Below are 58,252 nucleotides of genomic sequence, written 5' to 3' on the forward strand. Positions count from 1 at the left end.
AAAGAATTATACATATTATGTAACTATTATGTATAGTCTTTCAAAATTAAATTTTTATATAATGAAATTCTCAGGAAAAACACCAATTTATAATTGCCACCTTTTTATTATTTTTTTGTTACCAAGTTTTATGATGATAATAATAATAATAATAATAATATACAATATACATTTTATAATATATTTCTTATTAACACACAGGTAATACAAAAACGTGATATTTTTCAAAATTGCTCCTAGATAATTGTTAAAACAAAAAATAAATAAATAAATAACCTCGGAAGTTGTAAATCTACTGTATCTACTGTTAGCGTTTCTTCACATGGTTGTATTATTATTTCGTACGCGTCAGTTTTTTAAGTCGATTCGACTATGTTGACGACGTTGGCAAATCGCCCAATATTCATAACTGTCACATGATTGGAAGCCAACTCTATGAGTGTAAAAACGTCCGTATGTGTTTAATATAATCGATGTTTGTGTTACGATTATATTTTCTTAAAGTAAATTTGAAATTAGCACTGCCAAATTATACGATTACTCTCTCTGCTTGGCTGCTTAGACAAAAGTTATTGATCACAGCAGGGAATTTCATCATAACAAATATTATTCACGGATTTAAACTCGCAATCCAAGAATCATATCATTTTTTAAATTAATAAGAAATATTATTAGAGACGTAACATTATATAATATAATATTTGTATAGGTTTACGTTTTCAATAGAATTATGTATTAATAAAATAAAATAATTATAGCAAGTAAAATAATAATATCAATTATATATATTATATAATTATTATAATGATATTATTCATTTATTCAAATATACGCTATACACATAAACATGAAATTATGATCAATAAAATGCAATAAACCAAACAATTTAAAAATGCCATTGTTGTTATTTGGTTGGTACTTTGTATGCGCATTTTTTAATCTTATATTCTAATCTGAGTCATATATGTTTCTTTTAGCTGTTTCGAATATCCTATGAAGCGACAATTTTGCCTTATCGACTTCTATTTTGTCATGAAATTGAATTTTTTGAAATTTAAAATTGTTGGAAGAATGTGTGTAACCGATTTATAGAAATATTTATTTTTTCAGCTTTCACAATAGGTATATAAATATTGTTTTGTTAGTGTAGTGTTAAAAATTTAATTTTATGTTTATTTGTACTGTGTGTAAATGTATATAGTTAAAAATATTATGAGTAATATTACAATTTTTACTTAACGTTAACATTTTTAAAGTTGGATAATTTGACTAGGATTCTACAGGTCTTAATCTTAAGATAAATATTATCTTATACATACAGTAATAGGTAAAGTAATTAATTAATGATATTATTTAGTATTCTTTTAGTTCATAGATTATTTGGTGACACAATTTCATATAACTATTGTGCTTGCAATGAAATATTCAAGTAATAATTAGTAAATTAACTAAATAGTAAACGACCTTCAACTATTTCTCACCAATATCCTTTATTAATAACTCAATAAAAAAATAAAAACTAGTTATTACATTTAACCTTAAATATTGATTATACTGAATCTAATTCAATTTTAACTAATGCTAACGATAAATTGATTTAGGGATTCAAAATACCAAATTAGGAAATATAATACAATTACTTTGAGGAAAAAATATTTGTTATCACGAATTTTCATTAATTACAAGAATTTTAACCACAAAAATCTACTTATCCCCGAATCTTTTTAAACTCAATCATTATAAATTATTCAAAAAAGGTAAATAATAAATATACTATAGTTTATAGCTAAGTGTGGATTGGCCTATCCGTAAATCGGGAATCTTCCTGTTGGGCCAGTTCTTGTAAGAACCACTATACTTATTAAAAAAAAGGTTATATTTTTGTAAAATAAGCATAATATTAAAAAAAAATCAAATATGAAGGTATTATTTTGGTACTTATTTTTACATTTGTATTATTACTGGCCAACGGAGTTAGTACAATAACTTACTGAAAAATACCATTATTTTATCCTTTGAATGTACTTATACTATAATAATAATATTAATAATATGAGTATGAATGTAATTGTCAAACGATAATAATATGATACATTAATAATTATAATAATATAATATGTGATATTAAATCAAGCGTCAAAAAATAATAATACAAAACTTATATTATCTATAAACAGTATAAACTTATAATATATTAATATATTAATATGTACGGCTGTTTTACAGTCATGCATATGTAAATATAAGTAGTATAGTTCAAGTTAAAACAGGTTAATCTCACCTGACTAATCCAAAACTGTTAGCTATAATTATAAGTAATACATATTTTACTAATTTAGTGATGAAACTAAACAAATTTTTAAATTTAAATAAAATTAAACTAACTTTTTGTGGAAGGGAGGTTATATTATTTGCAGTGCATGGGTTGGTTAGATCCATATTTCTCGGGCCGAAAAAATTCACCATCCGCCCATGACTATTGTAATACATGTGGAAATACCATTGTCATTATTAGCAAGAAAACGTCTCATTTAATCAATCATCTCACACTTATTATTATTAAATAATATAGTTAATTTTTTAATGTTTATTAGTTTAATTACTTATATTTTAAGTTTTTAAAAAAGTAGTGAATTAAGATTAAAAAAAAAAAAATTGTATTTTTATTTTTATTTTACCGAGCTTAACTTGGTTAAAATTTTGGTGGATGGGTGGTGGTTGTATCTATAAGCCAGTATAAAAGCCTCATCTTAAATTTTTAACTCTAAGATAACAATTGTTGGTATAGTTATAAAGTATTAAAGTGTAATGAATAATGTAAAATACTCAAAAATGTACACTATTCATGTATCTTGTCATTTTTTTTTTATATATAAAAATCCTTGCTTCATTATTTTTAGATCAGTGAGACGAGTTGTTCATTTACGAAAGGTTAAATATTTATATAATTTTTGGTGCTATAGCCTATTATAATAGGAGCCTAGTAAAAGAGTTTAACAAGACTAGGAAATCCAACAAGTAACATACTATAATATAGATATTATCTTTTATCATTTTAATTAAACTAAAAACTAACAAGAAACACATTCTAGAATAAATTGTAAAACTAAAAGACCAACATTTATAATTTGTCATTTTTACAATACTGTAAGGTTTACAGTAAAAGCTGTATTTTATTTGTAATTATTGAAAAATAAGCACAGAATTACGTTTGAAAATAATTGTATTCACGCATGTGTAAAAATGATAAAATCATAATATTGACTCAAAGTCTCAAAATGTATAGGGAAATAAATATGTTTCAAAAATGTTTAATTTTACATTAAATTAGATGATGTTGATATATTACTCAAACACGTATAATTAAACAATTATAACAATAAGAAAGTTTTTAAATATAATACACAATGATATAGATAATACTACACGCAGTAGCATTGTAGTAATACAACAAGAATTAAATTTAAATTATAAACTCACGACTGATATAATCTAACTATATGCGCTATTTAATAGTTCATGTATTTAATTTTCAAACTAAATTTAACACTAATGTTAAGTATAACACTGAAGAGTTTGTGAAGCATTACAAATGTTATTAATGTAATCTCCCCTTTGCAACTTTAATGTTTTGTGCAATTTTGGTTATCGTTATTCACTTTTTATAATCTTAATAAATTAAATATAACCGTAATTACGATAATGATCATTATGATTTTTAGATTTTGAGTGGAGTGAGAATGCATTGTTCTTACAATGATATGAGTTTTTATATTTTTGTCTCTGTCATCACTTTTTGGTGTAGTAAAAATGCTTATATTTTCAACTTTGAGGGTGGTGTCTAGTAGTGAATTGAACCTAGTAGGTACTTTGGAGGTCAAAAATAAAAAAAAACATTATACTTTTCATGACAAAAAAAAAAAAAAACATGAAATCAAAAAAGGGAATTTTTAAGCATAATCAATATTCCATTAAATCGATTTTTAATTTTTTTCGGTGTTACCCAAAAATAAATAACTGTTAGTACTTCAATTTTCTATCAAAAGTTCAATAGCTTTTTCCATACATGAAAATTTTTTTAGTTTTTTTACTATGAATGTCAATAAAATGATTTTTAAAAATTTTATAATTTTATACAAATTTCTTAAAAGTTTTTATTGATTTAAAGTAAAGAGTTTACCATAGTACCAACACCAGTTTTCATACTCAACTATAATGAGCATTTGCTGCTCAAGTTTTTACAACATTGATATTATGTACCTGTAAAATAAGTAAGTATTACTTTTAAATTAATGTTTGATATTTTGTTGTAATTCAAAAACAAACAACCATGTATTTTTTATATAATAAGAAATAATTTTTTGAATGTTTTGTCTCTTTTTAAGAAACTTAAGTATAGACATTTTAAGCTAGAAAATTTAAAACAAAGTTTCTTTAAGTTTTTATTATAGCTATTTAAAAATATTAATGATACATAAGCACGTTTCGTATTAATAAAACATTTGAAGTTCAAATTCGTCAAATTCAAAAAAATATTTGAAAAGAATTTGTAAACTAAAAATGTATAAAATGTTTTTTTATTCAAGAAGTAAAACTTTTTTTAGATTTCTCATAAGTAGTTTATAGTGGAACTAACAAATCTTAAAAATAAATAAGCACAGTAGGTATTTTTTTTTACATTTCAAGTTCAAATTTAGACGAAGTAAAATAATGATTCTAATGACTTTTTTTATAGTTTATAAATTTGATTTTTTGAAACTTTTAAAGCATAAGTGTGTGGAGATCGTCTAAATAGGGTAGACAATACTGCAGTAGCTTAAGACTTCAAAGATCCGGACTGCTTCTGAATTTTTTTCTAATTATAGCATCAAGGCGAGACAACGATCTTTGAAATTAATGTTCACACGTAATCATGTATATGGTTATATATTATAAAGTCATATTATACATATATTAATTTATACAATTGTAGGTTTAAATACAAACATATCAGAACAGTTTTCACTGTATCCTATTTAAAAATAAGAAAATATAATAATAACAATTTTGTTTTTTTAAAAAATTTAAAAATTTTAAATACTTTGACGGGAGATTTCGAGGAGGGATAGAAACTTCATAGAGAAAGTAGCTAACTCTTTTGCTTCCCCTATGCGGACATTTGTACTTTAACATATATTTAATAAAATTTAATTGTATAGTTAAATTAAATACAATTTTGAATTTTTTATTTTATGAATGATTCCATTTCGTAATTTTAAGCATGAGTAAATTTATAAATTCATTTTAGATTTTATTTGATAAATATGTGATTTGGCCATGAATTTTAACCTAACATGACACGGTGATTTGTAAAATGTAAAAATAATATAATATAATACCAATAGGCAATTTGTATCTGTTTTTTTTTTTACTATCGCTTATCGCACCCCGCGTGCTTGACATGCAGTAGATTTTGAGATAAAGAATACGATAATTTATTATAAAGCCAAATAATACAAGAATAAAACGTTGCGGTTGACTAATTGTTATTACTCGACCATAGTCAGAAATTTGTTCAGAAAAAATTTGCAATGGTCTAAAATAATTGTAAAACAATAATCTTTATCATATATTTTATTTATGTATAATTTAAAATATTATAAAAACAATTTTTGGTACCCCTTCAAACCATACTCACGGGGTGCATGCTCACAAGCTCCCCCACAAGGCATGGCTCTGTATTTAATTTAAACAATAACATTTTTAGATGTAATGTTTTCTGTAAAATTAATTCAATCTATTATATTACTTATAATAAAATAAATTACTTTAAATATAAACTACAGTGAAAACTCTTTATAACGAATCTGAAGGGACTAAGAGATTTCGTAATAGAGAGGGTTTAAAAAAAACAAAATTTTTGTTAGAAATTACGTTTATAATAAAATTAATATATTCGATAGCTATAATAACGGTATTATTGCAATATTAAAATTAGATAATGAAAGAATGTAATTGTTATTGTGAATTTCGGCATTTTCGCCGATTACTTTTATAATTTATAATACGATAACAGGTAAATTGTCTTATGAAACATAAAATATTGTTTCGTTATTGAGAGTGACTATACATTATTGAGAATGAATTGACTAATAGGTTGTAAACTTATAAAGAAATCCAACCATTATTATATAGTTTTTACGTTATATAGAGTTTTTCGTTGTAAAGAGTTTCGTTATAAAGAGTTTTTACTGTAATTATAACATAAAATATACCGAGTAAATAATATGGAGGTTGGCGAACTGTTTCTATATATATAATAAGTATAATCTATTTTGGCTCAGTAATAAATAAAAAATAATATACTTACAGGTTTTAAAATATATTACACACATGACATATACTAGTTTGTTATCTATACAAAATCTAAAATAATAATTTACAACATATCACAATAAAATAATAGAAAGTTAAAAGTAAAGCTAAACTAAATATAAAAAGTTGAGCTATATTTTGAAAAACTTTGAACTAAAAACTAGTTTATTTGATATTTAAATGTATTGTTTTTCTGGTAAAAAAGGTAAATTACGTAAACCCGACAATTTAGTATGCAATTTATTAGATAATATAAAATATGAAATTATTTAATAATTTCTTTTATATTCTTACAGACTTTCCACACTGACCTGCATATAACAATGAATATCTTCATTAGTTTTCACTTAAATTTTAAAATAGTTTGTTTTGGAACTTCACCAAATAAGTTGTTTGGTTTTGCTACTGAATTGTATATCCTATGTTGAGGACCTTATATCAAAGTGGACTTAATCGGACACGTGTCTTCTCATGTCTTCTAATCCTAATTTGCTAAATCTAAATTCACCTACAGACCTGCGAATAGAATTTTATTAAATCTAATGAGTCATCAATATAAGAGTTTCATACAGAATACATATCTATAAAGTTATAAAAATATTATATTATTTTTTAAAAAAAAACTATAGTTTCGTATGGATATACATTTATGGATGTATTAAATTTGAATTCAATGTCCCTAAGTAAAATTCATGATATATTTTATATATAAAATAAAAAAAGCATTGTAAAATCAATACATTCATCGCTACATTTAAAATCTAAAATATTATAGTTTCGTATATATGGTAAACAAACAGATTCAATAACAAAAATTCATCAATATTTATAATAAAAAAAATGTTTCATAAATAGTACATACATTGATTCTAAATAAAAAAAAAACATTAGTTTTGTAGTATATAAACTGATTTATCAATAAATATATTCTTCTTCTATGTGTATATGGTATTTTAATATATCCGACATCCGTGTATTCGATGAAATTATTTTAATTAATATTTCTTCGGATTTTAATCTGAAACTAATTACAAATCATCTATGTACCTATTCATAATTTGATGGGTAAAAAGTTAACTATTATATAATATTTAATTTACATTTTAAATGTATAAGTCTCTTTTCAAGATTGTGAAATTTCATTAATTTTTATCAGTATATAACTGCATTCAAACTTTTTAATAGTGGTTATAGTTGTCTGTGTCTCCTCAAGATATGTGGAAAAACAAGTTAAACATTAAACTTGATATTATTGCTGTTTAAATTATTGTTATATATCAGTTTTAATAACACTATTTTCATCTGATGGCGAATTTGAAATACAGTTAAAAGTTAATAAAACCGGTATATTATTTCATATTTGTCGACGAAGTAGATATGAACCAATGGATTTTTCAACGGAAATTAGCTACAAGTACTAACTTTATCTTTCTATCTATAAAGATAAAGATTGAAAAAATATTTATGCTCCAAGGTGTTTGGACAGTTAAAAGGAAAAAGAAAAAAACACTTTAAAACCAATACATTCATCGTTTTCCACAGAATTTAAATGTATATTTTAAATTTAATTTAAATCTTTTTTTAGTGATAAAGTTTAAAAGCTTCTTTTGTTAAAGCATTTTGATTTGCTTTGTCTTAAAGCAAAATTGAATATATTATTTGTTTTCAATTACTTATTAATAAGTTTACCTTCTGAACAAAGCGGTCGTGAGTTTCAGGTTCATTGAAACTAAGGTAATATTGTTTACAAGGTATGTATTTTACCTAGTTCATAGAGTACTAACAAGAAATAGAGCGTATGAAATGGTAATACTTTTATAAGATTGTTATACCAATCAGTTTGTATAAAAGCCCTTTAAAATTTTTACTTTCTTGATTTTTAATCAAGTAAGTATGGTAATTGAAATGAAAAAAGTCTGAATTTTTTAAAACTAAACATTTTTGTTAAATAGGAAAATGATAAAAATGTAACTCAGTTGTAATGAGTAGGTGGATAATTAAGCTAGATTTAACATAAAATATGAATAAGAGAGATCCGATATCACATCCAAGTGGTATAACGATTTGAATCCACAAAAACGTTAGTGTGAACAGTCCCAAAATTTTTATTTTTTAACTTTTCTCCAAATCTATTATAGCTAAAAAATTAGTTGATATATCATTAAAAAAGGATTATCAAGTAAATAATAAATGTGAGATTAAATATTTTCAAACAAATTATTTAATTTTTTATACTTAAAAAAATATTTATTTTTTGCTAGATTTTTATTTAGCGTGGTAGATTACCGAAACTGGAGAACGGATTTGGTTATTTGGGGTCTTGTTAGATTCAAATTAGTTAGGGGAAGTGCTGACTGAAGATTTTCAGAACTTTATCTTCAATCGTTAAAACATTACAAAGCTATAAAGCTGAAAAACCTTAAAAATGCCCAATACAATATATTTTAATTTTTTTTTAACCTCTGTAGTGAATTAACTATAAAAGATTAAGTTCTGAAAATTTTCACTGTACTTCTCCTAGCCAATATGAATTTAACAAGACCCCAAATAACAAAAACCGCTCTCCGGTTTCAAAGATCTATCTCACTAAATGAAAATGAAAATAAAATACATTATACATACATTATACATACATATTGCATACAATTAATAAATTTCTAATAATTGAAAACCAAGAAAGTTTACATGCCGATCTCTGACTTGACAAATGATTTTTTTTTATTTTCCTGAATATATTTAACACTTAAAATGTTAGTTAAAAGTAGGTACTTTGCACACTTATATTTAAAAAAAAAAAATTATGAAATGTAACACAATATTTTATTATTTTTATCATTCTTGGTTAAAAAATTAAATTTTTGGGGATCGAAAATTTGAATTAGCGTGTCTTAAGTTTATTGCCAAGTTTATATGTTAGGAATTATGTAAGTAAAAACATTGATTATATATATTTTATCTCATATTCTTAGTAAAAACATAAATTCTTGGAAAAAATTATCAATTATTTTGCCGTTTTGCCGTTATGATTTTTTCAAAAAAGAGGGAACGAGTTTTTTCGATATTATATAAGTTTATTGCTTTGTAAATGTAAACATATGTGAGGTGATCGTGAAATACGATTTGGCCAAAAAATAAAGGTCTTGATGTTATGTTATTAATAATATTTTTTTTATTACTACCTGTTACGTACATTTTATTATCGAAGATAATTATTATCTGCTGACAAATTTTTATTTTATTTTTGTACATATTGTGAAATCTAGATTTATAGTTTATTTTTATTTAAATTAACATCGTTGTTTTAGAAATTATGAAAAGTAATTAATTAATAAATATTTATTCGTCGGGGAATCTTGTATATTTATCATTAAAATTGAATATATTAGTAGTAGACGTGTTTTGCAAAATGTTCTTAATGAATTTTGTCAAATTAAATTACATAATAATAACTATCATCTTTAGACATATTAGTTTATATACCCTGAACTTTCTACTAAATTTGAACACAATAGCGTTTTATTCTATATATTGGTTTTTAAAATATTAAACAATTTTAAAATGTAATATTTTATTAGATTATTTATTTATTATTTAAACAACAGATTTATAAGAAAGACAGAAGTTTAAGGAAAATTCGTTAATAAATTGATTCTGTTATTCTTCGGTATTATATATTCATTATGCATATTAATTCTGACGAGTCTATGTATACTAATTTAAGCAGTTATTATTTATAAATTAATATAGATGAAACAAGATTTAATGTACATTTTTTATTACATGAAAATATTATTTTTTCATGTTTTGTATTCATATTTATATTATTCTTGTAAAATTGTAAAATATATAAAACACTTACAATATATGCTTAATTTAATATCTATATTCTAACAAATTTATTTGTTTGCTATAGTCTTATTTCTACCAACATAATTTGTTTTTAAGGAAGGTAATCAGTACCTATTAAATAATTGTTTAAAATTAAATTTGATAGATTTAATATGGATATATTATGGTGCTTATACATTATAGTATTATAATTACCATAAATATTTAAAACAGGATGTATATTCAATTTATATAAATAACTAAAATTGTCTTAAAACTTAATCAATTGTATTAATAGGTTTTGGTAGTGTACATAAAATATGAATTACTTATGGTTAATAATTATCTACGTTTATTTTTCATGAACAATTATAAAACACGTTCGCTGGAATAAGTCAAGTATTATAAATACGCAAGGCGATATAAATCATTTTTTTTTTATAGTTATATATTTTTAGAAAAATTATATTATTTTATAAAGAAAGTCAGCTGTTTCATTCTTTGCTTTGAATTAATGAATCATACATTTAATGGAGGATGAAGAATAGAAATTCTAAACGACGTAATGATCACGGATTCAACAATAACAATAGCACTAGATTATAGTAGAATACAATATTAAATGCAAAGGTTTATGTCAACATTGTATTAGTTGTGTAGTTGTGATCGTCAAAAAAAAATAATGTTATGTCATCGCATGAAATGTTTTGTAATATTGCAAGAAGAATAGTCTAAAAACAAGTTATTTCACTCGAAAAAAAATATGTATATATTTATAGTATACATTGCCAAGTGAAAACTAAAAAGTAACAGTTTGTAAAGCACCGTTCTTGATCGTATTCCATAATGATTGTAATTAAATATTTTTACAAAAAAAAAAAAAAAAACAATTAGACAAGTACAATTAAGTATGAAATAACCTATTGAAGTTTCTACTTCAGTTAATAGTTATCAAGGGTTATACTTATTATAGCAATTGTAAAATTATAACTCAACAAAATAAGTGTTTCATATTTATTATTTCTATTATGCGACTGCTTTGTTATGCTGAATGTATCTGTAAGCGTATTATAAAATAAATACTGATTGTTTGATAAATCTTTGAAAATAAGTTTTTTATTTTTGAAACCAGTTATACACATATACATATTTTATGAATATCATACTTGCTATTTGTATTGTAAATCTAATACTTAAATGGATAACAACATAGCATAATAATTAGAATCTTGATAAAAGTTATTCAGTTATTTAGAAGTTATATACTGAAAATAGCGGGCACATATAAATAGATAAAACAAACGTCTAACATTAAAAACAAGTATATGATTAACTCTGTACTTGGATAATTATACTGTTTAAATAGAAAATGAATAGGTAAGATTCTAACAAGATGGAAATATTTTGACTCATTAATAGGAATCAGATAGGTAGTAATATTATATTTATAAGTGATTGTTGACTTTTGTTTATTCTAGTCTAATAATACAGAAATTTAAATATAGCCATGAAAAAAAATTATTAACTTCTATTATTTGTCACTAAAAAATCAGATTTAGATTATATAATTTGTGTAAGATAATAAGGACGATTTAACATGCTATAAAAAAACAGGTCATTAACAATTTTTAAGAGTTTGGGAAGTATATTTTAAATAATGATCTTTTATAATTGACTCAAATTGAAATATTATTGTAATAATTATTAATTATTTTTTTTATTATTTGATAAATATATCTGTAGATATATGAAATCATAATAAATCTAATGTGGAAATCGATTCAGTTTGAATTACTATACATCGGAGTTCCAAGTCACAGTGGACAGAGTGTACGAATAAATTGATCGTCACTAATACGTTTTTTGTTCGAAAATAAAAAAAAGAAATACTTAAACACGAAATGATGACGAAGAATAACGGTATATTCGGATAATATATTTTTTCTCTTTCGATTTTTTTGAAAGACACGACAGAAAACCGTACTGTAATAATTTCATCCTCATGTTTACGTCTACGTATCCATTCGAGTAAAGATAGCTATTGATACGAGTTTATCGAGTTCTCACCTCTCGGCTGTCGCCATTTTTCACATGCAGCATCAATTCATACCTATGTATTGCGATGTGTAGAATAAATAAGGTATTTAAAGCTTAGAAAACCTGTTAGGCCACCATACTGTTGTAGGTATTGCTTATATGCATTCACGCATGACTAGACGGATATAAGTTTACATATAGACACGCCTGGATTAAGACATACGGTTTTCACAGGCTATGAACGATTTGGTGCTTCTATTTTACTAATTCTTTGTTATTTTTTTTTTTTTTTTCGTTATACTTAATATGTGTTTATAACTTTATAACCATAAATTTGTTGAAGATACTTCTTAAATTTTTTAATTTATATGCGAAAAATCCATCATTATTTGATTTGAATATTTTAAATTTATTGAACATAATATTATTTGAACGCAAAGTAAAACGATAAAAATTAAATTAAATTACATGAGATTTATTATGTTATATGAAATTTAAATTTGTCTGTCTCACTGTGGTGTGACTAATGTAAACAATTTTAATTAAATAGCTGTACGAAAATGCATGGTTTTTGGTACGGATACAATTTAATCTATTAATTTAGCTGCAGTCCCACATAAAATATCGTGCGTAACTTGGTGCCTCCTAAATCGACAATCGCGGTTTTGTACACATGTTTTAATCACGGACACAACTAGATCTTACATTTCGAGGGCGCAAAAATTATGCAAAGCAAACGATAGAAATTACTTTATTCTCTTAATATTTTTTAATAATCAATCATTCGAATAAACAGCAAGTGATATTAAAGCAGTTCTCCTATTTATGAATAATATATTCAGCCTCTAATCGGTTTGTTAGATCTGTTTCAATATTTAACGGCGATAAGTTTGAAATCAATCGTTTTTGCGTCATACCAGTCCGATAGAGCAACATTAATGGATCCGGACGCAGACACGTATACCTATGGCTACTATTATTTACAAACTGCCGATCCGTCGATGTATTGTATATAAATACGTGGCGCGCAATACCTATAATATACGTCCGCATATAAAGATGCCCTTAGGAAGGTTCTATAATTTCGTTGGCGCCATCGGACGTTGGATTGGCTGCGAGGCGTTACTTTTGGCGAATGGCGGTGGGACTATAAAATAGTAGGTATGTATATGTATATATATACCATAAATACATACACACGTGGAGAGCGGGAAAGGATAGGCGGGGGATGAGTGGCGTGCCAGATGGGAGGGGGTGTAAGGGCGAGGGTGTCTCGGGTGAGTAGCGTATATATACTATTATTATTATTATTATTATTATTACACACCAAAGGGCTGCCGCCGTCGGCGTCCTCGGGGCGCGACGCTGCGCCGCCCGGCAGTCAGTCACCGGCCGACCGTGTTGCGATGACGAGACCACCGCGTCAGCAAAGCGCGCCACGCGCCGCCCGGCATTAGCGCGGACCGCCGCACGCGCCGCGCGGTCGCCATGTGGTCGCCGGCTACCGTACGCCTGTTGGTGTTCATCGGCTTTTACGTGTCGTTCTTGGCAGTTGGAGCATTTGTGTTCTCTGCCATCGAGGCACCGGAGGAAGCGGCCCGAGTCAGGGAGCTCAAGGACCTCCGGCAAGAGTTTCTCGACGGGCACACGTGTGTCAGAGGTATACATTAGAGGCAGATCTAGGATTTTGATTTTTTTTTTTGAAGGGGGAGAGGCAAAATTATTATATTATTTTATTCGTCTCATACAATTTGTTAAGCACAATATTTAGGATTTGATTTTATAGGCCTTGCATACTTAATATAACTGTCAAGGAGACGGGGGCCTTAATCCGCCACTGATATCTATGATGCACATACATATTATATTTTTGTATTTTTTATTTATAAACTCAGAACAGTGCAATATTTTTACAATAAGGGCAAATTATGTTTATAATGTTCATAAAAAATAATAATACATTAGCTAAAATGTCTATAGATTATGGACTTCGAGGACATCTATTGATGGAAATTCATGACGCGGGATAGTGGAAGTTAGTCGATCAGTAGGTTTTGACACCGTGTTTGTTCTTGGCGCTTTTCGGGGGTCATCTGGAATAGTGAGAACGGGCAGTTCTGGGATTAGGAGGTTGTGATGGTTATGAAGATTTGAAATTGTACGTTTTGTACTTAGGTAAATTAACTTCGTTTACTGTTCGGGTAGAAAGATTTGTATGGAGAGTTTAATTCAAGACGTAGTACGAATGAGCTTTGGTTATTTGATGAAAACATTTAGATATTGAAATAATTTTATTTTATTGATGTTGGTGGGTTTTGTTTTTCATCATAGCTGAATACCATGTAATAGGAGTTCTATTGTAAAAAAATGTTAGGTAACAACTTACGTACATTACTTTTATAGTTATTAGGTATACTAGTGGATGGTGTTTTTATTTCATAAATGTAGGTATTAAGAACTTAATAATTTTATTTTTTTAATTAGTTATATCAGTTGATAACCAGTGAATATAAATATTACTATTATAAATTATAAATATATAAACACGCATGTTATTCTAATATTATCTTAGTTTACTTTTATAAAAATATTATGTTACACCTCCACTCGTACTCGTGGTCAAATGTTATTAAAATAATGTTATAATACACATGAAAACAATTGAAAAGAGAAATTACTCAATTTGATGGTAAAAAAATATCGTTAAAATATGTATGTAAATTAAACTAATCAATACAATTTACCGGGTAAAATTAACGAGTTTCCATCTCTAATTACGAATCCATATTTGTTTGAATAAGATTATTTTACAGAAAAAGTTTATTTTTGAGACTAACGAGTGAAATGAAGACGTATTTTACGAGAACGGTTGTTTAACGTGTTTAGTGTGGATATGAAATGCCTAGTTTAGTCGACAGTCTAAGTGTTAATTTAGATAAAAACATTTTTATACTAAAATACTATTACCATATACAATATACACAATTTATTAACACATTTAATTCATGTGTATATTGATTGATGTACTCATGAAAAAATATTTAACGTACTTATGTTTTTCATTATATACTGCAGCAACCGGTTCAAACGGTTAATAATAATATTTATGTAATAGTTTACAATAATTTGCAGTCGACATTCGTGTATTCAGTAATGTGCATACCATTATCCAGTGGCGCTATTTGAGATATCAAAATTTAATCAGATCAGTTTTTTTCATCATTTGCAAGTTACTCTTTATTCATTGTATTTATTCAACATAGGTATCTATTTTATGTACAAATGTCGCATGTATGCAGAAGTTGAACGGTTATTTATTTAATATTTTAACGGATTAAAAACAATTTGAAAAGTTAGATGTTAGAAATGGATTTTTTCATGAGTATGTGTAATAAATATCAAGTAAAGTAATATATCTGTATATGTAATATATATCTATATGAATAATAAATATATATTACCTCTACACATATCATATTAAATTCTACGCATTATGGTTTTTATATTATATTTTAACTTTATCACGTAGGCCTTCATCACGTTTATATATTTTATGGCAGGCCAATAAGATGCAGTTAAGTGCATTGCAAAGTATACCCTTTACCCCTCTCCCCCCAAATGGCGCCACTTCTATTATATATATATACGTAATATTATACAGTCAAACGTGCTGAAAACGGACGTCCGACGGAATCCTATACATAAAAGTTCAGTTATTATACTTATTATAATTTATAAGGGACAATGATACGATAAACACATCGTTGATAGTTGTGTTAACTATTCACGCATGTTTATTTTTTGTATATATTATCTTCTAATCATATTATTGAGTGTACTCTATTCAAGTACCTATCAACTATAATTAATAAAATATAATATTTGAGTTACGCTGATTTACTTGAACATTGCAATCTTCTACTCTGTTTTATTAGACATTCTTAAATGAATTAAATGAATCAAGAAAAAAATACTTACCCGCATTATATTTGGCGTTAAAAGTTAAACGTCTAAACTTTTAAAGCATATACAATTTATATTGTATTATTAATTATTTATTATAATATTATTTTATTTGTATCATATAAAACACATAATATTAGAACAGACGACTTACAATGTTAGTTAATAGTTATTACAGATAATATCGTTTTTTAATATGTATTATATTTACATAATATGTATCTATAAGACTTATAGTATAAGGCATTTTTTTTATTTTAAAGATACCCTTGAGTATTGGCATCAGTGGCCATTGGTAGTAGTTAACAGATAGTATAATTAACATATTGATTACATAAAACATTATTATCACCATTAGCAAATACATGATATTAACAACTCCAGTGATCAAAGAGAGATAGTTAAGAGATACTATTTAACATATATACATTATATTAGTATATCATATAATGTCCTAATGTAATATCCGTCATAAATATATCATTGTATAAAATATGTTATGTGTCCGGATTGTCAAGTTGTACGTGATAGACTATGTTATATTGTACGTGTATAGTGTATACAAGAATCAGCCGTCAGCGGCAATTTGGACTTTTGAGAAACAAAAGTGTATAATGGTAGGTATTACTGTTTGATATAACGGATATTGCTATAATGCGTATTACAGGCATGTTGGACAAAATTGTTGGTTTTTGTATAAAATGTCAACAATATGATAGATTTTTTCGTTTTTTAAAATCATTTTTATATAAAAAAAAAGTAAAATTCTTTTAAGATACAATGGGTTTTTAAAGAAAACTTAATAAAACCACTAGTAAGTTCTATTGTATGTATTATAATATTATAAAACTTATTTTATATTATAATTTACGTATTAAAAAATATTAGGTTACCTACCTACTATAAAATAAATAAGAAGACATTTTCCATTTTTTAAATTTACTTGATACTTAATTTCAACTTTATAATATCATTATTTTATTTTAAATTTGTCTAAAACAATAATAATAGGTTGTTATCATTACACAACACTTTTAAATGGTTAAAAAAATCAAATAAGTATTTGAAAATAATATAATATTTAATAATTAATTTAATTTAATATATTTTGTTTTATAATGTAGTCTGTTTTTAGAGAGATCTTGGTTGTACTAAAATATAAATTGTAGTTAACATAGAGTACTTTTTATTTTTTACTTTACATCTGTAAGTTTTAGGTAACTATACAACCAAAGCATAATTCTAAATACTGCATTCAATTACTTTCTTGTAGAGTTATTCTATATTACATCAAAATTAACTTAACAAAATTAATAACTTCAAGTTTTACTCATAAAAATAATATGCCGATATTTTCTTAACGTTGTATGTATTATAAATCATATCTCTAAATCACACCCACTGGCATATTCTGCCTAGGGTATAATAATAATAATAAAAAAAATGTATACAGATATTCAAATCATACCATATTTCAATAAAAGTTGTCGAAGATTAAATATTTTTTTTTTTTACTAAAGGTATTAATATAAAATCACTAAAAAGTAATAATAAAATTAATCAATACAACATAATAATAATGTGTAATGCTCCAATTGTTCTTGAAATAATACGTCAATATAATATGATATATTACTAAGGAAAACAACGATTTAAGTAAAACATTTTCCAATAAATTATATTACTGTACAAGATACAACTAAATAAATATAATATTGAATTAATGATGTTAAAATTTTGTAAAGTTTTTCAATATCTATTTCTATATATTATTGTTAATAATCTGACACAATTTTGGAGTAGTACTGTGCATAATATATATATTGTATAGTTTAGATTAAGTCAGAAGTATTTAAAGTTTACCATAATGCCGGGATAACTATTAAATATAATATATGTAGAGTTAAGAATCGCTTTTAATAAATTGAAAAATATTCATGTATTAATAACTTGATTTTTCATATAAATTTTGTATATTTTAAATACTTAATCGATATAAAATGAAAAATTATGTATTAAATTGTAATAAATGTATAAATATACTTAAAATAAACAAATGCGTAATGGCTGATTTGTGAATATTACATAATTTAAAATAATTAATATGGAACATTCAAAGTTAACAATAATATTCATTAGTATATTTTGAAAGTAAAGGATGATTTTAATTAAATACAAGTAAAAAAGATGTTAAAAATGTAAAAAGACCAAACAGTGTATTTTTTAATTTTTAACAAAATAAGTATTGATAATTAATGGTATAGTTTATTTATACTTATATATAAATAAATAATGATAGACATTAACCGATATTTGAGTATATATTTTTTCTAGTAATTTGAAATGCAATGAAATATTAACAAATCTATTTTATTTTATTTTATTTTTTACTTCTATAATGTACGCACAATGTATTATTTAAATTAGATTAAACAAAGATAGGTATATAATTATAATACTATTTGTGTAGTTTTTATAGTTACAATAAATTGTTATTAGTGATTAACCGGTTTGTTTATAGAATCATATTGGAGAAAATTTTCAGAAAATTATATTCATCATTAATTTTTCTAAAAAATTTAGTTTGATAAAAATTGGATTGGTATAACAAATATTAATACAACTTAACCATTACCTAACCGATTTAGTGATGCATGATTACAATTTAGCAAACCATTTAATTAATGCATTTTTATTTTAATACTATCTCTAGTGTACTTCTAACTTCTGTTTGTGTAAGTATTGTCAGTTATTTGAACCGAAACATTATATTCGCAAATAAGTATCAAAAATAAAAAATTTAGTTGATTTACAATTTGTTGTTAAAAAAAAAATCATTGCTTATAAGCTTTTACTTTTATCTATCTATACAATTTCACCCAATCGGTAGACATATAAGATATATAATTTGCTATTTATAATAATTTTATCTTAGTTATACAACTCATTTATTTAATATTTTTATGTATTAACTAATATTTTAATGAAATTATAATGCTTAAATAAAATATAATAGGTATATGATTATAATAATTTTTTGTTAAAGTAGTTAAATATTTTTTTTATTATAATCATTTGTAGCTCAAATGTTGATAAAAATTATTAATTAAGCTCTATTTTAGCATAGTTTAGATAAAACATTTAAGAAAACTCTTAACTGAACTCTTTCAAAACCTTTTATAATAAGTCTTTTTATAATAATTCATATAAAATTGAGATGGTTATAAATATATAGGTACGTATATTATATATATTATGTTAAAGTGAAAATAGTTTCTGTAATCAAATGAAACTAATCCATGTTTGTAGTGTAAAAGACTTGCCTATCTATATGCTCAAAAATCATAATAAGCTTTAAAAATCAAAATAATATTATGTCTTATAAATAATAGATCCCGTAAAATGAACCTATTATAATGTAAACGGTAAAAGAAAAAGACTCTTTAAAAGTGAGTACCAAGATTCTGTGAACATAATTCGGATATATTAAATATAAGCTCTTTATCATATATAATGACTAGCTTTAATTATTGAGAAAATAAGAACTATAGATTTTAAAATAATTAAGTTAGGAATTTATTGAAGGACACCACATTTGAGTGAACAACTAGTACATTTATTGTGTTAAATATGTTCAAGTGTCCAATACATCAATACACGTCATTTAAAATTAAAGTATGCGTTGTAATAAATATTATGTAAACAAATTATAGCAATATTTTTTTATCTTTTGGAAAAAAATCAATACATTTGAAATTTTAAAACAATAAATAATAAATTCACATAGCAGTTTTACAATATTACTAGTTCCAAGTACACTAAATATTAGTGTATTAAGTATATTAGTGACTAATACATACTAACAAATTACAATAAATCGATTTGTAAAGATAAAAAATAATTCTAAAATATCAGTTATACTTCTGATAATTTTTACAATAATGCAGGAAAAATAATTGATTAGTTCTTTACGTTATAAATATTATAACAAACATACGTATAAATAAAAGTGTATACGCTGAATACAACTAATACACGTAAAAAAATTACATTTTATTGTTATTTTTTTTTTTTTTAGAAAATAATAATAAAATAGACATCACGAATTAAATTAACTTAAATTTCTAATAGATCATTAGTTTTATAAGAATGGATACTTTTACAATTTGTGCTTAATTTTTGTATCAAGAAATTTATTATTATTGATTTTCATAATAAACCGATTTTATACCTCACATCTCTGTATAACAATTCAAAAGATGAAAAAATTAGGATAATTATCAGTAAATAAGGAATAGTAAATATTCATAAACATTCATTTATATTTTCAAATTGTCAAAATGAATAAAACAAGAAAAAGCAAAATCCAATTTTATTTATTTATTTTGCGTAATATGAATAAACTTTGTAGCTGAAAAAGATTCGTTTTAGACAAGAAAACGTCAAAAAATCCTATAAAGTATGAACTTTTATTATCAACTATCAAAATTAAATGTACATTTTACTATAAAATCAGCAATAACAATAGTATTTATATGATAATTTTTTTAACGACTGTATTTAAAACTACATGATGTTTTTTTTTATATTTGAGTATGAAAAATGCGAGTTTAAATTTAATCGAATTATATTATATTATATTGAAAGCATTTCTTTTATCTTTTTTTATGTTTTAAGCAGACAATAAATGTTTTGATTTTACAATGATGCGTTTTTTTCTAATGTTTGGAAACATAAAAAGCAGAAATATTGCTTAAATTTTGAATGTTAAGTGTGGTATTTATTGGAAAATTGGATCGAAAAAAGTAGAAAATTCCCAGTATTTTTTTCATGAATTGAGAAAAATAGTTGAAAAATATTAAAAAAACGTAAATATTTTTATACATCAATTTTTAAAATAATCTATCTTGTTCTTTTATGTAATTCAAAATGAAAATATAATCGAACTTAAATTGTCCATGAAAATCTTTATATTAATTTTCTAAACATAATCTAATTTTAAAATCATATTTGAAGATGTTTAAAATATTTGATTTAAGTACAATCTTGATCAAATTTTTATTTCTTAAAAAATTATAATAGGTATATGGTTTATTATAATTTTTTGTTAAAGTAGTTACATATTTTTTTTATTATAATCATTTGTACCTCAAATGTTGATAACAATTATTATTTAAGCTTTATTTTAGCGTAGTTTAGATAAAACATTTAGGAAAACTCTTTACTGAACTCTTTCAAAACCTTTTATAATAGGTCTTTTTATAAATAATTCATAAAAAATTAAGATGGTTATAAATATATAGAGACATTTATTATATATATTATGTTAAAGTGAAAATAGTTTTGTCATTGTAGCATACACGCAACGCCTTATAGTGCTATTTGTTTCTAAACTTTTTCATTATATATTTTCACCGACAAAAATTCATAACACGTAGTATAGAATGTTGACAAAAGAATAGTTCATTAGAAATATCTAAGATGCCTTTTGTTAAAAATAAGAATTATATCAAAGTAAAAACTCATATTCTATGGCATATTTCCTAACATACTGTGTTTCGGTAAATATTTTAAAATATAGCTCTAGTTTACCTAAATAAAACAATTTTAAATAGTCTTAAAACATTTGAATAATATAATTTTTTTTTTTTTAATTGTCTATTTTCCTACTTAAGACGGAAATAAATTTAAATTTATCTAACAAATATAATTTGGATTTAATATTAATTTAATTTTTGTTTTATATGTATAATATATAAATACATATAAAAACATACGCATCATTGTATAATCCATAAATTTATTGCTCTTCACAGAGTCTTAGGTTAACTCTTTTTTTATGAAATAGCAAAAGTGTAACAAAATCATCGATTGACTGTTTGGCAGCATATGGCTAACTAATGATTTAATAAATTGACATAAAACTTTAAACGTCAATATGTTTCTTTTATTTTCGTATTTAACTTATAAGACTTATACTATATTTTTTTTATATAAGCCTTATTTTAAGTTTACATTCTGTATATTAATAATTTATTTTTAATTAAAGAAATAGTTAAATGATTAACAAAATTTAAAGTTTTATGATCATAGAAATGTATCAAAATTATGTGATATCGCACACTCACTTCTACAGTGTAATATTGAAATGCTTGTATATTATAATATATTGGTTCAATATTTTACTTTAAAACGTTTTGAAACATATTTTCCTTTAACATTTTAAATAAAAACAATTAATTAATAAAACTCAATGATAATAAATTAGATTTGTTTTATATTATTTGTGATTAAATTATATTATAAATATTAAAAAAAAAGTTTTCATAAACGCTGAATATGACTGTTTTCACATGTCATTATTTTTATTATATTATATACAATAAACATGTAATATAATGTCCATTAGTTTTTATTAAAAATATTATTAATTATACTTTAGATAAAAATCATGCATATTTAATTTATTAAAATTATTTAAACAACTGTTGATTTCTAAATAGTTTTATTTTTAATGAAAATTTAATATTTTTATTTTTTTCTTTAAAATAAAATATATATACATAAAAATAAAAAAATAAAATTATAAATTATAATTAATTAAAAGATACATATTTTTAAAGAAAATATTTGAATAATAAAAATAATTAATTTTTCAGTACACCAGATATTTTAATAAAAATATGCTAATATAATATCAAGACATAATTATTTATTTTCTATTAAATGTTTCTAAGATCTAAATTATGTTTATCTATCAATTAAAATTAATCAAACTTATACGGATATTATAGTTTTAGTCTCTTAAGACGGTCAAAATAAAACAGTGAGTGTTCTGTTTAAAAGTTTACTTGTTAAAAGCTTATGTTTAAAGCTTATTTTATTAGTTTAATAGTTCATAAATATAAAATCTCATAGAATAATTTTGAAAATATCTTTATAATTTTTGAAATTTTATTGGAATAACATGACATTGTGGATTAATAGTATATTTTTGTGGTATAATGATATATTCTATAACTATTCTATTTATTATCATAAAAACTAATGAAGTATTATCAAATACTCGAATTTTAATAATAAACTTATAATTTTATTTTTCTATAATTTTTTTTTTATCATGAATGAAAATCACAAATAAGTATTGTAATTTATTATGTAATGATTAAGTAGGTTATAATATTATATATTTATATCGTCTTGCTTATATATTATTATATTTACTATAATATATTATAATTTTAATAAATTAAATTATTATTACCATTTATTTTAAATTCATTTTTTGTACGGTCAAAGTTTGGTTGTATGTCCTAAGTGTTATAGCTTGAACCTCAAGAGCTACAAAGTATTATCATTCTCCTGATGGTGCTAGGGAATAGGTATGTTACAATGTTACATAGATTCCCAACAGGCACCATCTCTAGTGAAGTAATCAAAAGTGAAGACAGTGTGAGTGTGTTTTGCCACCGTAAATTTAATTACACAACAAAATGAAACTTTAAGCTATCGCAATAAAAGAAAACCTGAAACCTTAAACCAAAAATAAATTCTCGACACTTATTTCATTTAATAAAATATATTCTATGGGGATCACAAGTGTTGATTTCTTAGATGTTTTTAGCATCGATTGTTAATATTAAAGAATAATAATTTTAAAAGTTAATAATTTTCGGCAGCGTAAAAATATTTTTTAAATTGACGGACAATTAATAAGACCTTATAATAATAAATCGTATTACTTCATTCATCTCTGCTCAATATATAGTCTTGTGTTTAATGATAGTTTTAAAAGTAACAAATAGCATTTAAAAAACAATTTTGAGCGTCGGAGCTTGGTTAAAACTATCATTTCTACAGTTTTTCATAATGTTTTGACACTTATCGGTAAATCTTCTTAATATTTAGTAAAAATATAAATATAATACTAAAAATTATACTGTATAAGTTCTATACCATTTAGTTTTTATAGAATGAAAACTTTTTTAAAACAAATTACAAATATACAAGTATTCTTCAGCTGCTCTGAATCTACAAAAAAAATTTGATGTAGTACATCTTTAATTTATCTATAGCTAGGTATATATTATTATATTGTAAAATGATGTTTAATGTTAAGTTAATGGAACTGTACCAATACAAGTTTTAATGGAATTTTATAATAAGTGGAAAACATTATTTAGTTTTTACAATTTTTAAGTATCAAAGTTTTGTTATTTAAATTAAAATTGAAGTTCTATTTTGCTTATATTTATTATACTTAATAACTTCTAATATTAGGATAATTACATAGCTAACTAACTACAAGTATTTAAATAAAACTAAAAGTTTAGATCGCTGAACATTTTATATTGGCTTTAATAAAAAATAGTACTTAATGAAATATTTAATTCTAAAGATTGTGAAATATACATTTTAATTTGTGTGATATTTATGATAGATATAAGACATAATAATATTAATGTTAATGATTATAATTCAAGATAAGTTTTTTTTAAACTTAAAAATACAATAAGCATTATCATTTATAAAATATTTTAATGTTAGTAGTTTGACAGTTTTTAATTTAAAAATAAAATATCTGTACATTTTATAATTTTTAAAATATTACAATTAGATCAAGATAAAGTCATTGGTATAGAATCAATAATAATACATTATTATAATGATAACATATTATTATTTTTTTTTTATTATTATTATTTAGATGCGCCTAGGAAAATGTGACTTATTGTATTGATTATATAATTTCACATTCATAATTATAACATTACTTTAAATATGTACCTATAGGTTAGGTTTCATAATTTATTTATAATAATATATTGATATATATAATTAGGCCTTAAATTAATTTGAGTAGTTTGGATATTCTTAAAAATTATAATCTCATTATACACATATAATTGTTATATATGTCATTTTATATTTGTATTACTAACTATTAATATCCTGATATAACATAAATCTGGTCGATTTTAATTTTATATCATTAAAATAATAATGTAATCGTAGGTAAATCATTGAACAATTATCATAATATATATTAATAAATTATATGTTATAGACTTAAGTCAACCATAATATTTCGTATTAATTATACTTACCTTATGAATCATAAGCTTATCAGATCATAAGTTATGATCAACTGATGTGTTTTGAGTTTATTGTAAAACTGCTGCAAAAGGCTACGCCTACTCCCTAGTATATTAATGTTATATTCGATTCTTTTTTAGGTTACACTTGTAAAATATATACATTTTAAATAAAAGAGGACTAGAAAATCGTAGAAAAATGGTTAAAACGAAAGATAAGTCGATAAGTTTAACAGTGGTAGTGGGTAGAAGGTATTTCTCGTGGGAATTGATGACTTATAAAAAGTGAAATAAAAGATGGGAATAGAGACGAAAGATATTTTTGTTAGGGCATGCAGTAAACATAACAAATTGCTGTAGCGCATTAAGCTACTACAAACCAAAAATCTTAAAGCTTCAAACATCAATATTATTAAGTGAAATGAGTATACATAAGCACTTCTGAAAATTTTCAGATTATTTGACTATTTTAATTAAGAATCGAATTAATATTAAATAATGATAACAACAAAATGTTTTTTAAATTTATCATTATCTAATAAACTTAAATTTATGTTTAATGATACTAAAAATAATTTGAAATACATTAAATTCGTATTATAATTTATTAAATCAAAAGGTGCTACTATAATGATACTATAAAGATATAAAATGCATATATCATAGGTACTATATTCAATAATAAAAATTAAATGAGTATTTACTATTTATATACATTTATTAATTTATATAATATAATATTATACTTTGCAATGTATTCAACGATAAATGCAATACGAAATATTTCGAATGTATTAGTTTGAATTTTACTTTTTTTTTTTACTGTATAAATAACTTATTATTATCCAAGATTTTGAAATGCTGAATATTTTTTTCAGCGCACGAACTATAAATTAATCATTTTTCTATTATTAATTAATAATTTGTCTCTTTGTGCCAATCTTATTAAGCCTTTTATAGTGCAAATCCGAATCAAATTCAAGGTCTTGCATTCGAAATTCAACTATAAAGGTAACACAAAATATTCATGTTACCTTTATATAAAAGCAATGAATATATAATGTATTTGAATACGTACCAATTAATTTCTACTTTATCTCTCAAATATGGTTTTTGTTATTACACCGCAGATTCAAATAAAAATATCTTTAATAATATTATTGTTAAAAATGTTTAACTATTAATAATTATTTGTACCTATATTTATAATAAATTCAATCTAAAATGCAAAACTATTTTTATAAAATCTAAATACTTGTAATTTATATTGAAAACTAAGATAAATGAAACAATTTAAAAGTAATATAATTATACATAGTGTGTACCTATAAATAACATTGTCTGCAAAGTTTATAATATATTTATATATTACAATCATTCAATTTTTTAAACTTGCTCTATTATGTTCTAAAAATAAATTATAAGTAAAAATTCTTTATTTTATTAAATTTATAAACACTATTAGTTTGAAAATATTACACTCTTAGACTTTAACTAAGAGATTAAGTTTTTTAAATCAGTATAATTTTTTGTACGATATAAATGAGATAATTATTTGGAAATCTTCACTAAACTTAAGATAAAATATCCCATTAAATTAAACCATAGCAATATCCGTGTAATGAAAAGAAATATTAAATTAAAATAAACTCTTTATTTTATTGTTTTAATAATGTAAGGTAAGAGACAAATTTCACTCTGTCTAAAGTAATCATGAAAACTGGTCAATTAGACGATGAGGATTAAAATATAAATGATTCATTAATTTTAAAATGTGTATCTTAGAAACAATCTTATGGCATAAAATAAAAAAAAATACTTAAAAAATTCAACAACATTAAACCAAATATTCTCATTCCAACTACTTCAGTCGATAAACATATTGTATATTGTAGTCAATAAATAAATAAAGATTAATAAATAATGTTATTGTACTTATAATAAATACTTTTGCAATTAATTTCCCTAATATGGTTTTTTTCCAAAGGATCCGATTAAAAATGTTTACACATAAGGTATTTATACAAGCATTTGTCTTTGGTGATTATATTTCTTATTTTTTTATAATAATATAACATAATATATTAATATGTCATTCTATAAAATGAAATAATATTGTATAAATAGTTATACAAAAGTAAAATATGCATATTATATAAAATTAGTTATAAAGAATATTATAATATTATAGTATATTACGCAAATAGTTAATTTGTGTAGTTTAATTTCAAGTGTCATACATCGAATCGAAAGATTATAAGACAATATTATAATACGATAGGTACATATAAATAATAAAATAAATTATTATAAATGATATGGCATTTGATAAATTGTTATATATAAATGTCTCTACCACCAATATGGGCTTTTTACACAACTAAATATAAAAGATTTTTTTTATAGAGTTATATATTTTGAAAAAAGATATAGCCTTTTCTTCAGCACACACTAAAAAAATGACTCTATCTCGGAAAGTACAAATGTCATGACTTGAAAAAGGGGATGCCAGAGAAAAAGTGATATATATTTTATTCTATTAAATATCAGGTAATTTTTTTCTTCGATTTCAAATAAAAATTAGATTCCCAAAAACCGTTTGTCGTGATATCGGTGGTTGAATAATTCAACTATTCAAAGAATATTTAAATATTGATTTTTTTTTAAATTTTATATAACAACATTTTAACCATGTTGAGTTAAATATTAAAATCGTAACATTTTAGTCAAATTGAAAAACTAAATTTTTCAAATCTACTATATATTTTATAAATATAAGTAAAATGAGTTGAATCAATTTATTTAAATTTAAAATTGCTGTTGAGCAGAATTTTTATGAATGTTTACTCGGAATTTGAAGATTTTGTAACAGTAGCTACGGTATAATATATCCATTTAGAATCCAAAAGAGTGGTACCCAATTGGCTGCTCTATATAACGTCTCTTATCCAATCTAAGTAACGCAAGCACCAGTAGTAATTGCTAAGTGGATTTGCTTTTATTATAGATTAAGTTATTATTAATCATATATTTCGTTTTATGTATTATAATTGTATAGTTATTAGTTACACTATTTATGAACGATTACCTACAGGTCATAGGATGTCTATTTATATGCCATCCATATAATCACACAATGAAAACGAAATGAACAACGTTATTTTTTTACCTATCTTTAGTCTACACTAAAGACGTTAAGAAATCTAATATGTGGAAAATAATTATTCATTCACACACAGTCTTAAAAAAAAAACAATTAACGTTTCTATTATATTTACATTGATTTATTTAAAAAAAAAATTTATATTGTTTAAGATTAAAATACATATTGTTAACTACGATTATATGATTATAACTATTTATAACATAATTTCAATTTAAGATTGCTAGCTAGAGTTTGGATTATTGAATTTAAAAAATGTATGGAAAAAATAATATATTTATATGTATATTAAATTAATAATTATGAGTTATGTTTTCATCTACCATCAGTTTTGATGATGTAATACAATTAGATATATTAGTAATACGAACTATTTAAGCTTACATGCCCGAAACGTTCTATTTTATCTTTTCAATTTTGTGCAACTTAAGATATTCTTAAATTTGCCTACAACCATGTTTCTTATAGATAAACTATGTGGTTAACAAATTATCATTATGTAGGAACCTAAAAAGTTTTTGAAAATATTCAATTACTTAAGTTAGATAGCTCTAATAATATTTGATTATTAATAAATAATTATTAGCGAAATTGTTTTACCTTAATAATATAATTTAATTTGGTGAGCAAAAATAAAACTTCAAAACATATTTATCACAAAGTCAGCACGGAATTTTGTGATAGTAGTCGCACTTTAAGAAATTAAGAGCCTAAGAAACTTATTTATTTAAACTTTAAAGTGATATAAATTAATAGGTAGATAATACACTATGAAATTCATTAAAATTATTCAGTAAAAACAAAAAAATAATGCCTATTTCATGTTTTGGAATAAAGTAGGTAAATTCAAGTTGTTATTTTATGATAAAATTAAAACGTAGACAATTCAACTTTATAATTTATAATTTATTATATATATATATATTTTTTTTTTAACTTTAGTGAAAAAACGGTTTGCCGTGTATACAGTTATTCGAATTTCGATACATATTATTTCATGTATTTTTTTTTTTTCATTTATTCTTGTTATGTACGTTTCGTTAAACCACTACCAAATAAATATATTTTTGCCAGTCTACCGGTTCTAGTGATAAAACTCACGCAAACATAACTTACCGTGTAATTTCTTTTTACCACTTGAAAATATGCGCCATTTCAAAATCATCGAAGCGTTTAGCTAATCGTAACGACCCACGGTGCTATGAATTGAGGCACTATACAATTTTCTATTCAGTATTTACTTTATTTGTTTGAAGTGATAACAACGCATATCACTATTCCAATAAAAAGGTTATAAAGTACAAATAAAGTTTATCTGGCGGCTACTAATCTATTGGGGAATACCTATTAGGTACACTTGTGCATACATCGTAATAAATCATTTTCAACACACTTATTATTTGTTATATCACGGACATCTCATTAAAATTTGACACTTTTGAATAATGCGTACAATGTATCTTTCTTAATGTTTCGAAGAAGAATAAAACCAATTTAATTTACAGCTGCTTTTCATTCTATTTAAAGTCCTACATATGGAAGTTGGAAAATGACGTTTGAAATCTATCTACTACATGTATATATATATATATATATATATATATATGTGTAAATTTATTGAAGGGAAAGTCAAATAGCGTTACCTATATCAAAATCATTATAAATGAAAAAAAAAAACAAAATAATTGAGTTTAATAACCACGATGTCAAAGGTTTATACTTCTTATAGTTTCTGATTCGTAATACGTTATCAGAAAAATACATATTTGTATGTATATATTATTTATCTATTTAAGTAAAATTATAACTATGAATAAATTTAAATTGTCATAAAGTTGTCAATATTACTTCATTAAACTTCATTTTATTAAAAATCGTAAAAATGTATAATATTATGTTTTATACTTTTATCAATTATTATTATTTTTAATTTGGATTATATCCCTGGATGGCCTCTCTCCTTATATATACAATCATATTCTTTATTGTTTTATGAGATATATTTATAGTTTTCTTATTATTACTCGAAGCATAGTTTGTAAATATTCTTTTTAGTAAAAAAAAAAAATAAATAAATAAAAAATATTAATTATTATTTATAATCAATAGTTTAATAAAATTTTAATTTAATTTCCGATAAATATTTAAAACCGTCTAATAAATACAACTTTTAATGAAATTATCAATTGTATTTTTATATAAAATAAAATATTCTCTAATAATATTGTAACAAATAATGCAGATATGAAATAAAAACTTATTAAAATATATTTTATATTTGTCACATATTTTCTCGTGGGACGCATCATTTTTATTCCTACAATCTTACAAAATATAGTATACGAAATTTAACTAGGTACTAAAATGGCTGCAGTAGGTAATAAAAATGTTAAAAAGATGTTTATTAGGTATTTTTTTGATATAAATATTAATACGACAGAAACTTCACAGTTAAACACAATTTTAGAAATGCCAAAGACTAGTAAAATTGAATCAATATATATTTGTGTTACATTATTTATAAAATGTACTTCTAATTTTAAAGTAGATGTTTTAAATAACTGTTACTTGTAGCTGAATACAGGTGAATCACCACCATTCATGTTTATTTTCTTTGTTTTACTTCAATAATGAATTTATTCAAAATTTTATTTTAGAAACATTTAAATATATTTGATAAAGATAAAAAGATAATATATATTATTTAAGATCATGCATTCAATTATTGAGAATTTTTGTACTGGACTATGTTGTTAAAATGCAAAATTCTGTTTTTTAAACCAGAACTTCCCTTTTGGCTTTTTTAATATAAATTATATAGCGGAAAATATTTTTATAATTGTTATTAGTCGTACAACAATATTGTTGACGGATCAAAATAAACATTCAAACGACAATTTAGATATTTCAATTTATGTACCAAGGATAACATGCCTATGATAATGGGTTTATGGTGATATATATTTATATAAAAAAATACATTTGTATATAAAAGAAAACCATTTTTAATAAATAATATTAATCCATCAATATTAATAATTTATAAAAATGGTCCAAATATGATAAATAATAGATATAACGTTACATTTATTAAACAATTTTTTTAAATATTTTTAAGACTTATCCTTAGTACAAAACATTTAAATAAGTAAGAAACTACTCGTATGAATTTTGAGTAGGTACATAAATATATATTCAATAAATAATTTACATATTCTTATTTGAAAAATAAGAGTTTATATCAATACGGTACACTCAAGTACTATCAAAAATCTAAAAATGAATTAAAAATATAATCTTTATGTGCATTTAAAAATTCTAAAAATTCGAATTTGAATAAATTAAAGAGAAAATGGATGTGACTGCTTATACATTATACAACTAACTATATAATATATTTGTATATATTTTATTGATAAAATATTTTGAAAAAAAATGTATGTTTATAGTCTTGCTTATTTAATTATTTATGTGAATAATAATATAATATATTATTTATAAGGAATACTAATATTAATAATATTATTCAAGAATATGTATAACAATTAGGTTTATATACTACATTCTCCTAGTTAAAATATTTTGAACATGTAATTATTATTATGGTACTTATGTAGGAACATAATAAATATAATATACATTATATATTTTGGAATTTTGGAATACGTTTAATTAAATTTGACAATTTAAATAGATAATATTACATAATATAATAAAATCAGCTTATTAAAATTTACGTTTAAGGTTTTAATTAATTCAACTAAATATACTACATTAGATATTCATGTATTCGAATGGTTTACGGCGAATATCCCTGCATTAGGTATTTCTTACCTGCAGATCACGGATTTAAATCCATGGGTAAATTGATTCTAGAACCTTATATTATCCTGGATGATATTTCATTGCTATTACATTTTTTCTCTTTACATGGTTTTTCACCATATTTTATGCGTATCCACTGGGATATTAAATTGGATTTAGGTAGGTAACAAGTGTTTGTCTAAACAATAAGCTCAGCAACACGTTCGAACCCTTAATTCTCGTTAACCACGTTCAAGTATGAAATCTAATCAAAATTTTGATTTTTTTTTTTTACCCCTCATAGTAAATCATTAAAGTTGAAGAAATATTTATAATATTTATGATTGAAGTTATTATTTAATCTTGATTGTAACCATTTGTTCCGTTGTAAATTTGTAACCAAATAATTGGGATGGGAGACATGAAGAACAAGTGTTATTAGTGTTATCTATAAAAGTAATCCTTTAAAAATGTATGTTCTGGAACTTCCATTGATAATGAAACTTATATAAAGTATAGTTACAATAATACATTATAACTGTAAAATTTGATTAAGGTCGAATTTTAACTAAGATTTGACTCTAAAACAACATCGTGTATAGACTAATAAGAGTAATTAATTTTCCTTATATTATAATACGATAGGTATTCGATTTCTATGGACTAATTCCATACAATTAAAATTTTAAATCAGTTCTATAATTAATACGTTTTTGGAGTTATTAACAAATTATTTTATAGTTGAAATTGCATAATACTTTAGGTTTTGGTAGCTAAGGCTTGAAAATGCTATAAAAGATGGCTTTAAAAGTTCCTTGTAAGTTATTTTTAAGACAAACCAAAAGTATCAAAAATATTTATAATGCACAAATTTTGTTTTCAGTTATTCCAAGTTAATATTTTTAAACAAAAAATAATGATTTTATAATTCAAAAAGATATCGTTAGAACTTTTCGCTATTCTGTACGAATATATTATATTTTACCATATAATAAAATTTTCAAGAACTTGAAATGATTTTACTATAAAATTAAAATTTATATTTAATATTTTAATCACCAAAACTTTAAAAACTTGTTAATAGTTGGTTATTAATGCATATAGTGGTTTTATTTTTATTTTGAATATAACCCATTTAGGTATTGCTGTTTTTTCTATCAATTATTTAAAATATTAATTTATAAGATGAAAAATAAATAGCAATTCATAAAGATGTACTTACTGATGAATTTAAAAAATACATGATTATAGAAATTAAACAAGATGATAACCCAAATTTTTTTAAGGTACTCAAAAGAATACGTGACGTATTAAAAACGAATTCCACATGGTTTTACCAAAGTTTTGACCTTTAATAGAGCTTATTTGTTAATAGAGTCAATTTCTATTTTATATTTAAAACGTTGTTAAGATATTAATCCCAGATGTTCTATGATATGGCCGTTGAAGGAATAAAAAGCATTCATCATACATTATGATGTTATACAAAAGATTCATTTATTCCATTTGTTTAGTTTGTCATGTTATTTACGAACCATATATAAGTATACAATATAGTTATATTGAACCGTATTTCAATACATACAACATGATAAACAATGTGTCACTCCAATAGCGCTGATTAAACTTAGATATTCAAATCCCACCGTATATAATTTAAGTAGAATAACAAATGACTTGTAATAGATAGTAAACATAAATAATTTATATACCACCATATTCATTGAAATCCCACTGTTATTAATATATTATTATGTTTTAATATTATTCTTTTCAATGGAAATATTTAATTAGAAGTAAAAAATTAAGGTAAATAATAAAGCAATAAGCTTAATAATTAATTACGAAGTTCTTTGTACGTTTTTATTATTGATATTTAAATGACAAAAAACCATTAATATTTTTCTCGGAAACTTAAAATGGTTACTTATATTATAAATTTAACTAAACACAATGGCATTTTCAAAATATATGGATTCATTTTAAGCTATAACCTACCATATACTGATATCACGACTTATTCCCCCCCTCCGCTATTTATACGTTAAGGTAGTATTGACTCAAAATGTAATAACAATTATATAATATAGTATAATTAACATATTTTATACTACTATAATAATAAAATATTAATATTAAAAATGAATTATTAAATAATTTATATTAATTAATTTTTTTTTTTTTTTTAGTACAATAATTATATCAACAAACTATAGTACTAATAGTAAAATAAATTATTTTAATTGCAATATCAAAACGTTGTCTTGAAATATACTTATAAGTTGACAATCCGCTCAATCGTTGTCCATATTATACAATATGATATTATATCATTGAATCCTGTATTACTTAAATTAATTAATAATATGAGTTATGTATCGAAAAAGAACGTCATGTTTCCACAATTTAAACATTTAAAAATTAATATAAGACAACGAATTGTAAGTATTAGTTCGGTAGAAGAGAATATTTTACTTTTAGATAAGTCCTAATTGTTTTTCTCGCCCAAAATGACAATAAATCAATATGAAACTGTTCAAAAGATATATAATATACACAACAAATATATGTGTATTCATTAACATGCTTAGATCTCAACTCTGGATTAAATTCCTGTTAATCCTTTGATTTATTTTTTTAAATTTTTAATTGTGTAATTCATTGATAATTTCTAATTGCATTGATTGCGTTATTTATATCAATATTTTTATGTGATTGAAATCAAACGTATCAAAACTATTCATTCTTATAATTTTAAAAAGTTTCAAAATTATTTCAGTATTTATTTGATTAAGTTTACCTAACCAACAAAATGTATTTATATATTTGTTATTTGTAATAAAACGTAAACAATATTATGGTTGTTGTCCTCATAATAATTCTTTTACTTCGTAATATTTTACTTAATAAAAAAAAAATCAATACAAATAGTAATGTTTTATATAAAAAAAAAGATTAAAAGATTAAAAAAAAAATATTTTCATCAAAGTAATCGAAGTTAATCAAAAGATGTTCAATGAGTTATAAAAGATACCTAGTAGATGCTAGGTATAGTAATATTACAATTTATAAATGTACAATAAATTAAATATAAGTTAAACGATTAAAAAGTGACTTAAGTAATGAAGCCTGGGATTTTAAAAAAGAACATAGAACATTATGCTCAACAATTAAATTAACCCCAATTTGAGTCAACATTAAAATAGATAAATCCTGTTTTAAGACAAAGGATAAAACTATAAGAGATTATGCGTTTGAAGTTGCAAATGTTGACTATATGGAATGGCGACAGAAATTTAGCGGGGATGGAGAGGAATTCAAATCAAAATGGTAGGAATGTGTTGACAATCTGTTATGATGGAAATTTATTAGTCGAATTACTTGATTTCATATACACACATTAAAATTTACATTGTAACCACAAATTTAATATTCAGCTGCATTTGGTTAGACATTTTAATAATTAAAATTATAAAACGACAATTAGTTAACACTATTATATTATGTTACATGGCATATTGTATACGTCAAATTAATTATAGTAATTACTTCATTAATTTTAATAAAAGTTATATTAAGACCGATTGAAATTCAACATTCTATAAACTAGTTTTTGTTTTACAGAGCAACTTTTATTAGTATTAATTTATCGTACCTTCTTTTAAAAAAAGAAAAAAAATCGTACACCAAAATGTCTAATTAAATTAGTTCAGAAAGCCTTACTAAAAAACCTTTTATATTTTCCTACTTTCAACGAAAGAATGGTTATTGTATTTATTTTTCACCCTGTTTCCAAGTTATCCTATAAAATTAAGGTTTACCAAGTTTGGTGGAAAAATTTCGGCACAACTATTATGGCGATATCGTTTTGGTAGATTGATATCTGAATTATAAATAAATTCCGATAAAGTGCTGAAAGGTGATAAACAGATGGAATTATAGTACTTTGATTAATACACTGATAGCAACAAACATAGGTTGTATGTATAGACTATACATATAGAATATTGATGGTTTGTTAGTGTTACACAATATACGCATATAGTGCATGATATTACATGGAATATATTATATTTGCTATTCATATATACTTAAATATAATAGTATATTCATTGAAATTGAAGTTAATAGATAATTGATGTTGAAATGAATATATTTTTGAGAACATTTTTAAATGAAAAATTAAATATTTTTCATTAAATAACCAATGAATTAATTTACATATTATTTAAAATATTAATTAATTACATATTTTAGAAGTCGAAGTGATTTTATTAAAAAATATTATAACCGTAATGGTGTAGATTCATGGTGTTGATTTTAAGACCATCAAATATTTTGAATACAACTTATAACTATATAATTATACAATACTATTACCTATATATTCATTAACTCAAAAAGGTATTTATTCAAATTCTTGTACACTTTACGAATATATTTTGTCTTTTTTTAGACATTTCTACTGATTTTTTTATTAAAATAAATAAAAAACCGATAACTTTAAATATTATTGTGCAAAATATTAAATATATTATGCTGACAACCTAAATTTAATTTAATTTACATTACAAACATAAGTAAGCAACTTAATTATTAATAGAATCTTACATAGGATGTATTGAATATAGTTGTTTTATGTTATCAAACTTTATTTTAAAATGCTCATAATATAGTGAGTACCTAATACCTATAATAAAAGATTTTGGTTAAAATTTTAGAAATTTATTAATAATACAATATAAATTATTATCATATATATTATTGATTTTTTTTATTGCTTTAAGGTTCAACACTATATTATACTATTACTTTATAGTTCAATAAATACCAAATAAAATGAAAATCAACTATATTGATCTGTATTCAAACCATTAAACTCTAACTAAAAACTGAGTTTAAAGATAATAGTCTATTTAAATAAGAACACAACGGCTCACTAAATATTTCATTTCAAATATAATACTTGAAACTTTATACATTTTCAGATGCGTAAATATAAGGAAATTTAAATATATAATGCGTTTTTGATAAGAAATGTATATGCAAAATCTTATTTTAAAAAAGCATCTAGGAATAAGATAAATATTGTTTATGAATTTATCTTTAAACCTTATAGTAAAATATAAGCATAAAACATAATATTTATTGATAAATACTTATTGAAAATAATCTAATAACATAATTTACGTATAATATATTATTTAATGAAATTAAAAAAAAAATAGATTTGATGACTCGTAACAAGTAGCAAAGTAGTATATCATAACATTTTGAGTCACTTATGCCCTCTTCAAATCTTTAAATAAAGTGAAACCTCATCTAACGGACACCTCCTCATGGCCGAAATTTTTTTCAAAACGGGGAAATTTCATTGTTTTTAATGGGAAAATCTCCGAATAGTGAACATTTCAATCTTAATTTAAAAACGACGACAGATAAATACACTTACACTAGTATAATAATAACAAACTCGTTTAAAGACTGAATTGAATTGTATTTATTTATATATAAATATGCATTCCTTTTTTGTTATATTTTTTGATATTTATTGAAGTATGTATTGTTAAAATATTAAACTCTTCTGCTTCAAAATATTAAATTAAAAATTAATGTTTTTCATTTAAAAATTTAAAAAAACTTAGAAAGCTATAATGATGAAAATTATAAAAATATAATTTTTCTCAAAAACATTATTTTCCAATGACATTAAATTATGTCAAAATAATATAAAAAAAATATATATGTCCTTTAATACTTAAAAATTTAAAAAATTAGAATACTTCAAGTAATAAATGAGGGTGAACATGGTTAGTAAATTACCTTACATATTATATACTCTTATATAAGTGTAATAGTATTTTGTTATTTAAATTTATATTATATTGTAAATATTTATTTGTGTACATTAATTGTGTGATATTTGTTACAAGTAGGTAAGTTTTTAACCTTAAAAATTATGTAGAATTGTCTAAGGTAACAATTTTAAATTTAATTTAATGCACTCAGTGAATTTTTGAGTAATCTTCTATGTTAGTGTAAATCTATTAAATATATGAATATATGGGAAATGCCTAACGTAGGAATTTAGGCAATTCAACTTCTCATGACGATGTAAATACTTTCTCTGCAAAAAAATGTGGTGTTTTCAAGTAGATATTTTACTATTTCTAATAGTTTTAATCAATTTCCAAAGTTCTTCTAGTACCTATGTTAGTAATCACGCCTTCATAAATGGTAATTCTCAAGAATTAATTATTGTATTTATTATATTTATAGCATAAACAATTTCACAGTATCATAATATTATTTATGAAAGATTCTTCAATTATTGTTGGTTTAATTTTTTTTAAATTAATTTTATCATAAATTCAATTAAAACAATATTAATATTAAATCCTAAAATATAATTATCCTTCGTTTACATAATAAACCGATTAGAAACACAATCCATAATATTATTTAACATATCGTTTTGGTGACACTTTGACATTATCTTCTATAAACGCTTCTCTACCCATTTTCAAATCAAGTCATTATAATTCATAATCTATTTAACGCAGAAAACCTGTTGCTTTACTTTTGATTAATAATATTATTCATCAAAAGTAAATAATATTGGAACCCTTTTCTGAAAGGAGTTTTGACATGTCCACAATATAGGTATTTTTAAAATAAAACAAACAAAAATATGGTATTAGTATTTAGTACTATGTATTAGGAAAGAATGCACCAATATTGGTTTATCCAAATCAATTTTTCCAAAGGCATTTTTTTTTTTTTTTTTTGTGTGAGGGGAGTATTTTGATTTTTTAGTCAGATTTTAATTTCTGGATTATTTTCCGAAAGTTTTTTTTATCTATTGCTTTAAATTTTATATAATATATTTGTGAATAGAAATAAAAACGTTTACACATTATTCTTATATACGCTTACGTATTTCTATTTATTATAAAACCTTCCTATTTTTCAATTATTTTTATGATTATCAATAAAGAATTTCAATCTCCAGCTCAATAACATCTGGAACAAAATAAAAATTAATTTACTAAAAATAATATATACATATTAATATATTATGATGGGAGTTAATTTAAAAATTGGGAGTTCTATAGGCATACTCAAGCTTTTCCTAAATCATACAAATCAAAATCAGTATTTAAATTAAGTAGGTATGAGTGTACGATCAATTGAAATACATTATAATATTATTTTATAATATTTTCATCAAATTTAACAAAGTTAAAAATGTGTGTATTTACATAGTCAGAGATTACATGACGACTATCATGATTTATAACACGTGACTTCATGAGCATTGGTAAATTCACTTATGACTACTGTTTCAGTGTTGTTATTGAAAATTCGAAATTATTCTTAAAATAGTAAATAATTTAATAACTTAATATAAAAAATTTAGTATAGATAAATTTATAATATTTTTTTTTCATAAAACGTATATAATAATAATTAGAAAATTGATATTTTTCTCTGAGTGAAAATACAATAAATCATTGATATATTTTTGCAAATTAGCGTGGTCGGCGTAGAAACGTGCATAAACGCGAAAATTATAAAAAAAAAATGTATGTAAAATACATGAATATTTCATATGCATTTTATATTTCTTTTACACATTTTTACATGAAGTAATTATATTCATTAATGGAATTTAAATACCTATATACCTATTATATTTCACAACAGTTCTTTACATATTCATGAAATACTCTCTAAGAGTTTTTTTTTTCCTTAAAAAAAAATTGACTTGGAAAAATTAAAATCTGTCAAACCTTATATAAAAATATTACAATTTGCTAGTTACAAGATACCATTCCTGATAAAATTTGTACTTGATAGAACTTAGTTGAAAATACTATTGTAAAAACAGTCATTATATAATTAAATAAAGCTTATGATATCGCAGTCCTCTAAAGTTTATTTAGCCATTTCAACTATTTTAAGATTTAATATATGTCAAATCGTTTAGAACAGTGTATATTTTGTCAGAAGTTGAATGCATGATAATTAATATTAAGTAGAATATAAGGAGAAAAGTATATAACGTTAATTTCAATCTATATACCTTATTTTTGTTATACATTTTATTATTATACGTGGTATAAAAATATTTAAATCAAATTATTCACAAAAAATAGTACATTTTTTTATATACCAAGTTTGTATTGAAACGAATCATAACTAATACTCTAATTTGTCATTTTAGAAATAGTTAAAAGTCATAAATTGTAAGATATATTAAAAATTAAAATGAATTTTATAAATCTAGAAAAAAATTCAACATATTATTATTCAATATTGAACATAGTATAATAGTATAGAAGAAAACATTATTAAATACTCGTCTGATTCATTAACAATATTCAATATTATATTATATCTACCCAATTTAATTATTAATGTACATCAAACAAAATTTAAAATTATTTTAACCGTAAAGGTAAGTGCAAAGTTTTAGGTCAAGATACAGCTAACATTTTTATAGTTCTCTATTTATCATACATCACTTAGTTATAAGTTTTAATTTGATCAACTATTATAATCGTATAACAGCAAACATTGAAAAATTCATATTTTTAATTGTATCATAGCTATCGTGTAAAAGTGATTTTATAATTTATTTTTAATATTTAAATAATTATAAAAAATTTTGGCATTTTACATTTAATCATTATAGTTTAAAGTAACATAACGCTTATGCGTGTATATTATTATACATTAATATTTACAGTAGTGATTATTATTTACACGTATGAGAGTCGTGTTAAAAATTAAAATGTCAACTGTGCGACAGTTCTCTCAAATCCAATCATTTACTGGCCGCCCAATCAAACCCTGCTGCCAGCACCTAAAAACCGTGTGAAGTTAATGCGGTCTGCAGGTACAACACATCTTAATATGGCTTATAATATTATGCTGATTATAATACGTTAATTCGCTTAATACATTTCCATCTACCGAATATATCAAAGTATTGAGTGTCTGATTATACCATATCATTTATTAAAAGGTTATGATGCTTCAACAATTATCTAAAATGAATTATGAATTTTGTCTTAAGGCCTTATGATTTTTCAATGATAACATATTAGTAGTTTTGTATTTATAAGTTCTTTGCATAAAAACAATATTGTATACATTTATATATTTTTTTACGCTTGCGTATAAAGTAGGTCTACGGTCATTTGAATAAATCTTTAAAAGAGTGAAACTCGAGTATATCTAGCAGTTGAAAGTATTATTTATACGTAAAGACATAAACTCCAAAGAACTAAACGTTTCATCACAATAGCTTATAGTAAAATGGCTGGAGAAAAAAATACAATAAAATCTGATTTAATTCTTAATAAATTTAAAAAAAAACAAATTGTATACTTGTATTATGTTTTATATGTACACAAAATACATTTTTTTTTTTTGTAATCATATTTTGTATGAAAACGGAATTTTTATTTTATTAAAATTTGATAATAACCATATTATGATCATGGTTAAGTATATGTTATAATTATTATGTTATTTACACTATTCCCGCAATAAATAAATATATGCTTTTAATTATTTTAAAGCTAAAAAAGGATGCATTATTAGTTTATGCGAGCAAAATTCCAAAACACTGAAACTGAAACTCAATAAATTAATTATATTTTAATACATTTACTTAATCATACTATGTACATTGTACCGTTGTACCTATATACATTTATTAGGATATTGAGGAAAAAATATTAATAAATGAAAACAGTTAAAAATCGTCATCATTTAAAATTAAATTATAAAAAGTAAAGTCTACATATTTACGCATTAGAAGTTTTGTTTTAAGGAATTCCTATTATACGAAAATGCTTATAAGTTTAAATTATGAAATTAGATACTTAGGTACCTATTATTTATTTTGAAACAATTTAAAAAACATTTTATAAGCAAATATAAAAAAATCATACTAAAATTTTTAATCGCCTATTAAACTATAAAATTTGGCCTTTGGGGTAATCAAAGTATACAAGCAACTTAATTTCGTTTAACCTAATATTACGATATAAAAAATAAAAATAAAAATCTTCGTAAAAACTGCCACCTTGTGTATATTTAGCAAGTACGGAGCTTTTAACTAATCATACATTTATATTTAATAATGGACTGTCAATACAAATCTACCAACAGCTGTTCAAATATACAGAATAAATATTATGATACTTATCTATATCTAGAATATAAAATGGACAAGGGTTTATTCGTTTTTAGTATTTAAAATGTCTTTTTTGAAAAGTAATTGTATGATAATGAAATGGTAGAAATTAAGAACTTCTGTTTTATAACATCTAAATTATAGGTAGGAAAAAATAAAATCGAAAAGAAAAACACTCATACCTATACATCAAGTGCTATAAAATCTAAAAGTATTTTATTGTTTGCCGTTGTTCGATATATATATATTTATATATCATATAAATACATGCACATTATACTGAATACACTCAATATACTCGTAAAAAGTATAAATATTATATGAACAATTAAAATGTTTTTGAATAAATATCTTATCACGACTGTAATAACCATATTTTTCATGTTCTATAAAATAATATGAAAATAATAATGTAATTTAGTTGAAAATAATATTATATCAACATTTACCGTTTACGATAAATTATGCATAGCAATTGTCTCGTTTAACGATGTATGTATATTTTACACTTTATTGAACTCGTTATTTCAAAAATGAAAACGTAAATTAACATTTTTTTTAATATACAATAATCTTTAACAATTAACAATTATATATTAAAAATTGTATTAACCATAAAAATATTATCTATAATTATATTTGAATTAAATATTCTAAAAATGTATTATAAATAATCCTTATAACAACTAAATAATTTACATCAGTACTTATTAGAATGTTACTTATGAATAGTTCATCTATTTTAATTTTATATTGTACTTGAGGAATTAGACTAATACTAATAGTTTATTTTTCTTTCCACTTCAAAAGTCAGAACTTTCACCTTTCAACCAAAACGAAATAGTTTTTTTTTAAATACCGTAGTTTTAAAAAATATATGTTCAACAAAAATGATGGATCATTTTTATTTCATATAAAAAATAAAAGTAATAATAATGATACTTATTTTCCGTTTATTATTGCAAATTTGTACTACTTGTAACTACTACGATATTAATTGATTATTTTTAAAAGTTATATTTTATACAAATAATTACAATATTCTTATAATAAAAGAAAATTATTGACTTTTATAATCGACAAGTCCATACTACAAAGGTAATTAAACGATTCCATATTAATTTTATTTATTTATAAACAAATATTTTTTTAGTTATTTCACCTTAAAATTGTTTAAAGTATTATTAAACCTCTCAATTAAAACTATTATTAAAAAGTTCAAAATCGTACCAAAATAGAATATTCTTCCAGTTTCGTTCTTTTTATAAAAAATAATTTGATTCCTTAGATATTCTACAATGGTAACCCAATCATATAAACTATAGTTTTTTCAATTTTCCAAAAACAATAGTTAAAGTAATTAATTTATTGTATTTTGTAGTATGTCTAAATTGACTTTTGTTCAACAACACTTTTTTGATTAAAATGGGGTTTTAGTACTATATTATAAGATTTTTTTAAATCTAGAAAAGAACTTTTAAATTCATAAATAAAACCAAAAATTGTTATAGGTTCTTTGTAATAATAATCACTGTTAAATCTATTGAAATACCTTTTATTTTAGAATAATGATTATAGGTATACTTATTTATTCAATAAAAAAATCTAAGCAATAGCAATTAAAGACTAATTTACTACCTCCATTCAATTATTTCTGCAAATATACCTGTTAAGCAAGCCTTGTAAAATGAAAATTATAAAATTCAACAAATTGTACTTTGTAGAGTCAAAATTGAACGATTTATTAATTTAATTTGAGAATTTTAATAATTCAAATTATTATAAAAATAAATTACCACTGAGCTATTAAATAATATCGAGATTATTAAAAAAAAAAATACAGATATAAAGTTAACACCAATTTAATTAGGTACTAAAAAATAAATAATTAATGAGTACTGTAAATTATCTAATAAACTATCTTATAGAGTTAAAAATAAATTCCTAAAATTTTGATTAAAAATTTTGAATAATCAGTAAATTAAAAACAAGTATTACATTATATTACTATATTAAACTTATTTAGAAATTACGAGCCTCTGTTAACGCTTAAAAAACAAAAATAGCTAGCCGAGTTAAAAGAGTAAACCAAAACCATATTTATTATTATTTTTATAAAAATTATTAATGAAATAATACCACCATTATAGTCATTACTTTAAAGGTATTTAAACCGCACGGTACACTACACACAAACTCTGCTTACTTGAGACAGATTTATCACTTGGTAAAAATTTAATCATGTATAAATATAATTATGAAAATTAAAAAAATAATTACCTAAATTTTAGTAATCAGAGTTTACTTATATGTTGTTTTCAATAATGTCGTCTATACATTTTTTTACATAAATTTTTCTTCTATTTCTGGTAATTCGAATCTTCTTTTTTATTCTTTTGATCTGTTTCTTCACATTTTTTCATATCTTCTAATAGTTTTTCCAACAATATTTTATCCTAAAAATGTATGTTATATTTTTACAGTATATTTTATAGTGTATATTGTGCATAATCATATGATAAATTACTTTTTTGTGAAAATAATCTTCTTCTAAAAAAGCTCCACGCTCTCCAATTTTTCCACCAGCTCCTCTTATAGTACCATGGTGCTCACTACTTTTATTTACTCCGAAGACAATATTTAAACTTGATCGTTTAGCGAAACTATTTAATTTGAACGTTTTAATTGTTTATACGATTTAATCAATTTAGTTCATAATATAATATTATGTTTACCGTACAATACGACTCAAATTTGATATCAAACTCATGATTTATATTTTAGAATACCGAAACTTTTTTACAAGTAATTAGAATACATTATAACATAAACGAAAATGGTAAATACAAAATTATCTGTGTCTATAAACAATATAGCAGTTCTTTTCATTAGTTACTTGGTAATTTATTCAAATAAATAAACAGATTTACATTCAATTATTAATTTGTAAAATTAGTACTAGGTAGTAGGTATAGCTTAATTATATTAAAAATGTTAACAATATAAATAATAAAAACAAAATATGTTTGTGGTAATGAAGGCAAAGTACTGAATAAATTAATCCATTTAAGTAATTGTAAACAAATATTGATATAAAACTTCAAAATATAAAAGTAATATCTGTCAGATATTTTGATAGTTACGTGATAATTATAGTATACTATGGTACCTATATATATATATATATATTCTGGTATTTTATAAAATTAATATGCGATTAAAAAAAGTGTAAATTTTTGCGTTAAAGTATGAAATTCCGTAATTGTATTAAATAACTAGTTATTTTATAGAACTACCGGAACTTTCAGATAATGTATTGAATGAATCCATAAATATATACTTCAACTAGTCATTCTACATACTAACCAGATATTTTATAAACTAACAATAAGGGTTTAGTTAATGTATTTAAAACTATTAATGAATAAACATTTAAATCAAATTATAAATTACAAAAAAATCAAATGTTATTATTAAGTCAAATACGCTTTACATCATTATATAAAATATTAATATTAATTCATTTCACGTCAATTTATTGGAATAATTATTATAAAATCTTAAACAAATCACAAAATAAAATAAAAAATCTATTATTATAGTTATAATTATTAAATTATTATTTATTTTACAATTTACAATTTATTTATTAGTACAGGAACTTTTTGGATGGCATTTAGAGTTACAAATTAAATTATTATTCATACATATGTACCGTTTTGTAGACTTGTGGTGCACTTTTGTTGGCATGTGCATTTGAAAAACCCTCGAAGTCTAGTTTATGCCAAATGGTGTGGTTCATTATCTTATCTTATTACAATTTATTAATAAAACGAAAACGGTAACAGATCTTGTATATTATCTAATCCAGTCCCAGCCATCAATCTAATTATATAAATTTCATACATTAGTAAAAATCCAATCGGTATTTTATTTATTAACTAGTAAAACAGTGTAATTTATATATTAACGAATATATTTAAGAATTTTATAGAATAACTAATTATTTAATAAAATAACGTATTACAAACATTGCCACTAACATATTGTATCTATATATAGTAATTAAAAAAAAAAATGATTTTGTGATAGCATGTTCAGTAAAATAAATGGTTGAGTACTGTCCGCATTTTAATGAAACTACTTTGTAAAATATAATGATTAATACAATTTTAATTTACTCTTTATATGCGTAATATTTCATGTAGGTACTGTAAAGTATTTCAGCAAACCTTACTTACAAATAACTGGAAAAATGCATCTACAACAAAAATCTCTTATTGAAATATGTTAACAACATATTAAATTCACCTATTAGTTATACCGAGAAAATGGACCGCACAAAAACAAGGTTTGGTATCTATCTAAAAAGCCCTTATATTACTTATACATTTTGTACTTTCAAAGTATCAACTTCCGATACTATAACTTAATATTATGATTCAAATTAAAAGTTTGTAAGATAGAACATTGTTGTTTTACTGAAGTACTAATGTATAACTTAGAGTTTGTCACATTCAGTTTGTTAAACTTTTTCCTTGTGGCTTAATGGAATTTCTTTAGTCAATATACCAAGTTTCTAACATACCTACTCCCACTTACTTGAAAAAAAAAATACAAAAACTGTGGGACATATATTGTATTAAAGTATTCAAATGACTTTATTTAATCAATTTGTTATTCCTTTCAGATGATTCAATGGAGAATTTTATAAAAGAAGTTTTATCTGCTAGTAACAGAGGTGTTTCAGCAGCTAAAAATGTTTCAGGAGAACCAAACTGGAGTTTTGGCCAATCTTTATTTTTCGCTTGTACTGTAATAACAACTATAGGTAAGCATAAAAGAATATGACTCAAAGCAAAATAAATTTCCTTTTAAAATATCTTTTCTGTTAAAGAATATTTTGTTACTCGTTATACGATATTTTCATCCTAAAAATAATTGTTATTCACATTGAAATTTTACTTTGAATTGTATTAATCGATTATTATCATATTTATTTTACATGATATGAACGATATTTTAACGTAACACTCATTATTTAAAAAAAACATATTTAAGTTTTAAAATTTTTGTTTTTATATTACTTGAAGTCAATATTAAACAAATTGTTTAGAAATAATAAAAATAAGGTGCCTATCTTTTATCGTGTATATTTAAGATTTTTTTAATTACATTCAAATGTGATGCATATTTTTTATAGCATTCTTATTCATGGATATCAAATTTCTAACGAATTATTAATCAATTATAAGTAATTCAAATTTAGTTGATTTAAGTAGTGTGACATTAAGGTTTCTGAAAAATAATAGTTATTTAAATTCTTATAACGCCAAATTTAAATACTCTTTATAAGATATAACTTATAACTAAAACTAATTAAATATTCATTAAAAAAATTGATTTTTATGTATCAAAATATTGATTCAGAATATGAAACTAAAACTATATGTTGTCAATTAAAAAAGTATAGAACTTAGAAAATAAAAGACAGTGATAAGCATAACACTACATTACATATTAAAAAAATATATATTTTATAATAATGAACACAAATTACCAAAAAAAAAAAATATTTTAAAAATCTTATACCTAGTTTTGAATTAATAGGTGTTTCACGTTAATATGATAAATCGATAACCAAAAACTATAGAATATTTCGAAATAAATTTAAATTTATTTTTTTTTGTAATATAATTGGTATAATTATATTATTCAGGCCATTCAGGGTACTCTTTAATAGAAATATCTGATAAACATAACTACTAATTAGGAATTAACTAGGTGTATGTTATAACTTTTGTTCTTTTATCAATGTCGTTTTTTTTTTAAAATACCACTTTAGTTCATAATAATTAAATTTGAAAAATACGTATTAAAAACTGATCAAAATAAAAATTATTAATAGAGACCGGAATTATAATATAATAATATAATTATAATTATGCATTTGCATATTCACAATGAGTATATGCTCGATTATAAGGGTATGAAATGTGGGCGTTTTAAATCAAACTGATTTCATAGACCAAATTTTATTTTGCATATTAATGCATATTTTGTTATTAGAGCATATAATTTGCATATTTTATACACTCTTAGTAAATTAATGAATTCTTTCCTCTTTTCAATATAAACGAAAATTACTATGTCGATCAACAATTAATTAAAATTATCATGGAAAAATATTTGATAATCGAAAATAACATTTTTTATTTTGGTAGAATATTTTTTTATTGCAATTATATCTGTTGAAACAAAATTATTACATGGCATCCAAAATGGTTTATATTAGGGGTTACCAAATTACGGCTCGTGGAAGAACTTTGTTTAGTCCACAGAAAATAATTTTTTTTTTTATGGTGAATTAATTGAGGTTTTTATTAATTTAAATTAAAATTTTTGTTTTTGCGTTTATTTTCTTTGGATAAATATGTACATACGATATTTTGGCTTTTTGAAAACTTACTAAATTTTTAACATGACCATTAAAAAATATCAATTGGTATTCCCTGATTTATATGATACCTAAGCTTTGGCTGGCCCTTGGTATACTTGTCTTGTTATCAATATTTATTCAATATTTTTATTAGTTTTGTACATATTTTTGTATGTATATATACTGCATATCTTTTAAATGTTTTTATATATTGTTAAATTCATAGTTAATAACACTTATCATTTATTTATATTTCATAATGTATACTGAAATACGTATAAATACATAGTTATTATGTTGAAAATTATCTTCCAGGTTACGGGCATGTTACTCCGCTATCTCAAGAAGGCAAATTATTCTGTATGCTCTACGCACTTTTTGGTATACCTTTGACACTAGTGCTATTGACCGCACTGGTCGATCGGTTGATGATACCCACGACAAAGTACCTACACTTCCTCAACAGCCGTCTAGGACATTTATATCCACCGTTCACCATTCGGTTATTACATTTTGGCACTATACTCGGCACACTGATATTTCTATTTTTATTGCTGCCCGCGGCAATGTTCACATACTTGGAACCCGAATGGAACTACATGGATTCATTGTATTATTGTTTTATATCACTTACTACCATTGGTTTAGGGGACTACATTCCGGGCGACGCACCAGATCAAAAGTACAGACCACTCTACAAACTAATGATAACCGGTAATAATGTCGATAAAATTAAAATAAATCGTAGGCACAAAAACGTAATAGCATTATTACATTTCTATATATACATATTAATATATTCTCTAGGCTACTTAGTCGTGGGGCTTGTATGTGTGATGCTAACATTGTCTATTTACTACGACATCCGGCAATTAAATTTTGGCGTGCTTTTCATGTTGGAAAACGACGAAACCCGTTCAATTGATCCCGAAAAAATGCATTTACAAGAACCCGGAACAAACAGGACCAAATATACAAATGAAAAAGATTCACCCACAAGCTTGGAGGATACCACTCCAATACACAGCATCCCTTAAAATTAGGTACCAATACTTACGAACATCATTGAAATTAATTTTTATAAGTTAGATAATGTACATATATAACTAATTTATGTTTTTGTTTGTTTTTAAGGTTGAAAAAATAATTATAACCAACAATTTTTGCTGTATACCTATATTCGACCAAAACCAAAATTTCTATCCAAAAACTAATTATTAATTATATTATATTAATATATTATTATTGTTATTACCTTTAGATTATAAATTAATAGATTAAAAGATATATTGTTATATATATTATTGATTTTACTGAACGATTTATTAATCCAGCCACAAGATAATATTTAAATATGTAATTATACTTTTAATAGTTTGAAAAGACAATACCATTTAATTAGTTAAGACATATAATATAATCTAATTAGATAAATAAAAATATATTTAATGAAGACTTTAAAAGGTAAAAACTTTATTTTTCTTCATATCTATAATTTAATATAACTGTTTATGTCATAATCTACTATGAAGATAGGCAGTAATATAAAATATCGTATATTTTACATGAGTAAGTATTCTCATAACACTTATGTTTCCATAAATTTGTATTATTAGAATGTATACATAAAAGAAAAATCAAGTATTTTTATTAATTAAAAATTAAAACGTTGATCATCAACTATGGTATAATTATTGCAATGTTAAAAACAATTAAAGATTTTGTATTTTAAATTTAACAATAAATATCATGTTTTTACATTCACAAAAAATTATTAAATAATTGGAATAACTTGTTCAATATAACTCACTTTTAAATAAAAAGTTCAAAATTTAAAATAGAACTTTCTCACTTTTAACTGAATACTATTACAATTGAGTATAGATTTTATGCTGTAGCGACTACATAATATATTGCATACAACTTTTGTTGTTTGCTCTTTAAAATTTACTATACAATGTACATTACAAATCTTGTAAGTTCTATATAAATAAATATACATACAAGATAGGACTAAGACATGTCAAGCCCAAATGCAAGTATTTTTTCATTTAAAATATAAACAATAATTTATATATAATATTAGTTATTATTACAATTTATTTATTCAATATTTTGTTTATATAATAATCATTCATAAAAATAAGAATATATTATTAAATACTAAACCAGCTAAATTTTGTTTCAAAATAACTTTAATAGTAATATTCTTTAATAACAGACAAAGAAATAATTCAAATAATAATAATATTATTGATAAAATATCTTTATAATATAAAAAAAAGTATTTTAATATTCAATGTCTTATGCCATTTAATAAAAATTAAGTAAAATAAATAAATAAATGATCAATAATAAATATAATGAAATATAAAAATAGGTATTCTTCTACTGTATATTATAATATATATTTTGTATATACAAAATGTGTACTTAATTTGAATTCAATGATACACCATTGCTTACGAAAATCGATTCAATATTTATTTTTACCATATTATATCAACTTTTTGTTTAGTAGATATGTTATTACCATGGTAGATTATAATCTACCTTGGTTATTACTGTTACTGTTATTATTTAATAACAACTTTCTATAATTACCATAAAACAGTAAAAATAGATTCGTACTATAAATAGATAAAATATTATAAAAATGTAATTGCATATTATAGTAAAATTCATAATAATATTATAACATACTTACGTAAAATGTTTAGGTTCCAGAAATAATGTTTTACAGTTATAAAAAAATAATTGCCAGTATATATTTCCAGTATAAACTACTTAATATAAAAATATTATTTAATTTTCAAAACTTAGGTATAAAACGTGCTATTTATTAATTGTTAACTATAAAATAATTTGCAATCCTATACGATTTTGAAGAATTTCATCAAAATTTTAAATTCAAAAGCGTATAAAAATATTATGCATATATATTTTAAATATTTTCATACTTCACTAATATAAGAACGACATACAAAATTGAATTAAAAATTGTCGATATTTATAAAAAAAAAAAGGGAAAAAAATTGAAAATTTGACATGCCTATAAATGTGTTCAAAATGAGTTAAATTAATTTTTAATTTTTCATATAATTAAAATAATAATATACAAATTTTAAGTATCTACACTTATTTGTTTTTAAATTAAAAAATAAAAATTTGTTTGGAAAGAAATAGTTATTATACGGTTAAATATCCAATACTTTAAAGACTTAAACTCCAAATGCTCATAAAAAATTAATTTTGTTTCCAGTAGAATTTGTTTTTATATACATGATGAAAAACTTATTAAGAATTTGTATTCAATTTTCAAATCACTAGTATAAATAGTTCATTTTTTATGTATTTTTAACTACAAAATAACTTGTATTTTTTCGATAATTTCAATAATTTTATCAAAATTTAAAATGTTATCATACATATTTATATATACATATAAAATTATGATATAAATATTTATTGAAAATTTCAAGTTTCTGTGGTTATATTCATAAAGACCGCTTTTAAATTTTTAAAATTTCAATAAAAAAAAAATCATTACTAAATTCAAATATTTCAAACCAATAAATTATATTATGGTACCCAATAAATATAAATTAATCATAATTTAACTTTACCATTAGGAATTTCACAACTGTAAACTATATATATCATAAAATGTAATTACATTTTTTTTCTCATAACAAAGCTTTTCTTGACTTTTGTTTTGAAAGATTGGTCATTACATTCATCTCATGAAATAGTTTCTAACAAAGAGTTTTCAATATTAAGAACAACGAATAAATTTAATTGTTCTTATACAATTGAAATAATTCTTCATATTTTTTAAGTTGAAAATGATCTCTGTTAGAATCACAGAATCATTATAAATATAGTTTAAATATTCAAAAATAAATTTCTAAAAATAAATGTTTCAATAATTTAAATTACCAATAATGTTGGATAAAAATTAATTTTAAAGTAGTTAGAAAAATAATAATTGAACACAAATGCAATCACGGGTTCTCTCAACAGGACATAAAATTGAAAAAGAAACGAAAAAAAAAATATTTTTTTTAAGAATACAAATTCAATGTCTATAGTATTCGTTAAGTCGTTACCAATGGACTATCTATATGTTTATGTAATACATCGTAAAATTAATAATTAAACTCTAACATAATAATAAAGATAAAAAAATAATCCATTTTGTTGATGTATAGTATGTTTAAAGGTAGTAACTGTCCATTTAATAGTTCACTTTTATTATATAAATGAGTTTTATTTGAACTCGTTGATAAATCATTTAACCATACAATAAACAATTCTGACCGGAGACGGTGTTGTTAGATTGTATTTCTAAAGATATTATAAAATATATTAATTTTACAATTGTCTACTGGTAATTTATTTTTCCTATTAACAATGGGATAGATTAAAATAATTTGTATACATTGCATTTATTATAATAATTATGGTAGTCAATAATTATTAGCATTTATATAATTATTCATAATTATTGTTATTCATTTAGTTGTCAATAAGAATGTACGTTATAAACATATGGTGGTATTGCTTGGTAATGGTGAATAGATTAAAATCTCAATAATTACTACATATCTACTAAAATATCTACATTGTACTACGAGTATCAGTACTTACGAGAATAATCTTCAAGTCGAACTCCACATCCAAACCGTTATTAAATGATTTAGATGAAGATCTATTTTTTTAAATCACATAATAATTGAGAATGTAATATAAAGACTATAATATCGTTTCCCTTCAAAATCATCCCTTCAATCAAAAAATTAAATAGCATACAATCTGCAATCAAAATGCACACGTATATTATAATATTATGTTAAATAAAATAGGAGTGCGTGAATTTTTAAATCAACACTACCCCTACCGCCGATTCCGACGTTAAGGATTATCTTCAAAATCTTTCGCATGGAATTCCATTCATTTTAAAGTAAAACCATTAACGTCTGGCAATTTCATACAAAATAGCCTTTTCTATACGAACATTTTGAGACCCTTTTCCGGGTCTTGTGGTAAGGTAGTGTTGAAAGGATGATTAACTACTGTATTTCATGTGCTCATCGAAATGAAAATGTATTTGGCATTATGACGTCTACTTATCGTATTTTGAGGTAACTTAGGTTTATTCTTATTTTTTAGAACCAATAAAAATTACAAATTAATGAGTTGCAAATATTGTAATGAATTGTATCAATAGGAACTTTAAAATTTATCGAGTAATAATTGTTATTAAAATATCATTAAGTTATCATGTAAATTTTAAATGATTAGTTCATACGTTTGTCCAACTGATAGGTCAGACATATTTACCTATGAGACAATACGCCATGTTATAAATTATAATATCCTTATATCGGTAATGATATTTTGATTTATGTCAAGTTTCCAAACAATCCACAGCCTGCATATGTTAGTGCCCATAGATATTATTTATATATATATATATGAAATCTCGCAGACAACTGTCATAATGTCACTAGTGTTATTAGCAAAATATGCAAATCATGACTTAACTTTATTTTCCACTGTAACACCATCAGCCACAAAGACTCACGGACCACATGAAAGCATAGTTATCAATATTTAAGGCCCATCTTTAAAGAAATAAGATGATTTCTCATATCTAGCCACTTTTAAGTGCCCTGATTATTATTCTTGGACCGCATACTTCTGTAATTATTATCTATTTTGATATTATATTGACTTAGTTGCATAACTATGCGCACATTTTCGAATTCTAAAAACTGGCTTGGTCAACCCGCATAATGATTAAAACTCTAATTTGTCTACTTAGTGTGCCATCTTCTATTGATATTTTATTAATATGATATATTATATTTTATTTATCTTTATCAACGGGCGGGGAACCCTATACAATTATTTAAAACATAATACAATTTATACAATAATTAATACAAATACCAAACAAAATTTTATGTAAGATAATAATTGCAATAATAATATATACGTATAATAGTAGTATAAATAATAGAAGTAGTAACACCTAATTTTAATTTTATCAACTATGAAAAATAGTGCTCCATTAGCCAACCACATCATGCGGTCTAGTGAATTAGCCTAGTGGAGCAGGAACTACGAAAAGAACATGGTTCATTATAGTGCGAGAAGGTACTCTAACATTAACTGACGAAATAATTGAAGTGATACGACCATCCATCAATTATATTAAAATTTAAAAGTATAATAGCAGTAAACTTATAGTACAACGTACTTCTTTCTTTCATATCAATATATTTTTTGTTTTATTATAATGCTTTTATAATGTAAATTATTTAATTTACAAGTTACTGTTTATTTTATTAAAACTTGATGCAAATTATAAACGATGAGCCGGAGTAGACTGGCCTATCCAGAAATCGAAAATCTTTTCGATATGCCGGTTCTTATAAGAACCGCTATACTTATTAAAAAAAAGTTAAATCTTTGTAAAATATGCATAATATTTAAAAAAAACTCCAATATGGAGGTATTATTTTGGTACTTATTGGTACATTCGTAGTATTACTAGCCAACAAAGTTAGTACAATAATTGAAAAATACCATTATTTTATCCTTTGAATATACTTTTTCGATGATAATAATATATACATCGATAATTATAATATAATATGTGATATTAAATCAAGGTTTAAAGATAATAATACTTATACATTATTATCTATAAACCTATAATATATTAATATATTAATATGTACGACCGTTTTACGGCCACGCATACGTAAATATAATATTATATATTATTCATATGCGAGTTTTTCGATTTATATTGTATAAGTTCGTATGCACCAATGGAAAAATTTGCAAAATTTTTATGCTCACGAACCTCGATTTAAATCGAAAAACACGAATCTGTGAAACGGGCCTAAGAATGATATTGTTACAAACCTGAAGCCGGTGACAATTATCCACGTGTCAGCAACTTATCCACTTAATATTTTATTGTTAAAAAAAAAATTAGTCACAGTAGTCGCAGACAGCAGTACGATACATAATAATGAAAAATGAAAATGACGAGTCGATATTCACATCGTACGAACAACGGTGAGTTAAATGGAGGTGTTAGACATAGAGCACTTAGCAGTATATACACTATACTTTTACAGTGTCTTTTACCGTTTACCGATGGATTGTTGATTGATGCCCGCAGGTTGCGAACACGTTTCAAACTAGCGAATCACATAATATGACCCCACAATCTGCGATCGCGTATCGATACGTGGTATAAAAATAAATTTTTCCTGAATAATGAAATCTAGGAAAAATGTATATTTTATTATAGTGCATTTACTTAATATACTTTTAATAATATAGATACCTATCATTGTTTTTCATTAATTATTAAAATATTTCTTAATATTATATTAAATTATTATGCACCTTATTTATTATACTAGGTAATATATTTATTTTATTAAATTATTACATCTAGTATATGGCATTAAATAATAACTATAATAGGTATAAAAATTAAAATAATATGATATAATATTATTTATATGGTTATAGATATGTTAAAAAAAAAGTGTTACATAATTATTGAAATAAAAGTTTTTTGTTTAAAATATTAAATTTGTAAATACAAGGCAATATATTACGAACCAATTAAATCAATAAGTTAGATTTTTTGTATAGATGATTAGGTGCTTGTAAGCATTTTAATTATATAATCATGCTACATATTTTTAAAATAGAATTAAAAAATTTAAGCTTTATCATTAGCTTTTATCATTTACCCAATTTGAACAAGACATATAAAATAAGTGTCCATTTCAAAGAAAATATTTTATAATGACATTCAGATTTGAGATTCATTGACGTTGCTAACAGATTGGAAATATTAATATATTTTAACACCTATACTAGTTAAATAAATTTATGTCATTGCATTAATCAATCCAAATTTAATATCAAAAATGTACTTTTCCTATTGATATTTTAGTGTATCTGTAAGGAAGCGTGTCTGGAAAATGATTGCGTGCACTCGTATGTGAATAAATAAAAACAAAATCATCGATAATGGTCTAAAATATAACGTTGTCATCTTCAAAAATAACAAAATTCTATAAAGCTGATAGCTTTTTCTGAGTTTGGTTATTCATTTTTTTAGGTTATAATATTTATTCGCTGTATAATAAGAAAAAATTAAATATTTATGTTTTCATAAAAACAAGATTAGTACTAGTTATTTCTAGGAAAATGATTTAATGTAAGCTATTTTGTACTGTACTCCCTGCAGATGTGTGTTAATGAAAATGTACTGTTCTTGGTATGTTTTGAACTTGTTTCTTTAATTTGTTTTATGTACGATAATATTTACAAATGAACATTTTACTTGATAGAGTAATATATTATACTACATATTATCACATATTATGTGATATTATATATCACTTAATATTATCATATTAAGGTCACAATAAAAAAAAATGGAAGTTAGTTCAATATTCTAAGTGACCTGACTAAAAATATCAATACAACTCTTATAAATTATGTTTTCAAAATGTTTGAAAGCTTTTCTTACATTAATAATTAATTGGAAATAAAATTAAGATGAAAAAGATACATTAAATTTTAATGCTTGTTAAACCTATACAACCTAACGTTAGACGTGGATTAATATAATTTATTGTCTTTATTATGTATATAATATATAAGAAGTTGAGAACTTAGAAGTGATTTATTTAGATTAGTAATATTGATATTTACTACCTTAAGTGTATTATGGTTCATAAATTCATAATACATGTTTATTAATCTAAAAAAGCTGACTTAATTTATGTAACTTCGAATAATCAATATTGAAAATATGTTGTAAAAAGTGATGAGGAAAATATTAATTGACTCCAAAAACATTGTAGGTTGATTATTTAATAGTGCAATACAACTAATACACCCAAATTGTTAATAAATCAAAATAGTTGAAATTTATTACTGCGATAAATTATCCTACAAAATTAAAATTATGATTTGCATAATGATTAAATTTTGTCTGAAGGAATAACAAAAAAGTGTAAAAAATATTAGCTATTGTATATCCCATTTTCTGGCCTCTACCGGTACCTACTTATATCATCAATTATTGCTTGTTCTGTAACGATGCTGCGGTAGCTACCAAAATATATTTGTTGAGTAGAGAGAATTAAATGGCCAGCCAGCCACTCTAATTAATATTCTACATTATTCCATATGCTCGAAATTGTACAGTTTTCTCATGAGATAACTGACAAAGTATACAACATTATATACTGTATCTACAGCAGTTTCTAAATCATCGTTAAGATGAGAGTGCTTATATAATATAGTGG

At 23.1% G+C, this 58,252-nt stretch overlaps 1 protein-coding gene across 1 annotated transcript; it reads left to right on the top strand.

Moving 5' to 3' along the window:
- Positions 1-13,621: 13,621 nt before the first annotated feature.
- Positions 13,622-50,180, top strand: LOC113554126 (potassium channel subfamily K member 1-like). Its single transcript, XM_026957832.1, has 5 exons — positions 13,622-13,879; positions 47,145-47,285; positions 49,209-49,607; positions 49,701-49,936; positions 50,028-50,180. The coding sequence occupies exons 1-4, from the start codon at positions 13,708-13,710 to the stop codon at positions 49,928-49,930; spliced, it is 942 nt and encodes a 313-aa protein (XP_026813633.1). The 5' UTR covers positions 13,622-13,707; the 3' UTR covers positions 49,931-49,936; positions 50,028-50,180.
- The last annotated feature ends 8,072 nt before the right edge of the window (positions 50,181-58,252 follow it).

The sequence above is a fragment of the Rhopalosiphum maidis genome, chromosome 2, assembly GCF_003676215.2.
Source record: "Rhopalosiphum maidis isolate BTI-1 chromosome 2, ASM367621v3, whole genome shotgun sequence".
In the NCBI taxonomy this organism is placed as follows: Eukaryota; Metazoa; Arthropoda; class Insecta; order Hemiptera; family Aphididae; genus Rhopalosiphum; species Rhopalosiphum maidis.

Bases quoted from the DNA above. Each gene is read 5' to 3' on its own strand.
- LOC113554126 (XM_026957832.1), top strand. From the start codon at position 13,708: ATGTGGTCGCCGGCTACCGTACGCCTGTTGGTGTTCATCGGCTTTTAC. The intron at 47,286-49,208 runs GTAAGCATAAAA...ATTATCTTCCAG, and splicing joins TACTGTAATAACAACTATAG to GTTACGGGCATGTTACTCCG. The intron at 49,608-49,700 runs GTAATAATGTCG...TATATTCTCTAG, and splicing joins CTACAAACTAATGATAACCG to GCTACTTAGTCGTGGGGCTT.